The sequence below is a fragment of the Pleurodeles waltl genome, chromosome 7 (assembly GCF_031143425.1).
Source record: "Pleurodeles waltl isolate 20211129_DDA chromosome 7, aPleWal1.hap1.20221129, whole genome shotgun sequence".
In the NCBI taxonomy this organism is placed as follows: Eukaryota; Metazoa; Chordata; class Amphibia; order Caudata; family Salamandridae; genus Pleurodeles; species Pleurodeles waltl.
The window spans coordinates 660,671,386-660,743,474 of record NC_090446.1 but is presented as its reverse complement, the minus strand read 5'-3'; the positions used below and the strand labels follow the sequence as shown (position 1 = coordinate 660,743,474).

The window sequence follows — 72,089 nt, the reverse complement described above, 5'->3', positions numbered from 1 at the left end:
GCAATGTCTGCGAAATGTGCAATAAACCTCCTATAAAAATTGGCGAAACCCAGAAATTTCTGAATATCTTTTACAGAGGATGGTTCTGGCCAATCAGCAATAGCACTGATTTTCTTTACATCCATAGTTATTCCTTGAGGTGACAGGCAGTATCCTAAAAAGTCCACCTTGCTGACATTAAAAGTACACTTTTCTAACTTAGCAAAAAGATGATTTTCTTTTAACTTTGATAATACTGCACAAACATGTTGGGTATGTTCTTCTGAGTTCTTAGAGTAAATGAGGATGTCGTCTATGTATACTGTGACACAAACGTCCAGGAATTCGTGTAGGACCTCATTTATAAAGAACTGAAAGGCCGCAGGGGCATTACATAACCCAAAGGGCATTACTGTGTACTCAAATAAACCAAACTTTGTCTTGAAAGCTGTCTTCCACTCATCCCCCTCTTTTACTCGGACCAGGTGGTAAGCTCCCCGCAGATCTAGTTTAGTGTATACAGTAGAATGTCTTAACTGATCCAACAACACAGGTATTAGAGGAAGAGGATATTTATTCTTTATTGTAGCCTTATTTAGTCCTCTATAATCGATACACGCGCGCAGGGATTTATCCGGCTTCGGGATAAAAAAGAGTGGAGATGACACCGGAGATGTGGAATGACGGATGAACCCAGACTGTAGTAGGTCATCTAGGTAGGTTCTTAAGTATTTGGTTTCTTCGTCAGTCAAAGCATATACTCTGTTATTAGGTAAAGGGGCCCCTGGGATAAGATCTATACGACAGTCATAAGACCTATGTGGGGTCAGCACACTAGCCTTTACTGGATCAAAGACGTCTTTAAAGTCAGAATATTCAGGAGGGAGACTTGGTTCATCTTGTATAACACTAGCACAGTGTAATACTGTGCTCTGTTCTGTACCTGCTTCTTGATAGCAATTGGTTCTACAGAAAGAGGAATCCAAAGTAACATTTCTATTCACCCAATCAATTTTTGGGTTATGAGTTGTTAACCAGGGTACCCCGAGAATCAAACCAAAATTAGGAGTATCTATCAGATCAAAGCTAATCACCTCTGTGTGCCCGTTCTGACAGACCATAACAAGTGGACTTGTTTGTTTTGTGATTAATCCAGAGGTCAATTCTGACCCATCCACTGCACATACTGCTTCTGGACAAGGCTTTAGGCACATAGGAAGTCCTAAGTTTTCAGCTAACTTATTATCCACAAAATTTCCTGTCGCGCCTGAGTCCAGTAGGACAGGGAGAGAATGCCTCACTTGGGTAGTAACAATTAAAACGACCTGAATTATGAAATGTCTAGGTATGTGCGGTACCATGAAGGCTGCAGCATTAGAGGTTTGATTAAGATGTTTTCTCGAACAAGTAACCTCTCCCCTTGTCGAGCTTAATCGTTTCCCGATTCAGTTGAGGAGGTGGAGGAAACAGCACCCTTTCGTGGATTTTTAGGCTTTACTGGACATTCTCTGGAAAAGTGACCTGCCCTTCCACAATATAAACATAATTGAAGTTTTCTCCTTCTTTCTTTTTCCTCTGATGTGAGTGAACCTCTGAGTGTCCCTATTTGCATAGGCTCAGGGTCAGGGAGTTTATTATCTGGGTCTTTCTTCTCGTGTCTAATACAAGTTAACCATGATTCCAGTTTGTATTTATCTCCCTTTCTTTCTCCTAGTCTATGTTCTAATTTCACAACTAAATCTACAAAGTCCGAATAGTCTTCTGGCAAATCAACGATATGAGCCAGCGCGTCTTTTAACTCGTCTCTCAAACCTTTATAGAAAAGGGAGACACGCTTTTCTTCTGGCCAGTGTGTCTCGGTGAGTAAACGATTAAAACTAGTGAGATAGGTCAATAAATCCTTGTTACCTTGTTTAAGATTTAAAAGCTCATTATCACTTGCCTGCATGAAAGTGTGTTTTGCAAAAAGGCTGGTCATGGTACGTTTAAATTGATTCCAATTATGGAGGATGGGATCATCTCTCTCCACGAAAGGAATTGACCAATTGGCTGCTGTGCCACCCAAATAAGACAAGACGAATGCCACTTTCGTAGCATCAGTAGGGAACTGTTGTGGCTTACAAACGAAGTGTAATTAACATTGATTGATAAAAACATGGAATTTGTTACTATCTCCATGAAAACGTTCAGGTGCTGCTAAGGGCACAGCATTAGGAACATTAACAGTGACCTCAACTGGGGGAGGCAAAGTTGTATGTTTTGATGGCGCCCCTGTCTCTGAGGAGGTTTTAAACAAAGGCGTAAAAGCTGTGTTCCACTGAGATACCCTAAATTTATACCTGCTTAAATCCTGTTTTAAAGAGATATCTCCATCTTTAATCTCTCTATTTCCTCTTGCATATGTTGCAAGATGCCAGACACTGATTCATTATGAGCCAAGTCCTCATTTAGGGCCTGCGCCATATCCGTGACGTCAATGCCCTCTATTTCTTCCCCGATATTCATCGTCCACCAGAACTGATTTTTTTTTTATTATTTAAGGCTTGTGCTTCTGTCAAAGCCCAGCTCACCTGAGTCCTTGTTCAGTTCTGATGGAGGTTGAAGACAATCCGACCCCACCCTGAAACTGCTTGTTCCAGCACACTAGTTTTTAAAACAGTGCACTAAGAACAGAAGCTCAAGGGAAGGGGGGAAGTGGATAAAATAAAATAAAGAGACAACAGCGTTCTTGCGTTTCCACTGTTGAAGTGCTGCACAAATCTGCGGCCCTCTCTGACTTCGGTAGAAACTGGTGCCTAATGAAACATAAACAAAGAACAGATAAGTACATCCTATTCCTAACTGGGTTCCTGACTATCCCTTTATTTATTAAAAATTTTCTTCTAAAAGTACCTCTTGGATCCTGGTCTCTAGTTTCCAGGTTTGGAATGTGTTACTGCTCTGGGATGTGCTTTCTATTACTCTAAAGCTTTTTACCCATATTTCCAGAATCTTTTAGAAAACAAATACTGTACTTTTACGTCAAAATACAGCATGTAATTTGTGCAAGTCCTTGATTTACTGTTTGCCTTGCTGTTAATGGTTTCCACGGTTCGATTCTTAAAAGTTCCATAAAAAAATGTTTGCTTAACAAAGTTCCGCAAATTATTGTTGTAACAAAGAGTTTGAATCACAATGTTCGTGGAAGGTATCTTGTTTCAAATTGTCTATACACGAATCCAGAAATTGTTGTCAAAGTTCTTTCAGGTAATAAAAGTTTTGCACTTACTTGTTGCTGGCAAGAGATACTGATCAGTCTAACCTTGTCTTCTTTCTCTTTTGCAGGTTGCTTGTAGGAGAGAGGCTGAGGCAAGGAGGAACCGGAAACCGGAAGAAGGAAGAGCCAGCAGCTGCGCCCATTGAAGCCAATGAAAGTCTGTAGAGAGCAGGAGTGCCAGCGCCGAGGGATCTGTCCTCAGGTAAGCGGGAGGTAGACGAGCACAAGCACTGGGCGAGGCTCGAGGGCTGCCTTTTATAGACAGGGCTGGGTGTGGTTCTCATGTGCTGCACATGTTCTTGAAAGGTGTGCAGAGTTTCAGTTATTATGCAAATGAGTTAAATTAACACATGGCCTAGAGAGGAGTGTTTTAAAGAAGCCTTGGTAAAAGCAAGGCCCAATGTGTAAACAAAGCAGCACATTAAACAACATACACAGAAGCCTAGGGGGGGGGGGAAGGTGAGATAACAAGAAAGGCTTTCAATAGTAAGTTTAAAAGGGAGCTATTACAGAACCCACTAGTGCAGTGAGAGGGGACATGCTCTTTGCTGTGCACAAACCCTAACAGCGCTGTGGCCACACCCACACAAATCTGGAGCAAGAATCTACAGCCACCAATATATATTTGTATGCACTATCCGGTGTCAGTGGACCGCAATGATCCAAGTACACACATTGTAATGGTCTGTTTGATATTAAGAGGGGCGTCTGCGGCGGGCGCTTAGCCGTTGAAACTTTAATTTGTTGACAGATGTCGCAACAAAGGACATACTGCTTAGTCTCCTTATAGAGACCAGGCCACCAGTAACGGGCCTGTAATAGCAAAATTGTGGCGCCCACGCCAGCGTGTGCAGATGCCACCCGCTCATGCGCTGCATTAATCAATTGAGGTCTTACAGCTTTATCGGGGATCTCGCGTACGCCTTCGCCTGGAATTTTAACCTCAGCATTCAGCATACTTCCCATAAAGTATTGATACTTATTAGGAAATCCTTTAGGATAAGGCGTGCCATCAACCGTAGCTTTTATGGCAGCCAGAATCTCTGTGTCTGGTTTGGAACTCGAATGAGTCACTGCGGCCACAGTGGCAACTGCCACTGCCGACTTTGCGGCTTCATCAGCCAAAGTATTCCCAGCAACGTGTATTCCAACACGCTGGTGTCCAAGAGTATGTACAACATGGACTTTGGGTAGCGTCTCCTTTAGGTCCGCTACCTTCCCCCACAGTAGTTTGTGTTTTATGGTGTTGCCCTTTGAATCTCTGAACCCATTCAAGCGCCAGTAATGTAGGTCTTCATTAAAAGACTGGACACAATAATACGAATCACAAACAATCAGTGTAAACTCTGTCGGATCTGTATTTTCTAATGCCATAAATAGAGCTTTCAGCTCAGCCAATTGTGTCGTACAGTCCCCTAAGGTTTGTGTATAAGTATGTCGGGGGCAGAATTTCTCCCCCTCCATATGGCCGCTCACTACTGCACATGCAGCAGAATATTGGTGTTTTGTCCCCACCGCCGGTTGCGCAGAGCCATCAGTATACATGACTACTTGATATTGATCAATAGGCAACGTGTCAGCGGGAACTGGATATTCAATTTCATATTGCAGAAATTCCTGAGACTGTAACTTTGGGTCAAAAACGTAATCTACATCAGTGGCTGTTAAAGACGTAGCCCATTGTATCCATCGCAGGTGCAGTGCTTTCGCATTAGGAACACTCGCTTTTGTAACAGCCTCTAGGGCCGGAACAGGGGAAACAACTACAATGCGTTTGCCCTGGGCAAGAGGTCTTTCTTTAATAACAGCCATCTGTACAGCAGTGAGAATTTTCTCTGTTGGTGCGAATCGTTGTTCAGCAGCCGAATACAAATGGGACATGTATCCAATCGGGACTGTCTCACCTTCATTAAATGTGACATACGTAAACCCAATGGCCCCAGCTATTACCCTGATGACCAAATGTGTCTTATTGTCCCGTGTATGTAAATGTTTTGCAGCGAGGAGATCTGCTTGCAACTCCCGAAGTGTATGTGTATGCTCAATTGTCCAGAATTTGCTTGAAAAATCAGGACGTATTAATTTGTATAATGATTCTATGCGTGTAGCATAATCAGGAATGTATGTTCTACCAAAATTTAGAAAGCCCTACAATGATTGGAGTTTCTTAATCGTATTAGGTGGTTGCAATTGTGCACATTTTTCTAAAAATTGTGGCGCTAGGCTCTTACCTTCGTTTGACAGCTCATATCCCAGGAATATGACGCTGGGGAAGGCAATTTTTGATTTTTTTAAGTTAAATTTGTAGCCAATTTTGGGGCTACCCGTCTTAAATGTTTTAGTAACTCGTCATCCGTGAGATATATATCATCCACATATGACAATGCTTCAGGGTCTAACCCGTGTAAAATTTCAGTCACACGAGCCGCAAACAGTCCCGGGCTAATTTTATACCCCTGAGGCAAACAACAGATTTTTTTCTGGAAGCCTATCGCACTAAAGCTTGTACGATCCCTGCTTTCGGGTGCTATATTCTGGCAGAAGAAACCATTCGAGATGTCTAAGGTCATTTTCTACTTGTTCCGCACAATGTTGTTCATTAGTGCGGCGCTATGTGAATTTTGTATAGCATATGTACGTGTATGTCCGTTCAAGTGTCTGTAGTCTAAGACTATTCTATATGAATGATCCGGTTTAGCTACAGGGAATAAGGGATTATTCATTGGCGAGACACAGGGTTCAATTACTCCCTGGTATTCTAATTGCGAAAGTATTTCTCTCACCGGTGCCCTTGCTTCATGTTTTATTGGATATTGCGGTTGTGGCTGAGGTTCACCTTTAATTGGAATTACATGATATGGAGAATCCCTATCCCACCCTACGTGATTTCTATATAAGGCTGGTGCTTGTGCTAGAGCCCATTTGATATTATAGGACTCTGCGAGTTCCCCTGGAACAAGTGGTGAGAACGAAGGTTTAATAACCTCCTCCGCAACTGGGCAGGTGCGAACAAAGTCAGGTGGCCAATCCTGTTCAGCCAGCAAAATGTCATATATCTTGACTACACGATCCCAAAAGATTCCGTTTATTGTGTGTTCAATGTCTCCTTCCAATTGTAAAGTCACTGTATATACCCTATAGGGTTCAGAGACACGCATATCTGCTGTTTCAACTTGTATGAAGTCATCAGTTGCTTTCATCTCCAGATGCTCTAGAAGATTCAGTCGAACTATTCTGACCTCTGCCGCGCTGTCTAGCAGTGCTAGTGCCCATGACTTGTTCTTCAAGAGAATTCTCTTCCTGTGTGGCATGTCTAACCGAGACTGCCGCCACTTTTTTCTTTTTAAACTGTTGCTTTTGTGGCATCAGTTTCTCTTCCTTCTTGACAGAAACCTCTGAAGAGCGTTGTGATTCCTGTCTTGGTTTCACGTACTCTGTTCTCCGCTCTGACCGCCCACCTCTCTCATTTCTCTTTTCCGATGAGTCCTGAAAGGAACGAGATTGGCGTGTATCAGTGTATTGATATCTATCAGGCGTTTTCAAGTTATCCCTATTTCTGAGATTATACCTAGTCTGTGGGGTCTCCGGTCGCGGAGATTCTCCCACTTCTTTTTTAGATGTCTGTTGTTTTTTCTCCCAGCACTTTTTATCCCCCTTGGGTTGCTGCTTAGTATTATCTTTACTAATTTTCCCTTGAAACTGTGGTTTCTGTGGTCTAGCCCCTAGGCTATCTCGACCGATACTGGAATATGTTTCCGCTATTATTTTAGGCAGTTCCCGCTCCTGATCTAGTTGCGGGACGTCACGAAGACGCATACGCACCGCTAGTGCAACTGCCTCCCCTTTTAGATTGCTTAGTATTATTGAGGAAACCGTGAAAAAATTGTCCATCAGTTGCATCCCCAAATCTAAGGCTGGGGCAGCCCTGTATTCATCCTGAATCTGTTTAAGTACTTCCGGTAGGTTGACCAAGGTCGGTGTACTGTGTGCTGTTGTGTAGAGCGCGGCAAACACCATGCCCCATGTATTACAATGTTCCTCTGTGGGAACAATGACAAATGGTAAACACATAGTTAATATCCTATGTTTGTCCTGAGGTCCCGTATGGGGAAATACCGCCTCCACCGTATTCATTTTTTGCGCCAGCCAAAATGGAGTCTCCTCCCGTTTTGCTGGAACTTTACCCATGATAGAGTGTACAGTCACCGGGTTTATACCTGGAGCTACTGCATGTTGTTGTGCTGGAGCAGCACGCGCTGGGTTTCTATTTAGTGTCTGCATCACAAATTGTACTAAGCGTCTATATGTAGCCGTTAAGTCTGTATATAAACAACGAACTTCAGCCACCGGCATATTTGCAACCGCAGGATGTGGTGTATATGTGGCCAATAAAGGCCAGGTCGGACCATCATTACTCAGTGGACCTAACCTTACTGGTAATATTGTATGGGGTAGGGCGCCATCAAGCCAATTATTATGTTCTTGAGAAGATAGAGGTATCTCTAAATATGCGTACGCCCTCTACTGGCCAGGCGCGTTAGCAATCGTATATGTGTGAAATGTATTTGTATTCCCATCAACTGCTGGAAATGTGACCCATGAGTAAAAAAGTTCTGTTCTATAGGCTGCATGGGTGTCCACCACAAACGTGACTGGACCCCCCTGGATCGCAAGACCATGTGCAAGCAAATGTGCCGTGAGCGGCTGTCTCATATTAAGAGCTATTTGTATAACCTGGGGATTCACCATTAGAAAAACAGCGATTGTTCAGAGAAGGCACACCAAAAACGGGGTCTTTCCTTTTAAGGTTCAAGCTTGAACAACCATCCGCTATATCTAGGGTAGGGTTACCTATATTGCGGTGGTGGAAGTCCTCAGTGCCACGGACGTCTCCGTTAAAGGAACTGAGGGATCATTATAATATATGAGACCGAGAGAGACTGGTGGACCCGAAAATTAGAGCCAGACCAATCGTTGGCGGCGCCATGTCGCGTAGGCTCTCATTATCCTAATGAGACTACTGGATTTTTGGGTGGCAGGATCGTTCACAGTGTGGGGGACTAAGTCTTACCCACGGCGAAGGACCCTTGTCACCCCAAATCCGGGTTGAGCTCCGGCTAACTAGCAGTGCCTCATCTCTCCCAAAGGGAAGAGACAATTGGTCAGCCGAGCGCATGACATCTTATGGCTTCCCAGGGAAGTCGTGGTCACTCAGATCCCAACCAGTTCTCTCATACACAGTGTGGTCTCATATATAAATGGCAGAGGCAGTTTGAGTTTCAAAGATTGGTTTAATAAAACGACTGCATTTTAGATAGCAAGGCGTGAGCCGCAATAACCAGAACCATACAACACAGTAGGATTGAAATAGTAATGAGGAGAGTGAAACATAAGAATAACAATATCATAGTGCTACTCGATTGCGTTCTCTCTTCTAAGTTCTATTTTGAGCACAGCATGTTAAGCTCTAAGCCTGCCTTTCAGGTTACCCCCGGGAGGACATCAACCCTCATACCTGAGCAAAGGCCTGTGATCTGGATCAGCATCTGCAACAGGGCAGTCAGCGTCTAGTTGTGGTTCCCTGGTCGGAATCTCCCTCTTACGTGTACCAGGACTAGGAAGTGTTTTTATAATTAACACGCTGGTGTTCTAAGAAACGTCTCTACGTAAGAATGTGTACTTTCTACAAACCCTAAAGACTAAACTCGTACCACGTCTATCGGCAATATACCAGACTGTATCCTTGACTGAAGCACAGAGCGAGCAAGAATGTATTGTTTGAGAACTCCGGTGCTGAAGTAAGCTAAACAGTGTGATAGAAGAAAATAAAACAAGACCGTGAAACTGGTTATTGCCAAATAACAGTGCGAGGCTGAATAAAATGCATCTAGGGAAAAGTGCACAGAGGCCTAATGCTTTAAGCAAACGTGCAAAGGCTATATTAAAAATGGCTCCACTACAACACTAGCCCCCACCAACAGAGTCTGAGCCAACCGCAATACAGACTGACCAGTAGCCCAACATTAGCTGGCCGGCTAATGCAAAATAGAGGACATTCAGAGACCCCGACCTCTGTGGCCAAGTTCGCCTCACTTCACCTGTGGACTGAGAAATTACCTTAGAGGCACCCTCGCCTACTGCACCACAACTGGAGCATCCTTTGAGCATCTTTTTGCCTGCATCCCTCAGCATTAGAAGCATTTTTATTGATGTCTATGGTGGCCGTCCTGTAAAGTTTGGATCTTGCTTTCAAAATGCTCTGGTGGCCAGGTAATTGTCAAAAGTATCCTTCCTAGCCCCCAGGACCTCTGTCCTGCCAGACTTTAGTTGCAGAACTAACTTTTACTAACTTTTCAAAACTGTCCAAATTTTTTGTTGGCTAATGCTTGTATGCAGTTGATATAAAAGTTATTTATTACTTCTAAGATTTGAATCTCCGGAAACTTCCAGTAGGTTTTGATGCTTAAGGTCTCCAAAAGTTCATAAAAATCGAATCTATATTTATTATTTGGTGGCTTGTTTCTTTCGTGTCATGTGACTTTCTTATTCTGTTGTTTGATGCTGTTAAACACTTTGCATATTGTTCCTTTGCTAAGCCTTACTTCTTGTAGCCACAGCTACCCAGGGTTGAGCTTAAGGTTAAGTAAATGTATCTGATTGGATCCTATATGGCAACTGAGAGTGTACTGCACGATAAGGCTTCCCAGCCATATCATATAGTACACCCAGATCCTCACAATATATATTCTCACACACACACAAACTGGTTTCTTCTTTCTTGCTATATATACATACACATATATATGTATTTTTATTTTTTCACTGAAAGAAAATCAAAGGTTACAGGACATTATAGTTAGGAAACAGAATTTTTTTTAAACCATAGAAATTCACTTAAAAAAACCAAAGGTTACAGGGACATTATAGTTAGGTTACGAGTTTACTCACACAAAACCATAGACATTTATCAGTTATAGTCAGAGTTGTTTCAAGTAACTATAACTTGTGGCCTAAGGTAACTATAACTCGCACCACAATAGTTACTTGAAATAACTCTAACTATAACTGCTGAATTTCATAGGTGTGAGAGGATATGTCTGGGTGTGAGACTGACTGTGAGAGTGTCAGTCTGAGTGTGAGAGTGGGTGTGAGAGTGTCTGATTGCGCGCCAGTAGATTAAAGATCCATTCACCTCCACAAACGATTTCAGATAGTTTTTCAATAATGGAATAGCAGAGTAAACATCCTTGCTTTCTTTCACCAAGCCCAGGAATTAGGATAATTTGTCCTTTCCAGAAGTGGAGCTTCAACTGGGGCACCTACTACAATTTAGTGTTTCTTGTTGAGGTTTAATTTCTGTGAAATTAGCATCATGGCCAAAACGGCCCGCCTTCTACTATTTTGTTTTGGGGGGGCAGTGGGGCCACAATTCCTCTGCCGATTTTGGCCCGAGGACCCCATCCACCAGGGCCCACCATTTCATATTCATTTTTATTTAGAAGAGTGGGGCAGCGTAGCCCCCTCCCGCAGTCGATTTCGGCCCGGCGGACCCCAGGGCCTAGCCTCACCAGTTACATTTTTATTTTGGGGACTTCTTCGACCAACTTCAGCCCCAGGAACCCCATACCCGGGTGCCCAGCCATCAGACCTGGGTGCCCCCTCAGTCCCAGCCGGCTCTCCACCTCTTGTAGAAGCCTATATTGTTGTCACAGAGAGGGAGCTGCTAAACAGGCCTCCGGGCAGGGAACAGAGGATACTTTCACTTCCAGCAAGCCAGCAAGCGAGAGCTGTTTGACAGCTTTCACTTGCTGGAAGTAGAGTGCTTGCTCAGACTTGGTAGAAACTTTCAAAGTCCTGACAAGTCACAGCAGACAACTATGTTCAAGGGTTAGGCACCTCTGGAAATAGCAGGAGCGGGCCCTGGGTGGTGGTGGTCCAAATAGCCATTCTAAGCACATCGAGCGGGGCTGGTGGCCCCCCTCCAACAATTAAACAGCCCAGGTATAGGTGGTCCCCAGGGCCAGGGGGCGGCAATGGACCCCCTTCATTATTTTTTGCAGCCCCAAGAAGGTGGTAGTCCCCTGGGTTGTGGGAGGGCCACATGCCCCCCCTTAATTTAAATCAATAGCCCCAGCGATGTGGCTGTCCCTGGGCTACTGGGGCTGAGGGTACGGGCTCCTTCGCCTTATTTGATTCATCAGCCCTGGGGAGGTGGCAGTCCCCGGGGCAGCAGGGGGAACACGCATCCCCCTATGTTAATTATTTCTATAGCCCTGGGGAGGTGGTGGCCCTCGACCTTGGGAGGCAGCACGGCCCTCTGCAGTCTACATGAATGAAGCCCTGGGGAGGTGGTGGACCCCAGGCCATACATAAACCCAGGAAGGGGGGCTCATGCGCCCCCTCCTTATTTTTCACATGCTCCTGGGACCTGGCCCACCTGGGGGCTTTACTAAAACAAGCATTGGAGCTTGGCTTGCTTTTTGCTTTTTTTCCCCAGATCTGCCATGATTCTCTGCGAAAGGTAAAAAAAAACTGCTTTTTTACCCTGAGAGGGTCCCACTGGAACCCAAGCACCAGAGCTGGGTGTCCCTACCCTGGCCCCTTTTCTTATTTTTTACATTTTATTCTGGGACTCAGCTAAAGCAGAGTCCCAAGATGGCTGCCAACTCTTCCTTGTTGAAGTCTTGGCAACCAATCAGATCTCAGCATGAGATCAGGAGTGTTTGCGAAGCCTTTGTGTCCCTTTATATACAAATTTGTTTTTTCTTTAATATTTCAAAAATTAGTAAACAGATTTATACCAAATAACAAAAAGGACTTTTTCTGGACCAAGAGTGATCTTTTTGCCAAATTTGGTGTAATTCCGTCCAGCGGTTTGGGCTGTAGTTGTATTCAAAATCCCTACTGAAAAATGCATGGGGAAAAAGCGTTTTTGGGACTCCCCCTTTTTCTCAGCCACCTCTTGATGGAACACTCCGAAAGTTTCTATACAGAAGCTGACTTTACCGTTGAATTTTTGGAAAAACTTTTGTGAAGATTCATCAACCAGCTCCAACAATTTAGGCAAGTCAATATAGAGACAGATTTAAAACATTTGGTGGAACGCAATATAGAAAGACAACTTGCTGTGCTGCGTCAAATGGAGAGAGCAGGAATATGCCATATTTACTAAGATATGGCGCATTCCTGCTCTCTCTCTCTTTCTCTGCACTGGTGCACTGAGTGCTGCCTAGCACCAATGCAGACACCTTTGCACCATAGTGCAAGTGTGCCAGTTTTATAGGCAGGATTGTTTTGTGCAGGAGGGGACAAAAAGAATCCTCATAGGCATTTTCCTCTTTCTATGTGTTCTGCAGAATGAGGCACACATACCAAGAGGAAACAACGAGGAGAAATATTCATATGTCTCTTCGTTATGCCTCTTTTGGGATGGCACAGCATTTTGGTGTGTTCCCAGACTTACTATTCTCATGCCAGACTTACTCATAGAATGCCTTCCCAACGGAGGGAAGGCAAGGCAGCAACTGTTGCTGCCTTTTGTTAATTTAGATTTAGTAAGCCATAAAGAGAGATGCAAGGTGACTTTGTGAGACTTGGCAAATCTGGCTTAAGGGCTTGCATTACCTTACAATTCCTTAGTAAATAGGGGCCTTGGTTTCCGGGATCAGTTGAATCTCTCAGAACACATCCAGAGATTAGAAAGCCCCACCAGATCAATCCAAATAACATTGAGCTGAGGACTACTCAATAAGGAATTTCAGAAAAAGAGTTTTCACTAGTTTTAATGAAATATCTACTGGCACATAACTAATAGTTGTATAATGATTCATCACATAATTAACTTACCTTCCGTTATCATTTCTCTCCCTGACCTTCACAGTGGCAAACTCATTTCACTAGCTTCAAGCCGTCTGTCACATCCCCTTCAATTTCCCCATATGAATTCAAGGTGGCATATATAGAAATAAACAACATTATATGACAGGTCACCCTGAGGAGGTTCAACCGAATCTCCCCTATTGGAAAAAATCTGCAACCTGACCTCTTTTATGGCATGCCTCTGCACACCTAACTTCGGCAGAAATGTACCTCGTACCACTTAGGAAAAATATTCTGGCACACTTGTTTAGTTTGCATAATTTTGCATTATGCAAATTAAATGGGCTGCGGGAAATTACACCAGGTTTACATTTTCCACAATATTTTGGTGCAGCGGACTGGTTCAAAAAGAAAATATATAATAGAGACAGGTTTGAGCCACAAATATGTGGTGAGAGACTTTTTCTGGAGGAACAAGACCCCCTCTACCCCGAAGTCAATGTCTCAAGTAACTTTTGAACAGAAGGATTATGTGTAATTTATGCATAATTTGTGGTAATTTCCCTTACATTTTGCATATATTTTGTAATGGGGGAATTATGTTATTTTGGACACCCTTGGCTTCAACTATTCTCAGTCCTGCTACTTGTTTTGCTATATACAGTTTTATTTGGCTTCCTGATAAAGCACTCTATGAATACCTCAAAAAAATTATATATTTAAAGGAAAAAAATGAACTCCCTGCGGTTGCCAGACCTGTGGATGATTGCTCTATTTATAAACAAATTATCAAATAAAAAATTGGACATTTTTGCCCATCCCTAAAGACAGGGTTAATGTCGTGCTACACTTCCCAGCTGTTAGAGACATTCTACAGTGCATCTTTACCAGGGCTGTACAAATCATATACTACTCCATGTCCTATGGGGGGATGGCACAATAAATTATTCCATTGGCTGCAGGTAATGCGCGCCAGAACTCCTTTTTTGGCATTAGGACTTATTTTTTATCATTAGACTTTACCCACAGCAAGCAAGAGACTGTCAGAACGGGGAAAATATGAAATAAATTTATGATAGAAATATTGTAACAAAGGAAGAAAGCAGGTGAAATAATAAGCTCGGAAGTGAAGGGCGGTTGAAGAAAAAGGCATGAGGAGGAATCAAGACTAGGTACTCTTGTTTTTCAGTATCCAAGGCATTCATCAGCACCAGCAGAAGGCTCCTGAAAAAACTTTGGGACCTTGTACATTTAGGTCGAGCATAGATAGCATTGCGTAAGCACTGCTTTTCCCACGTGTAGTTATCTATTTGGGCTTTTAACCACACCCACCTCATGCCCTTAACGTTCACTCATATGTGGGCTTGCCCTTCAAAAATCATTTGTTATCATTAGCAAATGCTTTTCGTTTGTTCCTCCTTGGGGTTTTTTGGTTCCGCCTTGGGTATGGCCCCTGTTACATGGTTAATGGGTCCATCACTTACCGGTAATGGCATTACCCTCGTCCTACTCCATCGCCTTCCTTTCAAACACCAATGAGGCTCCTTGCCTACCCTAGACCCCTCCCTTTCCCTTTAAAAAGTCCCCCTGCCCGCAACACCTCCTGCACAGAAAGAAGCCCAAAACAGCAACTCAGGCATCCCGTACCGGGAAGGTGGGAGGGAACAGAAAGGAAGGCAAGGGAGTAGGACTAGGAGTAATGCCATTACCGATAAGTAATGGACGCATTATGTCCTGTCCCTCCCTCGCCTTCCTTTCAAACACCAATGAGAAGTAGCAAGAGAAAAACTGGAGACAGACACTGAGTTCCAACATAAAACAAATGTAATCACAACAAATCAGGACACCAGAAAGGAACACCCCTATTACCTCATAGAGGACAATACATGGTGACCCAACATTGAATCCAAACACCCCAATTCCACAATTAATGTAATGACGAACAAAAGTGGAGGGAGAGGCCCAAGTAGCCGCCCTGCAAATTTCCACCACAGACGCGCCCTGTAACTCAGCCACCGTAGCAGCCATACCATAAGTAGAAGCCCCTGGATGCCTGGAGGAGGCACAACCCTCTTCAAAGAATAGGTCAGCAAAACCATAGAGCGGACCCAGCAACTCAAAGAAGCAGTGGACGGTTTCTCCCCCTTCCGAGCTGGCCAAAAATTAACAAACAACGAATCACCCTTCCAGAAAGGAGCATTCAACTTCAGGTACTCCAACAATGCCCTACGCACATCCAAGGAATGCAACCATACCTCCTCATCCGAGGAAGGGTTAGGACAAAAAGCAGGTAGAATAACCTCCTGATGAGCATGGAAAGCCAAATTCATCTTCGGAACAAAAGTGGGAACAGGCTCAAGAACAACCGGTCTGGAAAAACTTAGCAAAAAGGAAAAGTGCATGCCAACACCCCAACTCCCCCAAACGCCAGGCCGAAGTTATGGCTACCAGAAAAACATCTTCAACATCAGATGACGAAAATCACAGGCCTCCAGAGGCTCAAAAGGAGGTCCAGACAAGACCTCCAACACCAACAAAAGATTCCAGGCAGGAAAGGAACACACCGGACGAGGAAACAAGTTAAGAAGGCCCTGAAAAAATGTAGGCATCAAATGTCCCTCATCAGGCAGATTACTCCACGGACCCATAAGAGCCTGAATAGCCACCCACTGCACCCGCGGAGTAGCAACAGACAAACCCAACTGAGTCCTATCCTGGCAAAACTGCATCACCACAAACAGAAAGGCAACCATAGGATCCACATGGTGACGCAAACACGAAGCAGAAAATACCTTCCACTGATGATCATAGGAAAGCAACGTAGAACTACATCTGGAGGCAAGTAAAGTCATAGTCAAAGGATCAGGAACCCCCCACCGTTCAACTTCCAAGCCGTCAAGTGCAACCTCCTCAATGAACCCTGGGAGAGGCAAGGAAACGTTAAAGGAGAGGGATGGAGAGGAAGAGTCCCCATCTGACTGGAGGCCATCAACCGAAGAAACGGAAACCAATTTGCCTGCAGCCAATGAGGAGCGATCAATGTAACCCTTGCCCTCAGCAGACGCACCTCACCAGAAAAGCACGGAGCAACTGAAACGGGGGGACTGCATAAAGAAGATCCCGAGGCCAAGGACACGACATCCCGTCCATCGCCCAAGCCTAAGGGCACCAAAACCGGGAGCAGAAGCACATCACCTTCACATTCTCTGAGGAGGCAAACAAATCCAGCACGGGAGGACCCCACAACTGTGCCAGAAGACAGAACAGAGACAACTGGAGGGAAAAACCTGAGAGGAAGGAATAAGCCTGCTTAACTGATCCGCCCAAACATTGACCACCTCTTGAATGTACGTGGCCTGAAGAGACAGAACCCAGCCCTGAGCCCAAACAAAAATGTCCCTCGCAATCCGAAACAGAGACCGAGACCTGGCCCCACCCTGCCTGTTGATATAAGATTTAGGCCCTGATTATGTACATGGCCGTCGAGACTGCCACGCCGGCGGGAGTGGAAATTACAGCCAAAAGCATGGCGGTCTCAACCGCCATATAAGTAACAAGGGAAGACCGCCACAGGCGGTCCTCCGCCACCGGCAGGCTGCCGCCGAGAGGCAGCCTGACAATGGCGAATTACATTATCCGATACGGCAGCGCTGCAAGCTGCGCTGCCCTCTGGATAATGTACCTTGTTTTCCCCAGCCTTTTCCTGGCGGGTTCCCCTGCCTTGGAAAGGCTGGCGGAAGGGGTGCTCCGGGGCCCACCTGGGGGCCCTTGCACTGCCCATGCACTTGGCATGGGCAGTGCAGGGGCCCCCTTGCAGTGCCCCGTCGCGCAGGTCGGGCAGTGATCTGCACAACGGGTGCTGCTGCACCCGCCGCACACCAACATTGGCGGCGGCTCCATTTGACGCTGCCATCAATGTTAAGGTCCTTTTCCCTGCTGGGCTGGTGGGCGGAAACACTGTTTCTGCCCACCGGCCCAGCAGGGAAAACATTATACGGCCAGCGGGGGGTTGTCGCGCTGGTAGTCTTCTGTTGACCGCTAGCGCTCATCTCGAGGGCCTTAGTTACCAAGTTGTCCATCCGCAGAAGCACAGCCATGCCCCACAGGAGCACCTGAAAATGCACCAGAGCAAGAAGACCCGCCTTCAATTCCCTCCAATTCGAGGACCTGACTGACTCCTGAAGAGACCAAAACCCCTGGACCTGCTCCAACCCCAGTCACGCACCCCATCCACAGAGACTGGCATCGGTCGTCACCACAACAGCCACCCCAACCGAAGATGAGCTGGCATCAGGCACCAACTCAACTCCCTGCGAATGAACCCTGACACAGGAATCCTCGCCTGAAGATTGCATGGAACTGGAGACCAACGGGAGAGAACCCAGTTTTCCAGGAAAAGAAGATGAAACTGTGCCCAAGGCACCAGAAAATCACTGAAGCCAAGTGACCCTGCAGACGCAAACACAAGAGAGCTCTGGGTGCCCTCTGTGACAAGACTGCAATCACCTATGCATGGAGGCCCATCAGCCGCCTCTCTGACTCAGTAACCAACACCTGCAGAGTCAGAAACCGGGCCACGATGAACACTAGATCCTGGGAAGGAACCAAGGGCCAGATGTACGAAAGGATTTTACCCATTCTGTGTCTATGGGAAAAAGCTTTCGTACATATGGCCCCAAATCCGACTTCCCCCTATTTACCAAAAACCCATGACCCTGTAGGACCATCAAAACCCTTACCACATGAACCCCCAACAGTTCCCTACTGGGAGCCTGACTCTAAACATCATCCAAATACGGATGGACAAACAACCGCTCAGAATGGAGAAGAGCCACCAGGGGAGCCAGCACCTTGGTGAAAATCCTGGGCGAGGACTTGAGGCCAAACGGAAGAACACAGAATTGAAAATGTTCCTAGCTGATTGCAAAGAGGAGGAACCTCTGAGAGGACAGGGTGACAGGGACATGCAGGTAAGTATCCTACAGATCCAGAGACCCCAGGAAATCCCCCGGACTGATCGGAGGAAAAATCGCCTGAATGGACAACATCCGGAAATGCACAGTCTTGATCCAGGAATTCACCCACTTGAGATTCAGGACCGGACGAAAACCACCCCAACACCTTCTGAACAAGGAACAAGATGGAATAAGCACCCCGTCCCCGTTCCCCCACAGGAACCCGGGAGATGACCCCTTTAGACAGCAAGTCTTTGACACCCTCCAGCAAAGCCGCCATCCTGGTACTGGCCGCAGGTAAGGGCGTTGGACGAACCCCTGTATCTGGAGGAACCAGGTCGCAGTCTATGGCGTAGCCATTTTCTACAATGTCCACCACCCAGCGATCAGTGACATCCTCCTGCCAAACGGGAAGAAAGTGTCTCAGTCGACCCCCAGGAGGCCAACTTCCAGTCCCACAGTGATTGTCAGGAACCCTTCTTGAGGCCACCCTGAACAGAAGGACCAGGCATTTTAGGATAAAACAGAGGCTGAAAACAACGTTTCCTGGAAGAAATAGACTTGGAATCAAATTTGAGAGAAGAACAAGAATGTTTCTGCCAACCTTTGCCTGACGAGGAACCACCTTTATAAGGCAAGGCATGCTTCCTCTCCTTAAAAGCTTTAGAAATCATGCAAGGCAATTGATCCCCAAACAGAGTCTGACCTGCAAAAGGAAGCCCCAGGAGAGTAGCTTTCTCCCCTGGATCAGCTTTCAACAGCTGCAACCAGAGAGATCTTCGAGCCCCAATCAAGGCCCCAAATGCCAGCGCTGAAGTGCGGACCACATCAGAAGACATGTCAGCCAGTAACCTGGCCTGCTGCTCCATAACGGCTAGCAGCTCTGAACATTCAGAGCCCTCCTGCACAGCCACTGCAAGTTTGTCAAAGTCCTGAATCAAAGATTGTGCAAAATACGCAGAGAAAATCCCAGCCCTGAGCGCCAAATTCTCAGCAGCAAAGGCCCTCTTCAGACCCGAATCCACCTTCCTGTCAGTGGCATCAGCAGGAACACAGTCCTCTGGATTGACCAAAGTTTTGCCAATTAAAGTAGCCAAAATGGAATCCACCTTAACGGAAGGAGGCAAAACCTCCTCCCCTTCCAGCAAGTACAACTTCTTAAGAAATCGAGGAACCTGGGTCTTGTCCACCTCCTTCCTTTCACAGAAAACCAAATCCTTAACCGGAGCCTGGAAAGGCATGGCAAACCGAGAAGGAGTAACATACTGCGGAAACAAGTGGGATTCAGCCCCAGGCAGGCGAAAAACAGGAAAAACCAAATTGTCACGAACATGAGCCAGAACATCCCACATGTCCTCCCTCAAGACATACTTCCCACCAGAAGACGTAGAAGGAGCATCATCATCCGAGGAAGAGGACCTCTCTGCCGCCACAGAGGGACAAGATGCAGAAGGACATCCAGGTTGGGGCGCCCCAGCCTGTCGGGCTTTGGACACAGCCACCTCAATCATGTCCTGAACCTCCTCCCTTGACATGAGAGGAGTAGAAAACCCCAGCGTAACCTGTCGTCCACCAGGCAGCTGAATGGGAACTGCAACATCCTCCCCTTCTGAGGATGAAGAAGAAACAATCTGACGTGTTTTACTATGTCCCTGCACCAACATGACCAAATAACAAATGCAAAAAAAAAACAACAGCAGCCAGCTAAATAGGGCAGACCCCCCCCCCCCGCCCCCCCAGCAGCAAATGAAAAAGGTGGCATCAATCAACTAAAATGAAATGAAAACCCTGGCTAAAACAACCTGCTCTACCATAAGCAGGAAGAGGACTTAACCGGAAAACTCGCCGAGCAAACGTGAGGAGAAGACTCAGAAGTGCAGCCCCAGCCACCAAAGAGCCGAGTGACTCCGCCAGCCAACCTGGAAGCATCTTGCCTAAGGCAGCCCAGCATACCCCCAGGAAGACACCAGGCCCGCCAAGGAGGAGAAAGAGAAGGTGAGTCTAGACAAAAAAGAACAGGAGGTGTTGGGGGTAGGGGGACTTTTTAAAGGGGAAGGGAGGGATCTAGGGAGCCAAGGAGTCTCATTGGTATTTGAAAGGAAGGCGAGGGAGGACGGGGGATAATTGTTCTTTTGCCCATATGTTTGGCTGCGAGCAAACTTCTTTTTCCTTTTTTGTGTCTCCCTGACACTCATGTTCATGGCAGTCCTTAGGCTGGCTTAAATGAAACTGTTTTTCATTTTCAATTTAAGTGGCAAGAAAAGTGCAGTTAGGGGTTTACAACTCCAGTAGCTCTAACTCGTTTTCTTTTTGCTTACTCTCACCATCATCCACCTTTAATTTTTAACATCTCTTTTAGTCGTTAGCCCCCGTCCCCTCCCCCGATGCCCCCTGCGCCCCTCTCGTTCCTCCCTCCCTCCCTGCATTGCTGCGCCTCTCAGTCCCTGCGCGCCGGTGTTTTGCGTCTCCACGAGCGGTCCAGGGCCGCTCAGCTAAAACATACCGTCTTCCCTGACCTGTTTACTAATGGAAATGAATCTTGCCTGGATCAAACTGTCACTTTAAATGAATTGACTATCTGTTTTATCGATTGCAGTGGTAATGGGCGATGGGAATGGGAAAGGCCTACAGGCTCCTCCTGGGACCTGAAATGGTCCCGCACACTTGCTGCTCAGGCTCCCACTGGAGACCGCTCAGGATTCCTCGCAGTCTGGCCTGAATTTCTATGCAATTCACATTTCCTGAGCCCCCCCCCCCCTCAACATGTGCCTCTAGCCGGTCCATGGCCTACCATCTATAAGGATCCACAGATTTCACCCAAGAATAAAGACACATACACGTGAAAAGCTCTGCCATGCACCTATAATTGAGCAGCACATTTGAGCCTCCGTGGTTCCGGTATAAAATCTGATGAACGTCACTATTTAAGATGTTAGGCATGCAGCATAAACGGTAATAGGGAACTAGGCAGCAAGAATAAAGTAAGCGCTGCAAAGCTGATATTTCTGGCTTTTATTTTGAGTCCTACCTAAAAAAAATGTCTGCTGCTTTACAAAAATACTATTGCATTGTGTATAAAACGCATCTGAAACAAATCATTTAAAATAGTGAATTAAAAGTACTTTTACGAAGTTAGAATAGTCCTTTTTGAACTGCAATTACTCCACTGTAGGTGAAATGATGCGCCAAACCGTCAATTGCCTCAAGTGAGTGTTTTACTCCCCTGGAAGTACCAAAACCAAACTATATGTATATTTTCACTAACTTGTAACAATCGATCAGCGAGACAGTTGTGCTATAAAACTAGACCTGAAGTCTTTCTTCCGTCCACGCACCTCACATTTTATCTCGCTGGCATGAAGGCTTCACTGTCGAAATAAACGGGGATGGAAGGCAGAGGGCTGGCTCACCATGCAAATATTTTGAGATGAGATGTTACATTATGGAATCTTTCCCCTTCAATATGCAAAGCTACACACTTTATCAAATATCCTTTTAGCAGTTCTTCTTGCAAGTGGCATCTGGCACTCAAAAGAAAGTGTTATTTTTAAATGGGCATTCTCAGCCAGGTACACTGACCTTTCAGAGATGTGCACTGCACTTGCTAGAAGACTAGCAGTCAGTGTTCAGGCTAATGGAATTGTGCTGTGTAGATGACTTTAAGGAAGATTCTTCAGTCACATTAACCATCATATTGGCTCCCATTCCTGTAACGCATAGGGTAAAAACTAGCTAGCTAAAGCACAAAATAATCCAGGAGTTCTGGGTTTTAAGACCTGTTGTGACATTAACTCGTAAGTGCTTTGAGGATCTCGTGAGACGCAAGTCCAATATCGTCATCTGTGACGGATTCATCCTCCACACCTGCATAACCCATTCTTGTGTACATGACCAGCCCAGGTATGAAGAATGAGAAAGATACTGAGTTCATATGATTAAAGCAACTGTGTGTGAGTCTTACTACTTGAAGTCATTCTATTTAGGTCTTTTTTTTTCTATAATACATATTCTGTGCACTAATACGTTTCTAGGTGTGGGACAGAGGCCCTCATTGGAGCAGCAATGGGCAACCAGGAGTTGGCAAAAAATGCCAGCATTTTAGTTTTTCCTAAAAATAAGGGATGTTCTCTAGTGTGAGGAGGGAGCTGGTTTCACATTTTGGGTTCCACCATTGAGATGCCCCCTACTTCTCGGACCACCCAAGAGTATAGTTGGATTCGCCGGAAGAGGTGTGCGGAACGGACTGTGCGATTGGAATGATATCATTACATCTTGTGGGTCCGAAAACCGGTGCAGCACCACGTAGGCATTTATGATTTAAGCCAAAATTTCACACTTCATTCAGCGCTTCACTGGCAACCAATAGAGAGCTACTTCAAATGGGAGACAGCATCATGCTTGGATGTACCCAAAAATAAGCAAGATTGCATTGTTTTGAACATGTTGAAGCCATGTCAACTGCTAACCACAAGGGCCCACTAAAAGAACATCCCCATAAACCTGTTACCATGGAGTGTGCCAAAAGGCCTATGGTTGTGTGCCATCCACTACATCTTTGTACAAGAACAAGTCCCAACCAGTATCCTGTGCCCGTTGACGCAATACATCTTTAGAGTTGGAAAACAATCTGCATTTTAGTGTTGTGAAGCTCTCAGAGCTTAGTAGCATGTGCCCTATATATTCTATTTTTTTTAATAGCTTCTGACCTCTTGACACAGATTTTTCGGGAAATTTTCGGTTCTGTACTATTCACCTAACACATTGGGAAGAGTTTCCTGTGATCCCACTTCCACTTTGCACTAAGGTCATTTGTGACTTCACCATGCACTAAATACAAAATAGTAACAAAGGGAATTGATTCCAAGGTGGTTATACAAGACTTGCCCCTATTATGACTCTTGCCTCTTTGCCCCTTTTTTGATGCTCTTGGAGTGCCTACTGAACAAGCCCCTGGTGCCAGAGCATTACAGAAATTATTGTTGCGGATGTCGATCCAGGCTATTTCGGCATAAAATCACTGGGCTATGGAGTGTAGAGGAACACAAGAAAACAGTTCTGTTTCTCTACTCAGCCATGCATCACTAATAGCAGTAGGAATTCTGGAATGTATTTTTTCCGGTGCCTGGTTGGGTTTAAAGACCTAATATGGCACCCATCATTTACCTGGAAGCCCTTTAAGAGCTGTGTTCTGCCATCTCCCCATATCCCAGACCTCTGGTTTTCATCCTGGGGAAATCTCAGTGATTGGTAATGGGACAAAACAGCTAAAGCATTGTGAGCTTTCAATAAGTCATTCAGTTGAGCCCTGCATTTTCACAATGCGAAGAAAGCACTGCCTCTAAAATTAGTTTTTTTCCCATTCTAGTGCATTTGCTTTACTTATAGCTTTGCTTTTAGGTCGAGCATGCAAGCGCTTTGACCTGTTGTAAGAATTGTGGGCTTTTAACCAGACCCATCGCACGCCCATCATTTTCACTCGTTGGTGGGCTTGCCTTTCAAAAATCATTTGTTATCATTGGTAAATGCTTTACGTTTGTCCCTCCTTCTGGCGGTTTTGTTACCGCCTTGCAGACTGCCCCTGTAATATGGATAATTGTGTTTGCCTGCAAGCAAACTTCTTTTGCTTTTTGTGTCTCTCCTTCGTGATCAAGCTCATGGTGGCAGTGGCGCTTTGAATCGACTCACTTGTCAACTGTTTTACTTTTCATTTTCAATTTAAGTGGCAAAAAAAGTCCAGGTAGAGATTTACAACTCTAATGGATCTCACTCGAGCAAATGCGAGACCCACTGCATTGCAAATGCTTGTTTTAAACAAGTGATGGGCCCAGTTAACAACGATAAAAGACCTGAAGTCTAAGGACCCAATTCACCAAAACAAGCTTAGACTTCTTGCCTTTATTTTTGTGTATTGGACCTTAGGTGCTGATGTGCAACATGCCATCGTGCCTGGATGAGCAAGCCAATGCAGCGGTAGGGAATAATTCTGCTTCTTTGCTGGATTTCTGCATACGATGTTTACCACATGTGCTGTTAATAACTTATCTTGCTGGAGGGACACACCAGCAGAAAGCGAGCCCCAAATGAAATTACTGATTGCAGCCGAAAACCTTTTAAAGCAGATCGAATGGGACAGGGTGACGGAAGCCTGCCAATAATTTGGCTGGATGTCTGTCTGTGTTTTTTTTCCTTTTCAAGTCTCCCTCTGTCGCCGGGCGTCAGGCCTCCTGGTTCCCGCTGGCAGCATATTGGACCGGTTAACTTGTAAAGCATCAGGGTAAAGGAATCCGGCCTGGAACATTCTCCAAGATAACCAAAGGGATTTGTTCGTTTCGTTGATATTTGCAGTGATGAAAGCGTCGATTTGGAGAGGTCGTGCTGAGTAGGATGATCATCTCAACCAGTCACAGCCCGGGACAGCTACAAGTGGTGGAGCCCTCTGTAGGTGTGCATCTCAAGCGCAGGCAATGTAACTAACGTGTCAATCAAAGGATTTCTATTGCCTCATTGGATTTGTTTTACATTGGGCTGGGTAGCCGCTGCTAACAGTCGGATGAACAGGCAACCTCAATATTAGTGAGCTTCTACCTCTTCACCCCGTGCTTAAAAGTAATTTGAAAACTAATTGGGATGGAAGATAGGACGGTGCGAGGGCCCCCGGAGGAAAACAAATGTAATTATTTACTTTCTATATACAGCTCCATGTACAATGGCTGTGGTGTCTGGGCGCTGAAATTGACAGGTGCTTCTGGCACCTAATTTAATTACATTCAAGCTACCGACTTTCTGGGTGCAGGAAAGTCTGTTTTACCGAGTTTTTAAGCTCATGGTCTGGAGTTTCTACATTGGTCTTGGGTGAGCGCTGAACTCACTTGAGCCATCTTGCCGGCTAGGTAAAAGAACATGCAGATGCGCAGAGTGTGCTACTGGCGGTGATTATGCTAGAAAGAAGCGTTTATTTGGGGCACTCCGCAAATTGACCTGAACCTTTACACATGAGTAATCTGTGTTATTGTGTGAGTGAATGACTAAGTAATTGAATCAATAAGTTTCAAATCTCACTTACATAGCATAGGGCTGGTCTGGAGAACGAAAAGCAGCCCTGGCAAAAATACTGAAACAGCCCCACTCCCTTCGTCTCCTCAAGCAGCCTATTTCCATCCATCCATTCTTTCTCTCCTTCCTCTGTATCCACCCACTTCGATCGCTTTCTCTCTACCTCCCCCCTCCATCCCTCCATCTCTTTTTCTTTCTATTTAAGCCTCCCTGCCTTCTGCAATTAATCTCGGAAGCTGGAAATTGTGACAGAGGCACCAGACTAGTCTTCTTGGGCTCCAGCCCACCGGAGAAACGCCTGGTTGAATCAAAAGCCTGTCTGGCTATGTTAGATAGCACCATAAATAAGCCATTTTCTCTCGAAATGCTGCTCATCCACGAAGCAGATTTTGAAGTCAGTATAATGGTGTTGTGTACATGTTGTATATGAAACTCGTTTTTCTGAGAGAAGCAGTGTCAGAGAGATCATCCATCGGCTGCCTAATACGATTGTCCAGGGACCATAAAGGCAGTGAAATGGCAGGTGGCTCACTTTTTCAACATCTCACCTGCATTTCTAGCATCTTCTCAACCCAAGCAAGGCAGGAGAATGGCAGGTAGCACGGTGATGTCACAAGATGGCATCCCCTCTGCATCCTGCAGGCCAGTGCAGACCAAAAACAGGTAGCAGATTTTTTTCCATGCCCAACAAAGCCTCTGACACGGCTACTGTAGGCTTAGGAACCTGATTTCCGCAATCTGCAGAGTGCAAGTGGGAAGGGGAAGAGATGGTATCATTAGGTATCATTCTTTTGATATATGGGAATGGAGAAAGAGTCTAAGCAAAGAGGGGGGCTTTTATGTATGGCTCAATGACTGCTCTTCCCCTGTAATGATGATTGGCATAGGGAGCATGCTCGTTGTGAAATATACCTTAAAGTAGTGGACAGTGAAGTATAAATAAGGGTTCATTCTCCACCTCAAAATCCTAAGAGGCATTGTCAAAAACTGAAGGGTCCCTCTGATTGCCTGTACAGTCAATTGGAAGCCGTGAGGGATATAACTTTGTTATTGATAACAACCCATATTTAATTCTACAAATTCAACTGCTTCTAAAGGAAAGTCGAAGATTTAGGTCGCTGAAGAGACATTGTCAGAAAGTTCCAGATATGTGAAAATAATAACCACTTTCCCCATTTTAAATGAAGCAGGTATGGGGCAACCCTACAGTACAGATTTAGCAACTAGCACTAAACCATCCACTAAAACCTCCAGGAACGACTTTTAAAACGTGGCAGAAAAACTGTCTGGGCAACACACCTTGAAACTTGAAAGGCTTTTAATTACCACGACCCACTCTTCTTTCGAAAATGGGCGAGTTCTGCTTTCCACTTCTCCTTCGGCCAGAGTGGGAATATTCAGCCCCACCAGAAAGGCCCCCAAGGCTCCCTTACCCCTTAAGTTTGCCTGTAACGTTCAAGCAAACTTTCACACAACTCGCCCTGTTCCGTACAGTGAATCTTGGAATCTGGGCACCTCAAAGCGTAGATCATATTACTTGGGGCTTGTCCTCGGGCCGGCCATGCTAGAAACCTTCCAGCAAATAGCTCTCCTACTACATTTTCTGCATGTAGGCCCAGTTTGATGCGAGACACTTAGCATAGTAGAAGTCTCTTAATGCCTGTTTAGCTTTCTCAAGCTCTTTTCTGTTCACCTCAGAAGGCTGCCTCAAAAATGTATCATGCACTTCCTGCACACCCTTCTCCAAGGCCAGCTTTTGCTCTTTGGCCTGTCTATTGTTGATGGCATCTTTCACTATCACTTGCCGTCTTATGACACACTATTTTGGGTGAGGCAGACCCATGGTTCCTTGCCACAAATTCTTAAATCTCCTCTTTGCACCCCCCTCCCCCATAATAATCTGCCCTGGGACTTGCAACAATGATTGAAAAAACTCCTCTAGTCTGACGTTGTCTTCGACTGGAGCATAAAAATTAATGAAAGTAAGCCGCCTAGAAACAAACAGAGCAATGAAGACAGCACCAGTGGCCTTGCGTGTCACAGACCCAGTCAAGCAATTCTGAATTCAGTGGATAGGTGGGGAAAACTGTTGTACCTCAGTGGGATGCCTGGGAAGATGAGAAACCTCTGTATACTGGGCATTTCTTAAACATAGAGAATTTAAAAAGCTTTGCTGCTGGTATTTGGGTTTCCTGTAGCAGCACTACCGACAGATTGCCGTCCTCCACCCAACTTTCTATAGCTCCCAGCTTCTTTTTATTATTAAGCCTGTTAACAATAAACAAAACCACCTTCAGGATGCTCTATGGAACCGCACCCTCCTTCCACTTTCTGAGGCCAAACTTGATTATTCAAAGTGAGTGGAGTGCTTAAAGTTCCAAGTGCAAAAGTGCAAAAGTGCCAGCACAAAGCTCAAAGTGTGTCCAATCGCTAAAGTGCTTTCCTTGCTACTACCAGCCACCCAAAAACTCCCTACGTCCCCGGTAAGTAGATTTAGACCCTGACTAAAGTGCAAATGTGCATAAACGAGAAGTACTGCAAGCCTCTCTTTCGTAGGGGTTCAGTGGTCGGCCAAACCCTGTTAAATGGGGCCCCTCCCACCCCTCCATCAATTTAAATCCAAACAGATCCATGTACATCGGCAAACCCAACACCACCTTGGTGGTCATCTACTAAATTAGCTGTCTGTGAGTTTTTCATTACACACTGGTGTACGTCCCCTGTATTTACCATTTTGGATGTTGTCGGAAATGGCCCTTTGTGCAGGGTTAGTCCCAAACATTTTGCATTTCTCCTCCTATTGACCCTCTATTTGTTGGCTTTAGGATTTTGGGCACTTTACTGCTTTTAATCTGTGCTAAGGTGCATGCGCGCTCCCCCTAAAACATGCTATAATTGGCTTACACCTGATTGGCTTATTTAATTCACCTGTAAGTCCCTTGTAAAGTGGTAGACCATATACCCAGAGCCTGTAAATTAAATGCTACTAGTGGGCCTGCAGCACTGACTGCGCTACCACAGAAGTAGCCTTTCAAACATGTCTCAGACCTGCCACTGCAGGGCCAGCGTACACAAGTCACTGCCACACTGACTTGGCAAGTGAAACTACTTGCCAAGGCCTAAACCCCCTTTTACTACACCTTTGCCATCCCTATGGTAGGCCCTAGATAGCCCTATGGGCAGAGTGCTATGTATGTAAAAGGTAGAACATATATGTTTATGTGATACATGTCCTAGTAGTGACAGGCAGCCTATTTCATTTTTCACTGCTGTCAGTGCTGCTCCTCTCATAAGTTTGCATTGAGAATTCCCTTATATATGCCTAAGTGGTTATTTCTGATCTGTTAGGTTTAACTTGGGCATGTTTGGCGTTAGAAATGGGGTCTTTGGTTGGCACTCAGGCTACCCCCTGTCCAAGCAAGGACCCTCACTCTAGTCAGGGTAAGTCACACACAATCCAAACTATCCTGTGCCCACCCTCTGGTAGCTTGGCACTGAGCAGTCAGGCTTAACTTAGAAGGCAATGTGTAAAGTATTTGTGCAATAAATCATGCAAGAACACAGTATAGCACCACAAAAGTACACCACACTGTGTTTAGAAAAATATATAATATTTATCTTATAAAATGCAGGTCAAAACAATTAAGATGCAATAAGTACATGTTGAGATATCACTGTAAAAGTGATATAAAGTGTCTTTATTCTTTTAAAAGCAATACATGTGTATTTCAAGCACAAAGTACCTGGTTTGCATTCAAAATCTCTGCAAAGAACAGCAGAGGAGGAGATGCGTGGAAACAAAGTGGGTGTGCGTCGATTTCTCAGGCCGCACACGGCAATGCGTCGCTTAGTTTTCACGCAGGTATGGCTGTGCATAGATTTCTGGTGCTCGGTCGTAGATCCTCTTCGGGTTGCGAGGTTTTTTGACGCCCCAGGGACAATGCATGGATTTCCTGCACTGACAGGACGAAGGCAGAGGGGCTGCGTCGATCCGGTGGGCGTTGCATCGAAATTTCGACTGCACAGCAGGCGCTGCGTCGATTCCTCTCTGGAAGTCAGGCTGTGTCGTTCCGGCTTGGTTGTGCATCAATCCAGTGGGCCGTGCGTCAAATTTCCAGTCGAAACTTTGGCGCTGCATTGATCCTCTTGTTGTGAAGTCGGGCTGCGTCATTCCGGTTCGGCATGTGGTGAATTTTTTACCACGGTGCAGGCTGTGCGTCATTTCCGACAGGCTGTGCGTCGATTTTCACCACACAAGGAGTCCTTCTAGTAGAGATGAAGGCCCTCATTACAACCCTGGCGGTCGGTGATAAAGCAGCAGTAATACTGCCAACAGGCTGGCGCTAAAAAAATATGGAATTATGACCACAGTGGAAACCGCTCAGACAGACAGCCACTTTAACACTCTCACCGCCACGGCAATAGCAACAAGCACCACAACGGTAACCGCCAACAGCCAGGCGGAAGACAATGTACCGCCCACTGTATTAAGACAGGTCTATCCGCCACTTTTTCCAGGGCGGTACCAACGACCTCAAAAGCACGGCAGAAACAGAACACAGAATTCAAAGGACTTCCCTCTGGAGACTCAGGGAACAACCACGACGCCATGGAGCCCGAGTTGCACATTTTCCCCATGCTTGTCTACCTCTTCCTACATTACGAGCAACAACGCCGGCGAAGACGACCACGGTGAGTACTACCGCCTAGCACACAAGGGAGGGGGAGGAAAAAGAGAGTGACACACCCATGCCACACGCAACACCCCCACCGCCAACACCATACACACAACCAGATGCAGTAACATTACATATTCACTACCTACCCCTCAGGAATAATGCAAGGACAAAAAGATTGGAAGAAAGTGAGTGTAATGCGATAAAATAACATGAATAAGTGCATCAAAATACAAACAGATATACATATTTACAAATGGAGGGACACTGCCCAGACCTCAATGTCCGTGGGCCACAGGGCCACAACACATAGGCCAAGGCCCCACCTCACTCCTGCCACAACACGAAGAGAACACTACAGGGGCATCATGTCTAAAACACACAGACACCACAGGGGGACAGGGAATGGGGGGGGGCACCTCAGCCGGAAGATGGTACAACGGCACTAGTCCTGGAGGGGGCTACATGCCCTGTGCGATGTTCTGGGGAGTGCAAGGCCACAGTCTCTCAAGTGGGTGGGTTGCCCACTGCTTGGTCCTGGGGAGTACAAGGCCACAGTCTCTCAAGTGGGTGGTTCCCCCACTGCTTGGTCCTGGGAAGTACAAGGCCACAATCTCTCAAGTGGGTGGTTTGCCCACATGCTCTAGAGGGAGCAACTTGCCCTGTGCTTGGTCCTGGGTAGTGCAAGGCCACAGTCTCTCAAGTGGGTGGTTTGCCACTGTTTAGTCCTGGGGAGTGCAAAGCCACAGTCTCTCAAGTGGGTTGTTTGCCCACTGCTTGGTCCTCGGGAGTGCAAGGCCACAGTCTCTCAAGTGGGTGGTTTGCCCACTGCTTGGTCCTCGGGAGTGCAAGGCCACAGTCTCTCTAGTGGATAGCTTCTCCACTGGTTCTGGAGAGGGCCTTGTGCCCAGTGTGCTTCATCCTGGAAAGGATGGGGTGTGTGGATGGCTTCTTCCACTGGTTCTGGAGGGGGTATTGTGCCCAGTGTGCTTCATACTGGGATGGACTGGGTGAGTGGATGGCTTCCTCCACTGGTACTGGAGGGGGCATTTTGCCCTGTGATGCTGATCTTGGGGAGTGCAAGGTCACAGCCTCTCACCTGGGTGTCACACCTACAGGATTTGCGGGGGCCAGGATGCACTACACCCCATGGAGGCAGGACTACACACTGCCCGCCGGCGGTGATGGCTGCTCAGTGGTGGCAGTGGTGCGTCTGGTGTCAGGGCTGGCAGTGGTGGGGGGAGGCTCCAGCCCATCCCCTGCAGCCTCGGACGGCTGCCCACTGGCGCTGCTGCTGCTGGCAGTGGTGCTGGTGCCGGTGCTGGCAGTGGTGGGGGGAAGCTCCAGCGCCTTCCCCTGTAGCCTCGGACGGCTGCCCACTGGGGCTGCTGCTGCTGGCAGTGGTTCTGGTGGCGGTGCTGGCAGTGGTGAGGGGAGGCTCCAGCCCTTCCCCTGCAGCCTCGGAAGGCTGCCCATTGGGGCTGCTGCTGCTGGCAGTGGTGCTGGCAGTGGTAGGGGGAGGCTCTAGCCCTTCCCCTGCAGCCTTGGATGGCTGCCCACTGGGGCTGATGCTGCTGGCAGTGGTGCTGGTGGCGGTGCTGGAAGTGGTGAGGGGAGGCTCCAGCCCTTCCCATGCAGCCTCGGAAGGCTGCCCATTGGGGCTGCTGCTGCTGGCAGTGGTGCTGGTGGCGGTGCTGGCAGTGATGGGGGGAGGCTCCAGCGCCTTCCCCTGTAGCCACGGATGGCTGCACATAGGGGCTGCTGCTGCTGGCAGTGGTAGGGGGAGGCTCCAGCCCTTCCCCTGCAGACTTGGACGGCTGCCCACTGGGGCTGCTGCTGCTGGCAGTGGTGCTGGTGGCCGTGCTGGCAGTGGTGAGGGGAGGCTCCAGCCCTTCCCATGCAGCCTCATACGGCTGAACTGCCATGGTTGGTGGTGGGGGCTCCTCATAAGTCCCAACACCAGGCCTCCTGTCCTACCTGCCTTCAGGTGCTGGCCCCTTGCCCTTCACTTTTGCAACTGGTGGTGCCTCCTTGCCCTTCCTTGATGCACCTGGTGCATGCACACTTCCAGTACTGCTGGCTGGTTCCCAGGAACCTCTCCCACCTGCAGTAGCTGTCGACACCACTGTGGCCATGGACTGAGTGGCTGAGGTGCTCGCCTAGGTTCTGACCACCCTGCCCCGACGTGAAGGACGGGGGGAGGGGTAGAGAAGAGGTCAACGGTGGAGAGGAAAAGCTTCTTAGGGACATTGGGGTGGGAAGAGGGTGGAGGTTTGGGAGTGGAGGAAGAAGAAGTGGTTGTAGAAGGTGTCTGTCTGCTGTGTTTGGGTGCAGGTGCATGGGGTGGATGCTGTTGTGAGGTGGATGGCTTCTGGGTGTCTGAGTGCTTGTGTTTGTGTACTTTGGGAGGAGGGGGCACAAACACAGTGGGAGAGGACACAGTGGACGTGTGCATGTATGTGGGGGTGGTGACTGCAAGTGAGGGGTGTGTAGTGATAGGCGTGCTGGTGGTGGAGGTAGTGGATGGGGTTGTAGTGCATGCAGGTGTGTGTAGATGCTACTGGGAGGGAGGTGGGTGACGAGGAGGAGGGGGACACAGTGGAGGCAGTGGATGTTGGTATGTCTGCATCTGCATGGTGTTTGTGTGAGTACCTGTGGGATGATGTGTGGTGCTTGTGTTTGCCTGAACCACTCCTGTGTGTTGTCCTGGGTGCATGCTGGTCTGCCTGTGTGCCTGGGATAGGTTGGGGTTGAGGGGAATGGCACTGGGTAGAGGATGCTGGAGGGGGAAATGCTAGAAACAGGGACAATGGCTGCCTTTAGAGAGGAGGCCAGAGCCTGGATTGATATCTGTTGGGCCGCCATGCCAGAGTGAATGCCTTCCAGGAATGTATTTGTTTGTTGCAAATGGGCTGCCAGCCCCTGGATGGCATTCACAATGGCTGACTGCCCAACAGAGATGGATTGCAGGAGGTCAATAGCCTCCTCATTCAGGGCAGCAGGGGGACCTGGGGCAGGGCCCGAGGTGCCTGGGGTGAAGCGGGCACAGGAAACTCGCTGAGGGGCTGCTGGGAGAGCGTTGCTGGTACGGTGGTGGCAGTTGTACCTGTAGTTGGGGTGGCCACAGAGGTGTCCGCCACCACCAAGGAACTTCCATCGAGGAGGTATCATTGTTAAAACTGTCCCCTCCTGTCTCCGCCATGGTGCTCCCCTCGCCCTCCGTCCCACTGGTGCCCTCACCGTCGGAGGATTCGGCCTCCTGGGCCCTGTGGGATGCATCTCCCTCTGTCGCCGATGCCTCAGCTCCGCCTCCAGATGATGCTAATGCACAGAAGGATAGGGTGACAAAACAAAAAGGGGGTGGGAGAGACAAAGGATACACTGGGTCAATGGCTGCTCCAACACCACTGTTGGCATACATGACACACACACACACAGGGAACAGCCCTATGCATTAGGCAATGCACTACCCGTCACAATGCTAGTCACCTGCCCATGGACAGCAATACCCAATGCCACTAACAACATACCAGAGACCCACAGACACCTGCCGCGTAGTGGATGCCTACTAGCTTGGTTGGAGGTAATTCACATCATACCCTCCCCAACATAGGACCTACCCTGCAATGTACGGCCTGGCCTAGGGGCACCCACAGGCCCACATCCCCCATCCCGAGACCACCCCACGGCGCGCAAGTAGTATATTTGGAAACTATACTCACCCCCTTGTGGCTGCTGTGATACCCTCAAGCGCCCATCCAGCTCCGGATAGGTCACCTCCTGTATGCGGGCTATCGGGGGTCAGGGTTCGACGGGCACCCCTTCCTCGTTGGGAGGCCATCCCCAGCTGGGCCTCCGCTGTTTTCCTTGCCCAGCATCTCAGGTCCTCCCACAGTTTCTGACAGTGGGTGCTCTGCCTGCCATAGACCCCCAGGGTCCCCACGTCCTTGGCAATGGCAGACCATATACCCTTTTCCTGATGGCCGCTAACCTGCAGAAAAATACACATAGAAAAAAGGTATCAGTCAAACCGTCTGGCCTGATACACGGATATCCCACCATAGGCCTCCCATCCCCTTATGTACAAACATTGCCCACCATACGTGCAGCATGCTGCCCTGGATCCTTCCACCAACCCCCTACTTACACGAGGCACTCACACACAGCACTCCATGCATTCATGCCCCATGCATCATGCTCACAGTGTACTCACCTGTTGGTGTGTAGGCCCATACAGCATCCAGTACTGGGGAAGGACCCCATCCACCAGTCTCTCCAACTCTACAGCTGTGAAGGCAGGGGCCCTTTAACCAGTGACACGAGCTATGGTCAGTTCCAAACACAGGTCACGGCAGCGCTTGCAGTGTAGGTCCTCTCCTGTTGAAGGTCAGGTAGCAAGTGGGTGAACAGATAGAAAATGGCAGTCACGTCTGCGGCGGTGCGTACCGTTACCGTCGGAGTACATCATCATTGGCCACTGCAACCCATAGGGCCCAATGGGATCCAATGAGGAGTTGCACGGCGGTTTATGACCGCCTCCCGCAACGGCGCACAACGTCAGCGGAATTACCTCATTTCTACATGTCACTCCATACAGGACAGGCGGACGCCATTTCAGGGGGGAGGGCAGGCCATGGCACCTAACTGCATTACAGTACACATATGCACCTTTTGGGCCTATACAACAATCTTGTGTTACAGTCACAACATGCAATGCAGTGTAGTGTTTTGAAATATGGGATACTGACAAGCTACTCACCATTTGTCCCCTAAATTGCAACCACTGGGGATGAATCGGAGATGGAGACATCCCCCTGTGTGCAGGCCCCTGGTGGACTTAGCAACAATGGAGGACAGGCACATTATCCTCACTTATAGACTGGACAGGGCCACAATCACAGAGCTGTGTGCCCATTTGGAACCTGACCTGATATCTGCTATCCGTAAGCCCACTGGGATCCCCCCTCTTGTGCGAGTCCTGTCTGTGCTCCATTTCCTGGCAAGTGGCTCCTTCCAAGGGACAGTGGGCCTGGCAGCAGGAATGTCTCAGACAATGTTCTCAATAGTGCTGACCAGAGTGTTGTCTGCCCTGATTAAACACATGCACAGCTACATCATTTTCCCCCAGTTGGAGGATTTGGCCACTGTGAAAGCTGATTTATATGCAATGGGACATAACCCCAACATTATTGGGGCTATAGATGGTACACATATTGCATTGCCTCCCCCCCCCGGAGAAATAAATAGGTGTTCAGAAATCGAAAGATGTTTCACTCCATGAATGTGCAGATAGTGTGCCTGGTGGACCAGTACATCTTCCATGTCAATGGAAAGTCTCCTGGGTCTGTACATGATGCCTTTATCCTGAGGAATAGCAGTATCCCATATGTGATGGCTCAGCTCCAGAGGCACCGGGTGTTGCTAATAGGTGAGCCCTGGTTCCCACCCAGTGGATGTTGGTGTATGGGTATGGTGTGGGCCCTAAGGGTTAGTGTGTGTCTAACAGTTGTCCTACGATATTTGCAGGTGACTCTGGTTACCCCAACCTCTCATGGCTGCTGACCCCTGTGAGAAATCTCAGGACAAGGGCAGAGGAACGTTACAATGAGGCACATGGGCGAACAAGAAGAATAATAGAAAGGACATTCAGCTCCTGAAGGCCAGGTTTCATTGCCTACATCTAACAAGTGAATCCCTGTACTACTTACCCAAGAAGGTGTGTCAGATCATTGTGGTATGCTGTATGTTGCACAACCTTGCCTTACATCTCCAGGTGCCTTTTCTGCAGGAGGATGAGGATGGAGGTGGCCGTGTGGCAGCAGTGGACCCTGTGGACAGTGAAGATGAGGAGGGAGAGGATGAGATGAGGACAAAAGAAGTGCTATTATAAGACAGTGCTTCCAATGATACACAGGTAAGACACTGTAATTTACACTTTACATTGACAGTTTTGAATTTGACATTGTCACTGGCAGGCTAATTTTCAAAATTCTATGCCCACTTACTGTACCCTTTGGCATCTCTATTTTCAGATATTTGTGTCCAACTATTGCTCCTGTGTGTTGACTGCAGCCAACTACAGGTCATTCCTATGTGTACAATACTGTACAGTTATATTGCAGTGTTTAAGGTTTGTTAAACGAGTACATGGTTAAATGATTTGACAGACTCCATACATGTATTTTTTCAAATGGTGTTTATTTAAGTGCTAATGATTAGAGGGGGATGCGCAATGGGCTGGGGTGATGATGGAGGAAAGACCAGGTTGTAGTCCAGTCTATTTGTATCACAGGTGCAGTGTCCAAGGGGGCATAGGAAGGGGAGCAATGGCAGTACAAGGTGGACAGGGTGACATAGTCGGACACAAGGGTGACATTCAGGAGAGTCTTATTTCCTGGCGGGGGTCTTGGCAATGTTTTCTGGCTTCTGCCTGGATCACAGGGACCATTGCGGGGTGGTTCTCCTTCTGCAGGGGGTGGGGTGCTGGTGGCCTGTTGGTCCTGTGGCGGGGCCTCCTGTCCACTAGCGGCAGCGGAGGTGGAAGGCTGTTCATCGGTTTGGCTAGTGTCCAGGGCCCAGTGGTGTGCCACTGACTCCCTCATGGTGTTGGCCATGTCAGCCAGCACCCCTGCAATGGTGACCAGGGTGGTGTTTATGCCCTTCAAGTCCTCACTGATCCCCAGGTACTGTCCCTCCTGCAGCTGCTGGGTCTCCTGCTACTTGTCCAGTATCTGGCCCATCGTCTCTTGGGAATGGTGGTGTGCTCCCAGGATGTTGGTGAGTGCCTCCCGGAGAATCAGTTCCCTGGGCCTGTCCTTCCCCTGTCACACAGCATTCCTCCCAGCTTCCCTGTTGTCCTGTGCCTCTGTCCCCTGAACTGTGTGCCCACTGCCTCTGACCCCAAGTCCCTGATCGTCCTGTGTTTGTGGGGTGGCCTGGGGTCCCTGTAGTGGTGGATACACTGCTGATTGACGTGTCCTGGGGACAGAGATATGGGTCAGCTGGGAGGGTACTGTGGTATTGTTTGCTGAGGGGGGAGGCTCTGTGGTGGTATGGGACTGTGCCTGGGTAACCAACTGTCCGGAGATCCCTGATGGGCCAGGTTGGTCATCCAAATTCAGGCATCCAGAGCTGCTGTAATCACTGTTGGTCTCTTCTCTGGGTGGACTGGAAGTTGCTGGCACCTCCTCTCCGGTGACGTTGGGTGGGGGACCTGTGGGGATGTAAATGCAGTGTTATTGTTTCTGTGTGTGTCATCTTATGCATGGGTGTGTTGCCCTTTATAGTTGTTATTGCCCTGGCAGCTTTGCCTTGTGTGAGTAGTGATTTTGTGGGCTAGGTGATTGTCTCTAGTGTGCATGCTTTAGTGATGGGTGTCCATGCAGGCCTGTGAGGGGTGGCCATGCATTGGTGTTGCATGCAGGGCTTGGTATTGGGATGAGTGTGTTGTGATGGTGGGGTATGTGGGAGGTGGTGAAGTGATGGGAGTGAGGGTAGGAGTGGGGATTTGTGATTGCATGCAGGTAGGGGGGGTGATAGTAATATAGAGTTGACTTACCAGAGTCCAGTCCTCCTACTACTCCTGCCACTCCCTCAGGATGCATGATCGCCAAGACTTGCAGCTCCCATGTTGTTAGTTGTGGGGGAGGAGCTAGGCGTCCACCGCCAGTCCTCTGTACAGCTATTTGGTGTTTTCCTGCTGTGGAACACACCTTCCCCTGCAGGTCGTTCCTCCTCTTCCTGATGTCATCCCTTGTTCTGGGGTGCTGTCCCTCGGTGTTGACTCTGTCCACAATTCTCCCCCATAGCTCCATCTTCCTTGCAATGGACGTTTGCTGTACCTGTGATCCGAATAGCTGTGGCTCTACCCAGATGATTTCCTCCACCATGACCCTTAGCTCCTCTTCAGAGAACCTGGGGTGTTGTTGCGGTGCCATGGGCGTAGTGTGAGTGGTGTAGGTGAGGGTGTGTGGGGTGCTTTGTTGAGGAGTGTGATGTGGGGTGCGTGGATGGTGTATAAGTTGCTGGTGGTGTGTGTCTGTGGTCTTGTCTGTGGTCTTGCTATCTCTCATGTTGCACTTGTTTGTAGTCATAAAGGGTTGTGGGTAATGTGCATGTGTGTTTTATAGTGGTGTGGGTGTGGTGTGTGTATGTGTGTCAGGTGTGTGTTATTCAAATTGTCCAATGTGGTGTTGCTTTGTTAGTATGTGTGTATTTTGAGCGCGGAGTTATGTACCGCCAATGGTTTAGCGCCATTGAATGTTCTCCGCGGTGATTCGTGGGTCATAATGCTGTGGGCGTAGTTCTGCTGGCGTAACGGTGTGGGTTTTGGTACCTCCAGTTTATCACTGACCTTTGGTCTGGCGGATTTGTGTGTGTGGCTGTATAGTGATGGATTGCTATGTGTAGGTCATAATAGGGTGGCGGTTATCCGCTGCGGTGGCAGTATGTTGACGGCAGTCAGCATGGCGGTAAGTGGGATATACCGCCAAGGTCATAATGAGGGCCGAAGTCTTTTTGGTCCTGAAACTTCAGGGAACAAGAGGAAAGCTCCATCCAACCCTTGGAGAGCACTTCTCCACAGCCAGAGAGCAGCAAGGCAGCAGTCCTTCACAGAAAGCAGACAAGTGAGTCCTGTGGCAGCCAGGCAGTTGTTCTTGGCAGGATGCAAGTTCTTGTTCAGGTTCTCTTCTTCAGGAAGTGTCTGAGTTGGTAGGGGCAGAGGCCCTCTTTAAATACCCAAATGTGCCTTTGAAGTGGGGAGACTTCAAAGAGCGGCTTAGAAGTGCACAAGGTCCCCTTTCAGTTCAATCCTGTCTGCCAGGTTCCCCGTAGGGGGTGTGGCAGTCCTTTGTGTGAGGGCAGGCTACTGTCCTTTGACATGTAATTGTCAGGCCCTCCACCCTCCCATCCCAGGAAGACCCATTCAAAATGCTGATGTATACAAGTGATGCTGAGAATCCTGTGTTTGGGGTGTGTCTGAGTGAATGCACAAGGGAGCTGTCAGCTAAACCCAGCTAGACGTGGATTGTAAGGCACAGAAGGATTTAGGTACAGAAAATCGCTCACTTTCTAAAAGTGGCATTTCTAAAATAGTAATATTAAATCCAACTTCACCAGTCAGCAGAATTTTGTTCTCACCATTCTGGCCATACTAAATATGACCTTCCTACTCCTTTCAGATCAGCAGCCACCACTCAAACAATATACCAGGGCAACCCCAATGTTAGCCTATGAAGGGAGCAGGCCTCACTGCAGTGTAAAAATGAATTTAGGAGTTTTACACTACCAGGGTAGGTAAACTACACAGGTACATGTCCTACCTTTTGCTTACACAGCACCCTGCCCTCTGGGTTACCTAGGGCATACCTTAGGGGTGACCTATATGTAGAAAAAAGAGGAGTTTTAGGCTTGGCAAGTACTTTTAAATGCCAAGTTGAATTGGCAGTGAAACTGCAGACATAGGCCTTGCAATGGCAGGCCTGAGACAAGGGTAAGGAGCTACTTAAGTGGGTGGCACAATCAGTGCTGCAGGCCCACTAGTAGCATTTAATCTACAGGACCTGGGCACATATAGTGCACTTTAATAGGGACGTATTAGCAAATTAAATGATCCAATTGGGTATGATCCGATGTTACCATGTTTAAAGGGAGAGAGCATATGCACTTTAGCACTGGTTAGCAGTGGTAAAGTGTGCAGTCTTAAAACCAGCAAAAACAGTATCTAAAAAGTGAAGGGAGGCAGGCAAAAGTTAGGGGTGACCACCCTAAGGCTGTCAGGTATAACATTTGGTATGTTTGGAATATTAGTGCAAAATCTTGCTTACTGAAATAGGTGGATTCTACAGTATTATTTTAGAAATGCCACTTTTAGGAAGTGGGCATTTCTATGTGCCTATAACTCTGGTGCTTTGCAGCCTGTCTCCAATCCACATCTAGGGCAGAGTGATCGATCGACTTTGTGCATACTCTCCACACAGCCATCCATCAGGTAGGGTTAGGGGTGACAGGGTTACATCTGCATTCATCTATGATGGTCTTCCTGGGCTGGTAGAGAGGGAGGCGGGGCACATTTTACACTTGTATAGGCTGTGTCCTGCTCTCACACAAGGGTTTGTTTAAACCCTACTGATGTCTGTAACCAGAGTAGGGGAGAAGGGAAATTATTGGAACTGGTCAGATATGGCTGGAACCTTCTTCCACTTTGTAGAAGCTGTGCACCTGGAGTATAAGTACAGACGTTCTCGCCCCATGAGTTTTAGAGCACTTTTGGAACTAGGACTCAACCTCTGTCAGAAAGCCTGCTGGACTACACAAAGGACTCATCTAGACTGCTTTAATGGTGCTGCGTTTCTACCAGCTGCTGCAGGGTGGCATAAAGGACTCCCTAGATTGTTTGTCTGCTTGTTGCCCTGCTGTCTGCTGCTCCCTGAGTCTGGACTACCTAGGCATTGCTAGACTTCCAGGAGGAACCGCCATTAAGTGCCTTATCGTGCTGGCCTCCCTGCCCACTGCTGCCTGTCTTGTGTTCCCTTCAGTGTTCTTCCCGGGGCCAGCGTAGGCTCACTTCTGTTCACTGGCTGCCCCTGGTCCTGCAACTATAGCACTTGGAGAGCGATGTACCTGGTGATTTTACTTGAGCAAGTGTATGGTGAGTGCTGTGTGGGTTCCTGTCCCAGTGAGCCCAGTATATGGTGAGCCTCTTATCATCACTTGAGAGGTTTTTTCGCCCTGGTTACAGACCTAAGTGTGGTGTGGCTGACTTCAACAAGCTCCCTCCCGATTAGGCAAGGAAGCACCAGCTCAGGGCACCACTTTCCAGTGAGACACTACTGAGGGACGAGCTCGACCTCGGAGCTGGCATGCTCGTGACCGCAGCAGCCACTCCTCACAGCAGAAACTGGAAACAGCGTTGTTTCAGCCCTGCCTGCACTTCGAAGCTGCATCCCAGGGCCGAGGGGCCCTGCAGGCGAGGCCGCCCCATTGTAAGACAATGGAGATGTCTAGGCATGCGTACCCAGTAGTGCTGTGACCAGGGAGAAGCCAAGGGAGGTCCCCTGGCTGGCCACATTTGGCCACAATCCTGGCAATCCCCCTATTTCAACCGTTGACCTGCGCACTGGCAGGCAGCTGCACGGGGACACCTCACCTATGGGGAGTTGCTGAGTGGGCTTCCCCCCACCATCTTTACCTTGGGAGACCTGTTGTGGGCTGGGTCCTCAACGGAGGTGCCCTCTCTGCAGCATTCTGGAATGATCAGTTTTTTCCTGATTCTGTGTAGTAGGTGCGCAGGCCTACATGACTACATATACCTAACAACCCTCATTCCATCCACAGCTAATTTGGAATAGCACTTCCTTTCTAGTATCGAAGTACAGAGGACAGAGGCTCTGGGAAACCTTCCCTCTGCCACCCACTGAAGGGTAGACAACTCCATGGAGACATGAAACCACCTGCAGAAAAGAGCTGCAAATTTAGGGAACTTTAGCAATTTCAATGGGCATCACAAGGTACCATAATGGGCCTAATAGAAGTGCAAGGGCACTGTAGCCTGTGGTTTCAGGGGGAAATGCTTTATGATTCACATGTTCTTACTCCCGTTACTGCTGCATTACGTGCCCTGATACTATGGTGCATATTGTTCTTTTTTTTCTTTTTTTTGAATCCTCTTTATTCAGGATAATATTTCAGGTCCTGCATGGTAGGCAGAGTAGGCAAGGTCTGCGCTCCAGCTGTTTGAAATTTTAAATCAGAGTTCTGAACTCCTTCTGCCTCTGGGTGGATTCTACTGTCATGTTGGATAAAATGAAGAATTCAAAATTATCTACAGACTTAAAGACCGTCTCCCATATTGCTTCAGCCAGTATCCTCTCTTTTGCTCTATAAACGGTGAAGTTCTCCAACATGGTGTGAGGATACTTGGCATGACCCCTAGCGTGAGCTGCTACTCAATAAACCTGTATGATTGTTAAATCCTGCTTATAATCCTGAATTACCGAAGACTGCATCAGCTTTTCCACAAATTGTGTGCACCCTGCGGCGCACACACTATGCTCTGTAATATCCATAGTTCAAAGTTTAGATCTTCTTGCATAGTTTTCCATCTGCTTCTGTTTCTGTTTGAGCCAAAATATCTCCTTCTCCCGCTGCTCGTTAGCTTTTTCCAAGTTATTTATCTTATCCTCACAGTCGGACACTCTTTGTTTCACCTCATTTAGCATAGTAGAGAGGCTCCCCAATTGTGCACCGTCTGAGTCAAACCCTTCTTTCAATTCATCCACCATCTTTGGTTGTGGGCCTTATTAGCTTTCAGCTCTTTTACAACCTCGTGAAGCATACTGGCAAAGTCCCGGGGAGTCTCATCAGCCCTTGCCTGTTTAGCAATAGAGCCACATTGACCTAGTGCAGAGTATGCCTGCTCCTCTGCACCAGCGCTACTCATGCTCAGAGTGGTCCTGTCACTACCGCTACTGAAGGTTGCTTTAGTTGAAAATCACTCTTATGATGTTCCATGATCAAGCCCGGATTTTGGGGGGTTTCTCCTTGGCTCCTCTGCCTGATGATACTTCCACTCTTGCCATTACAGCAATTGGTCTGAAATAAATAGTACAAACCACAATCTTCAGTGCTCTCCATGGATAGCCCCCCTCTACTGCTCCCCTCCTGGTAAATATTGCAACATTTGTTTTGTCTTCTCTGGCCGCCCAGCAGCCTGTGTCGGCTGTTCTCATGGCAATGTCAGTACTGGTGGACCCTAAACCTGCGCACCTCCCAGGACCCCTTGCAACCCACAAGCTCCCCAGGATATGTCCTCCAGCTCTTTCACCAGCATACCTCTGGCCTCTGCGTCACAGCTGAGAGAAGTGGGGTGTTTGGTGAACTGGCAACGGGTACTATCAAGGAACTGGCGGGTGAGCCTTGTCTTACTTCCATTTCAATTTGAGTGGCCTGTGAAGCTGCCAAGACCCTAGTAACCCCTGGCACTCTCTTCAGGACGCTCCTTAATTTGGCTGGCAAAATGTTCTTCCTCTTGCCGGAGTGCATAGCGGATTTAAATGACTTGCCTAACTTAGCCGGCATTTGCTTAGTGCATCTTGTTGCTCCTTAGCCAGAGATCCAGAGCCAGCCCCGGTGCACAAACAAGCTTGAACAAAAAGCGGGTGAAGGTGGGGGAAAGGGGATCCACGAATGCTCAAGGAGCCCAGCAGCACAGAGTTCCCCATTAGCAAAGTCTAACCCCTTCCCATCAATTACAATCACAAGTTGTCCCCCAGGAGCGACAAGCGTAAAAAGAGAAAATTTGCTGAGGCATACCATGGTAGACATCTGGGAACTTCAGCAAAGAAGCCAGCGAAGCAGCAGCAATTCAGAGCAGTTCAAAGCAGCATAGTTCAAAAGAAGCTATCCTCCAACTTAATTTGCAACAATAAATAAATACACTTTTAGCAGTATTCCACCATGTGCTGCAGGACCAAACTTGAAGCTGGCACTGAAAGGAGGAAAAAGAGGAGGAGAGCCTTTCACCTTTCAGCCTGGTTGGCAGGCCATGTATGCCCTGTGCCACCTTCAGGTACCTTCAGAATCCTCCATGAAGGTTCGAAAAATGGCTGTAGATTGAGAAGAGAGCCCCATGGAGCCTCAAACAGGGACCAGGAGATGTGCTTCAGTGATCTCTGCTTCTGTGATCGTGTCATCTCCCTCAAACCTGGAAAAGGGAAGGGCGCCTGATTACACTATTAAACTCAGGTTATAAGATCATTGTGAAATTGCTGGTTAATAGATTCTCTTGCATAGTGGCGAACATAGTACACCAGGACTAGAATGGTTTTATTGCTGTACGACTATTAGGGACCAATACACATTATTTAGTCAAGGCACAGAATTATCTCTCCGTTTATAAAATCCCTGCCATAGTTTTTATATTAGAGACAGAGAAGACCTTAAACCCTGTGGACTGGGAGACACTTTTTGTATATTTTAATTTTTAAGGTCCTGAAAGGTGCGATTGGCAAAGAATGAAATTCTATACAAAATGGTTGCTTTATAGAAACCCACAATTTTTTGCCCAAATTAACCCTGCATGGTCTAGTAGCTGTTTTCGATGTGATTCAGGTGCTGATGCAATTGAACCCATGTAGTCAGACAGGTCTCCACTATTAAAGAATTTTGGAGAGAGATATTCTGGTCCCTGGAAGCAGCCTGGCACATACAACTAGCTCCTAGTATGTGGCTGATGTTAATAGATTATGATCATGCCGTGCGGTTATCTCCAGACTACAAAAACGAATGTGGCTATATCTTTTTTTAGTTCAAAGGTGGAGAACTCGGTCAACCCCCTGCATGGGTTGAAGGGTGGTGAAGATGAAGCAAGTGAGAGATAAAGAGTGGCTGTACACTCTTCTCTGTGGGGGGTTGGCTAAGAAATTTCATAAGATTCGAGATCAATTCATTGCTGGAATCCCTGGGTAAGGTGTAAAAGTGTAGCTCGTTCTTTTGATATTAAATTTACGATGAATTGTGTAATTTAAGGCTGACCTGTTTGACAATGGATACTGACAGATATGAAATCAGTTCTAAACATGTATTTATGTGCTGATGTTTAGCATATGTGTTTTTTTGTTATAATGGATCTCTATAAAAATAGATTAAAAAAAAGAAAGTTCCAGATAAGTGGATTGGTGACTACACAGAAAATCTGCAATGTCCTTTACATTCTAATCTCAAAATTAAACAACGAGGAAGATCTAAGTAACGTGTACACCCTTGAAACAAATATTCTGGAAATAAAGAGGAATAAACTGTTGATGCATTTGAAGATTTACCTGTTTTTAAGTCTGGCCTCTGAAAAAGTTTTAGCTGTCTCATCAAAGTATTGCTTTATATAACATGTAATATGCAGACATAAAAGGGATTCTGGTCATCGGGCTTCATTAAGTGAGATTTCAAAGTGGCATTCCAACTTTGCTTGCACCCACCACATCATACAGCATGAGGGTACTCGACCAGACCAGCATAGCCAATGGCTCCCCTCTTTGTGAATGACAGTGTTTTCAACGGTGCATAACATGCACATCCACCAACAAAATAATACCCTTCTGTACCAAGAGTAGTGTGATATGTACTTAATTTTGTAATACACTTTTTATTCTTTTCTGTACTTTTTCCTGGGCCTAGAGGATCCATAGATACTGTGCTTAGGCCTTCACTGAAAATTTCAGTACACCGCGTCCTAGAAGGGACACCCTGCAACACACTGCATTACTGTCAGAAAGATGCAGTCATATTGAAATTGGGTTTTCTATAATTTATTAATGAGAAAGTAATTTCAAAAGCAAAGATGGCCACCTTTTGTATGTACGAGTAGGTGGCCACCTTGTTTTGGCTTATGCTACAAAGTATTTAAAGCAACATTGAAAGATAGCTGCCTGTCTATGTGCACTTGAGCACATGCTTGTGGATGTTTAGTGTTAGGCCTGACAGCCTTAGGGTAGTCTTCCCCTCAGATTTGTGCATGCCTTCCTCCATTTTCTGACCTTGCTTTTGCTGGTTTTATAACTTTGCCACTGGTATACTAGTAAAGTACACTACTTGTGCACCGGGCCTGTAAATTAAATGCTACTAGTGGACCTGCAGCACTCATTGTGCCACCTACTCCAGTGGTCCCGTAAGCATGGCTTAGGCCTGCCACTGCAGAGCGTGTGTGTGCAGTTGTACTGACACCTTGACATTTAAAAAAACCTTTGGCATGCCTTCAACTCCCCTTTATTGTCCTTATGTCACCCCTAATGTAGGTCCTAGGTAGCCTGTATGGCAGGGTGCTGTGTAAGTAAAGGTTAGGGCATGTACTTTTAAGTTTTGCATGTCCTGATAGTGAAAAACTCCCAAACTTGTTTTCCACTACTGTGTGGCCTATTCTTTCATAGGTTAACGTTGGGAATTTCTTATTCCACTTTTAAAAGCTATTAATTATTGATTCAGAAGTTGTAGTTAGGCCATTTCTCAAATCATAGAAATGGTAATGATGCATACTCTTTACTGGTAAAGTTGGGTTTAACATTACTATTTTACAAATGCCCCATTTAGAAAGTGGACATTTCTCTGCTCTTATAGCTCAGTGTGCCTGCAGCCTGTCTCCAATACCTGTCTAAGGTGGGTGACAGCTACACTTTCTGCATTCCCTCTAGACAGCCACAAGCACATGTATGTTAGGAGTGTCTGAGCACTCATCTGCATTCTGATGGCTCTTCCTGGGCAAAATAGGAGAGAAGGACATAGGCAGTTCTTGTCTCCACACAAAGGGCTGATTATCCCCTACTGATAGTCTGGAACCAGGGCTGGAAAGAAAGGACGTCTGTGCATTTCAAAACCTCTCCATTGAAATCTACCCTACTTCAAAGGCACAACTGGGTATAGGTACTGGACCCATGACATCAAAACTTCAGTACACTTCTGGACCTGTGAAGACTCTGCCAGGAAGAATGACTGCTGTGCTATTTGAAGGACTGCTCCTCTGCTGGATCTCTGCCTTGCTGGACTCTTGCCTTGCTGAGTTGTCCTTCTTCTTGCTGTTCCCCTGCCTGGGAGAGAAGGACTGGACCTGAATCACTTGAACCCAGAGTGACTCCAACGGCTTGCTGACTTGCCTCCTGTTTTCTGAAGTCTCAGGGACACAAAAGACTTCCAACAAGCCTGTGGACTGCAAACTGTGAGCCCTGCCCTTCCAAGTGGTGCCAACCCAGTTCTGGGGCCTAGAAATATGTTTTTCTGTCTGCACCTGCAAAGAAAAGCAACTTGTTCCCCTGATTGGAACTGATGTATTGCCTTCGCTACCAGCGCTTCAGTACCCCATCACCGCTGCTGCGAGGATCGAGGGCACTACATTGCTGTAGAAGAAAGTGTGCCACTTCTGTGAGAATTGGAGCACCCCATTTTTGACATTGCCGACTGCACAACGCATCGTCCCCTCTGCGTGGCCAAGAATCGATGCAACACCTTCATCCTCCGGATCAACACCGACACATCGCTTCACTGTGTCCTTTAGCGCGGACCTAGAACTGACACATCAACATTGTTGCACAAATCTGAACTGACGCATCTCAAGGACCAAGGTACTTTTGCTCAGTGGGCCCTGGGTGTGTCTTGTAGCCAGCCTATGTTCCATCATGGTTGGCCTTAACCTTTGACTGTGGCCCGGTCTAACATGACCAGATTGCCCTGGATGGAGCTTTCTGCTTCTGAACGCTACAATTTCATTTACTCCTTAAAAATTCATATCTCAACTTCTTCGTATTGGCTTTTTGTTGTGTTAGTCTTGTTTTATTCATAAAAATATACATTATTTCTCTAGCCTAGTGTGAAGTGTTTTTGTGGCGTTTTCACTGAGTTGCTGTTGCAAAATACTCAACACATTGCCTCTTAAGTTAAGCCTTACTACTCTGTGTCAAGCTACCAGAGGTTGAGCACAGGACAATTTAGGGTGTGTTGTGACTTACCCTAACTAGGACTGACTTGTGGTTCCTACTTGGACAGGGTGCATACCCCTGCCAACGAGAGGCACAGTTTCTCACATTTGTGATCAGTGGAGAGGATATGATTTGTGTTATGAAGTGACATTCAGTATCTTGGTGTACACTACATATACATATCCAAGACCATTTCGAATTTTAAATTCAGCCTGAATGGCATTTTTAATGTTTTCCTAATAATCTGTACCTGCAGAGCTATATTGTGGCCCAGCTCAAAAACTCCTGCAAGGGATCAGACATTGCCAAGAGCGTCACCAGGAGGATGGAACTGCAAAACACCATGAGGTCCTGTGCAGCTGCCTTTGCTGCTTTAAAAATGACCGCAGGAGAGGATGAGTCGATGGATGACCTTGAAGGGAGCCCTTCAGAGGAACCACCTGCAATAACCCCAGAATTGGAGCTTCTTGCAAGGGTGGGGGGGGGCAGTGTTTCTTCCTATGGCGCCCCCCCAGAGAAACTGGCAGATAGGAGGAAGGAGTGAGAATTCAGGCTGCAGATGGCAAAATTATAGATGAAAGAGAAACTTGCCTTGGAAAAGTTGGCTCATGAGAGGAACCTGAAAGAGCTGTAACTGAGAGCAAGACAATCAGAATCCAACAATGGTAGCACCATACATGCAGTACCTGACTGTCAGAATTTGGAGGAAACCCCGTCTCGTTAGGCCTTGGCGCGGTCTCAATCCACTTTCCGCCCGTCCTCTTTGCGGCAAGATTCATCTGCCTTGAGGCAGCACCCGATGGTGGCTTCATTGCCCTCATCCAACACACACTGTATCATTGGGACTTCATGTCCCAGCAACCTTCAGTGGCAGCCATCTTTAGGGTGTGGCCTCTCTATAAAAGCCAGCCACACCCAAGTTCCAGTGCTCACTATTTTGAATTCAGCCTTCGATCGGTTTCTCCCTGGAGCCTCCCAACCCTTGAGATTTGGAGACAAGCGAGTGGTCGAACACGCTCCTGGTAAGCTCGTTCCGACGGGGCTTTCCCCCGCCGGTGTTTATTTTGGTTACAACTTTGCTATGGTGTTTCTTATTTGGATTTAGTGGGAATCGAGCGTTCGCTCGTTTCTGAGTTCCGATGGGGTTTTCCCTGCCGATGCTTATTTGAATAAAACTGTTACTTTGTTTCTTTGTGCAGACCAGCTGGAGTCGAGCGGCTGTTTGTGTATGTAACAAACAGTAGCGCGTTCTGAAGAATTCTTTTTGATACTTTTGCTGAGAAAGTTATAAACAGAGCTTTGATGTTTTGATGATAGAAATACAGTATACGACATTATATGTTTTTTGGTGAACATTTGAATTATGAAAGCGAGTTCTCATTGAGTCATATCTTGAGCTCCTGGCATATGCTTCTTTTTGGTGAACATTTGAATTATGAAAGTTAATTCTCATTGAGTCATAGTTTGAGCTCCTGGCATATGCTCTCTGATAGCGTTTTGGTTTTGGTCTGGAGTGCCATTCTTGTGGATTCTGCGCCACCTTTGAGAATGTTCATTAGGAGGAAAGAATGCAATATACAGGAGCATGACATGTTTGATTAATGATTAATTCTCTTGGTGTTTTTTCCTGTCTCTAACCTTTTTCCCTTTCAGATCTCCCTCCAAGCTGTTCCTACCCTTCTCACCCTCCCCCCTGCCTGGGCTCTCCATCTATCAGTGTTATTAAAATCACTGAGTTGGTGCTGCCTGGAGGTGGACCTCTAATCAGCAACGCACAGATCCAGAGGAATTGGGCCTTGACAGAATTGTGAGCCCATGAGTTTTGTATTCCTCTCGGTCTGTGTGGTTGTTGTTCAAGATGGCCACCTTAGACACGGTAATGCAAGCCATTACACAGTTACAAAAAGAACTATTAGAGTCAAAGAACACGACAGCGGCTCTAGTTACTAAAGTGACTCAATTACAAGCTAAAGTTGATGGCTCAGCAGCAATACAACAAGGAGCCACATCTCAACCACGATCATCTCCCATTCCTAGTAACATATCTGTGACTGTACCCACACAGATTCCTCTTGCAGCCCCTGAACGGTTCTCTGGAGACCCTTCAAAAGTACAAGTATTTCTTGCCCAGGTGGAGTTGCATTTCACATGTCGTCCATCTGCTTTTCCAGACCCACAATCCAGAATAGCCTTTCTCATCTCATATCTATCTGGCGATGCTGTTACTTGGGCCGTTTCACTGGTACGTCAAGACAGTCGGTTATTATATAATTGGCGTATATTTGTTGAAGAATTTGAAAAGGTGTTCGACCAACGCGCTGTTACCATGTCAGCTGATAAAGAACTGTTGGAGTTAAGACAAGGTAATAAAGACCTAATTTCCTACCTATCCCATTTCAACCGTTTGGAAGTGGAAACCTCATGGCCGGAAGAGAAAAGATCAGCCCTTTTTTACTAAGGACTTAAAGAGGAATTGAAAGATATTCTACCACAAATAGAACCGCAGCCAAGAAATTGTACAGATTTGTTTAACCTCACCTTAAGGTTAGACCACAGACTCACTGAAAGAAAAGGAGACAAGAAACGTCCTGAACGCAATTCTTGGCGTATAGACAAATTTAGAAATCCCTTACCTTCTGTGTCTTCGGAAACTGCAGGTGAACCTATGGAAATAGGAACCCTTCAACAACCATTAACAAAAGAGGAAAAGGATCTCCGTCGTCGCAAAGGACAATGCCTTTACTGTGGAAAGAAAGGACATTTTGTAAAGGATTGCTTAGCCAAACCAAAGAATAAAACGGAGTTTACAAACCCCCAGAAAAGGCAAATAGCCATGTTGGATAATCCCAAGAAAGTAGGAAGGGGACTTCTTGGGTTACTTAAGAATCCCTTCAGTACACTTCAATTCAAGGCAACATATCAAACATTTTCGTCTCTCCATACAAATTATGATGTCAGGAAAGTGTCAAAAAGTCCAAGCCTTAATAGATTCTGGTGCAACCGGAAATTTTGTAGATGCACAAACAGCAAAAAAACTACAAATCATAGGCATAAAGAAAAAGATACCAGAAATTGTTCAAGCGGTAGATGGGAATGAGTTATCCGGAGGTCCGATTACCAGATGTACCTCACCCATTCTTGTGATGGTCATGAACATTCAGAGAAGATTTCATTCGATATTATCCAGGCTCCCCAATATGGCTTTATATTAGGCATGCCTTGGTTGATGCTGCACAATCCACACATAGACTGCAGAGAAAAGACTTTAAAATTTTCTTCAGCATTCTGTTTAAAGAATTGTGTAGTTTACAAACAGAAGACATTGTCTCAATGCATAGCTACTGCAGCAGAAAAAGCCATTACTTTGCCTGACATGTACTCTGAATATGCTGATGTCTTCAGTGATCAAGCTGCAAGCACTCTACCCCCTCATAGGCCGTACGACTGTCAAATAGACCTTATACCTGGAGCTGCCATACCTAATTGTAGAATTTATGCTCTTTCTGAAAAAGAAAACTTATACCTGAAAGAATATCTGGATCAATGTTTAGAAAATGATTTGATTCGCCCCTCACGTTCACCAGCAGCTGCTCTGCTATTCTTTGTACCGAAGGCGAATGGCGAGTTAAGACCATGCATAGACTATTGAGCCATGAATAAAATCACTGTAAAAAATAATTATCCATTACCATTAATCCCAGTATTATTGGATCAAGTTAAGAATGCAGTGATTTATACAAAACTTGATTTACGCGGAGCCTGTCATGTAGTCCGCATACGGGAAGGAGAGGAGTGGAAAACAGCATTCAAGACCCGTTATGGGCTCTTCGAATATCAGGTAATGCCCTTCGGATTGTGTAACGCACCTGCAGCCTTCCAATACTTCCTTAATGATGTGTTAAGAGAATACCTTGATATTTTTGTAATTGTCTATATAGACAATATCCTGATTTACTCTGACTCGGAGGACCTGCATAAAGAACATGTTATACGTGTACTACGTATCTTAAGAAGTCATTGTTTATTTTGTAAACTGAGTAAATGTGAGTTCCATGTTCAAACAGTGGAATTTCTAGGAGTCACCTTAACTCCAAAAGGGATGCAAATGACTGAACGAAAAATCCAAGCAGTAGTTGACTGGCCTATTCCCAAATCAGTACGAGATGTACAATGTTTTCTGAGCTTCGCTAACTTCTATTGGCGCTTCATAGACCATTTTTCTCAAAAGGTAGCTCCTATCACCAGATTATTATGAAAAAATGTTCCCTTCCATTGGTCTACAGAAGCCAATGAAGCTTTCATCACACTCAAAAGAGCCTTTACTACTGCTCCTATCTTAGCCCACCGAAGAGTTACAGATCCGTTTATTGTAGAAGCAGATGCTTCTGATGTAGTAGTAGGAGCCATACTTTCAAAGCGTCATCCTCACAATGGACAATTACATCAGCCTATATGTCAAGGAAGTTGAATTCCGCCGAACAAAACTACACCATCGCCGAAAAAAATTATTAGCCATCCAACACGCTTTTAAGGAATGGAGACACGATTTATCAGGAACTCAACACAAGATCACAGTATATACCGATCATCGAAACTTGCAGTTCATGAGTTCAGCTAGAGTGTTAACTCCTCAACAACTGCGATGGATGTTGTTTTTTGCGGATTATGACTTTGTTGTCACTTTCAGGCCTGGTACGGAGAACAGAAAGGCAGATGCATTAACAAGACAAGATTCTTCTCTCGCACACGAGGAAACGAAACCACAACCCATTATAGATCCTGCAAAGGTTTTATGTTTAATAGACGCTGAAAACTTCCTAGATATCATTCGTTCTCATTTCCACATTACGGAATGGCAAAAATGGTTAAAACCAAGCATACTATCCAACAAGGCTTACCTTTGTATGAATCTCAAGTTTTCTTACCAACTGTAGATTTAAGACGAACAGCTTTCCATTGGTTGCATACACACCCAGTAGCAGGACACCCAGGTCCTCAAAAGACTATAGATCTTATGAAAATATATTTTTGGTGGCCCTCCTTTTCTAAAGATGTTAAATCTTTCGCACAAGCATGCAAGGTCTGTGCTTGTTGTAAAAACACACACGGCAAACCAAAAGGACTACTAATTCCCTTACCAACACCAAACTACCCTTGGGAACATATAAGTATGGATTTCATTACTGGACTCCCAGAAGTTGACCATTTGAATACCATTCTAGTAGTCATAGATAGCCTCACGAAATACACACACTTCATAGCCTGTAAAGGATTACCAACGTCCAGTGGATTAGCCACTCTTATCCTTCAAAATATCGTCCGTCTTCATGGAATTCCCAAAAACATTCTATCAGACAGAGGAAAACAATTTTCTGCCCGTTTTTGGCAAACATGGTGCCAAGCACTACAGATAAATTCTGCCTTATCCACCAGTTACCATCCAGAAACTGATGGTCAAACGGAGAGACTCAATCAGTCATTAAAACAGTATCTCCGATGTTACGCTCCCGATACTCCAACCACATGGCCTAATCTCCTTTGGCTCGCTGAACTGGCATTCAATAATTCATACCACTCATCCATTAAAGAAACCCCTTTCTATGGATTATATGGCCGACACCCAGAAATGCTGCCAGTTACCCTACCTATCACAACTCAAAAGTTACCAGCGGTCCAAGATGCTATATCCGACATGCAAAAAATTCACACACGATTACAAGCTAATTTAAAAAAGGCGAAAACAGATTATAAATTACAATATGATAAAAAACATCAAACCTGTCCGATCTATAAAGAAAAAGACAAGGTCTGGCTTTCTACCAAGAATTTGAAGTTTAAAGATCACAACACGTTTAATCCTAAATTCATTGGACCATACGAAATCCTTCAACAAATTAATCCAGTGACATACAAATTGAAGTTACCCTCCTCTTTGAAAATACACACAGTATTTCACACTTCATTGCTAAAACCCGCTACCTCTTCTAGTACATCTCGGCCGCCCCCGTTATTGGTACAAGGACAATGGGAATATGAGGTGCGGGCTATCTTAGATTCACGACTTTGGGGCTCTTCATTGTGGTACTTGGTGGCATGGAAGGGACATGGACCCGAAGAGAATTCCTGGGAGCCTGCTGCACACGTACACGCACCCCGTTTGATATGGCAGTTCCATCTTCTTAACCTCTCTAAACCTAGCATTCGACCGCGCTCGGGGAGGGGGTGTACTGTCAGAATTTGGAGGAAACCCCGTCTCGTTAGGCCTTGGCGCTGTCTCAATCCACTTTCCGCTAGTCCTCTTTGCGGCAAGATTAATCTACCTGGAGGCAGCGCCCGATGGTGGCTTCATTGCCCTCATCCAACACACACTGTATCATTGGGACTTCATGTCCCAGCAACCTTCAGTGGCAGCCATCTTTAGGGTGTGGCCTCTCTATAAAAGCCAGCCACACCCAAGTTCCAGTGCTCATTATTTTGAATTCAGCCTTCGAGCGGTTTCTCCCTGGAGCCTCCCAACCCTTGAGATTTGGAGACAAACGAGTGGTCGAACTTGCTCCTGGTAAGCTCGTTCCGACGGGGCTTTCCCCCGCCGGTGTTTATTTTGGCCTCAACTTTGCTACAGTGTTTCTTATTTAGATACAGTGGGAATCGAGCGTTCGCTCGTTTCTGAGTTCCGATGGGGTTTTCCCTGCCGATGCTTATTTGAATAAAACTGTTACTTTGTTTCTTTGTGCAGACTAGCTGGAGTCGAGCGTCTGTTTGTGTATTTAACAAACAGTAGCGCGTTCTGAAGAATTCTTTTTGATACTTTGTAATGTTTTGACAATTTTGCTGAGAAAGTTATAAACAGAGCATCGATGTTTTGACGATAGAAGTACAGTATACGACATTTAGGCCCTCATTCCAACCCTGGCGGTCATAGACCGCCAGGGTGGCTGTCCACGGAAGCACCGCCAACAGGCTGGCGGTGCTTCATGCGGTCGCCCAGCCGGGTCCGGCGGTTTTTCCGCCGGATTAGCCCCGGCTGGGAGAATCCTCCATGGCGGCGCTGCAAGAAGCGCCGCCATGGGGATTCCGACCCCCTTCCCGCCAGCCTGGTTCTGGCCTAACAGGGCCCCAGTATGATTTTCACTGTCTGCATTGCAGACAGTGAAAATCGCGACGGGTGCAACCTCACCCGTCGCACCCCTGCAACACCGCCGGCTCCATTCGGAGCCGGCTTCTGTGTTGCAGGGCCTTTCCCGCTGGGCCGGCAGGTGCTCTCTTGGCGGGTGCCCGCCGGCCCAGCGGGAATGTCTGAACGGCCCCCGCGGTCTTTTGACGGCGTAAGTTTGGCGGACGCCGACTGCCGCCCGCCAAACTTAGAATGACCCCCTATATGTTTTTTGGTGAACATTTGAATTATGAAAGCGAGTTCTCATTGAGTCATATTTTGAGCTCCTGGCATATGCTCATTTTTGGTGAACATTTGAATTATGAAAGCGACTTCTCATTGAGTCATATCTTGAGCTCCTGGCATTTGCTCGTTTTTGGTGAACATTTAAATTATGAAAGTTAATTCTCATTGAGTCATAGTTTGAGCTCCTGGCATATGCTCTCTGATAGCGTTTTGGTTTTGGTCTGGAATGCCATTCTTGTGGATTCTGCGCCACCTTTGAGAATGTTCATTAGGAGGAAAGAATGCAATATACAGTAGCATGACATGTTTGATTAATGATTAATGCTCTTGGTGCTTTTTCCTGTCTGTAACCTTTTTCCCTTTCAGATTTCCCTATCTCCAACTATCAGTGTTATTTAAATCACTGAGTTGGTGCTGCCTGGAGGTGGGACTCTAATCAGCAACGCACAGATCCCGAGGAATTGGGCCTTGACACTGACGGAGACAAGAGGGCTCCTATACCTAAGCATTTGGTGCCCAATTTTGTGGTGCGAGGTGACATTGATGAGTGGTGTTCTGCTTATGAAGTTGCACAGAGGGTTCATAAGAATCCAGAGGAGCACTGGGAGGAAGGTCTGTGGAAAAACTTGCCAGCACACTACTCACATTAGAGATTGGGGACTAAACCAAGTACACTCCCATAAAACCTATCTTACTTGCCAAATTTGGATTGACCCCTGAAATATCTCACCAAGGGCCGTGGCCAAGATGGGGGCCACTAAGACATGCATTTTGTCTCTATCTGCCTCTTCCACCTTAGGACTCTGGTTGATTTCTCCTCCAGTGGAATAGAAGGCCCCACCCATCCCTCCCATTAGTCAAGGCCTGCACATATAGTGATACCTGGAGTAACAGGCCAGTATGGCCTGCAGCGACTGGATCAGCTCTGCAGTGGCACAGCCTGACCAGCACCAAGATGGTGTATGGTGCGGGTCCGTGAAGGGGACCTGGGCCGCAACATCGCACGCTACCCAGGAGATACCGGCGGCAGCCCATGTCTGGCGATCGACTGAGAGAGGACTCAGCCGGCCCTGCCTAACATCACTGGTGGTCAGTGGCCCACCTTCCTCAGCCAGAAACGGCATCGACCAAGCAGCAGGCAGGCAGGGCCTGATGGATCGGACGGGCCTAGCAGCACCCGTGGAGTGGCCATCGGCCTCTAGAGGTAGGACACTACAATGGCAACCTGCTGCCTCCCACAGCTAAGAACCACTGAAATCCACACACACTGTCTGCCAGCGTCAGCAACAGGGCCTGGAGGGTGCAATACTGGCCTCGCACCAGTGGAGTTTCATCCCAGCAGCCCACAACGCGCAACTGGTGTGCCCATTCTGGAGCCCAGCAGCCTCCCTCCTGCCTCATACTGTACATTTCATGAGCAAGTCCCTTTTCCCTCTGCTATGCTGGCTTGAAGGCGCCAGCTGATTGCGATGACTACCCCCTCCAGGTGACACATCAGGACCATCAGAGAGGCCTCTGAGTGTCCCTCAGATGGTTAGAGGTGGGTGATTGCTGCAATACACTAAACGCATTCCTGCACCATCGCTATTGCCTCTCCTGGGCCCGGCTGGTCCTCTCACACCCACCATGTACACACCTGGTGCAGTGGCTCAGCAGCAAGCATCTCTGGGGGGAGCCAGAATACATCGCCACCACAGGGTGGTGGCCTCCTGAAGCAGCATGGAGGATCTGTTTGGTGCCAGGAGGGCTCTGAGAGCTGACAGAGGAGCCCAGCCCACCACTTAGATACTGCATGGGTGTGAAGTGGATGAGAGGAGAAAAGGAACCAGGGGCCACAGGGAACTACAGGAGAGCCGCCCAGCACAGTAGGCGAGGGAGTCTAGAAGGGTGGCCAGTGAGCTACTATGGGGCTCCAGGGAGGGAGCAGTTGAGGATACTGTGGACATCCAGAACCTGACCGCCTTGATGGCTTTGTTTCGAATCAGAGCCCCTGTGGCACTCCCTTCAAAACAGCAACCTACCATATCCCTAAGGATCTTGATCTGCTTACATGTGGCAGTGTCTCCCACCATTGTAACTGAACATGGCAAGAGCATGTTGTGAAGGATGAAGGATGAAACCCTCAAGGAGGTGGTCTTAAAATCAGTGGGGGACTGGCAGGTGACGACCCCCTCCTGCAAGCCAAGACACCCAGACGGAGAGTGAGGAGAATGAAGGCCCTGTCACTCGCTCTTTTCTGGAGGCTCTCTTCGCATCCCTCTGAGACGACCTCCAGGTCTAGAAGGATCTCCCCCAAGACCTTAAGTCAGTACGCAGAGACCTGTCGGAGATTGGGGACACAGCTTCCACTCTGGAGGACCATGAACAGTCGTGATAAGGAAATTGAACAACTCCAAGAAGAATTAAATCACCTTAGGGACCAGCAGATTGATCTACAGGCACACATGGAAGATCTAGAAGACAGGTAGAGACACAACAATATATGGCCCTCATTCTGACCCTGGCGGTCGGCGGAGAGACGGCGGTCGGACCGCGAACAGACCGGCGGTATTAAAAATGGCATTCTGACCGCGGCGGTCCCCGCCGCGACCGACCGCTACTTCTCCACTCCGACCGCCACGGCGGTCATGACCGCGGGGCTGGAGTTTGCGCACTCCGGCCCGGCGGTCGTCCCAAGACCGCCAAGGGTATTATGACCCTGCCTACCGCCGCGGTTTCTTGCGGGCGGGAACCGCCGTGCGAACCATGGCGGTAAGCACTATCGGGGCCAGGGAATTCCTTCCCTGGCACTGATAGGGGTCTCCCCCACCCCCCACTACCCACCCGAGTCCTCCCCCCACACCCTCCACCCCCCTGCCACCTCCCAGAGGTGGTACGAACCCCCTCCCCACCCCCACCCCGACATGCACATACATGTACCCCGACATGCACACACCCCCAACATGCACATATACACACCCCCTACACACACATACACAACGGGGACACATACCCGCACACATACATGCCGACATGCGCACCTGCCGAACAGCACACATTACCCATAGACACAGCAGCACCCCCCGCCCGCATACACGCACTCACACACCCCCTCTACACACTCACACGCACACCCCCATGCACGCCCACATCACACAACACCCCCCCACCCCCTCCCCTCACGGACGATCAACTTACCTTGTGCGTTGGTCCTCCGGGAGGCGACGGGAGCCATAGGGACGTGACCGCCAACAGAAGACCGCCAACAGAAGACCGCCACACAGAAATGTGGGTCGTAATTCTGTGGGCGGTGTTCTGCTGGCGTGGCGGTGGAGGTTGACCAGTCTCCACTTTCCCGCCGACCGCCAGTGTGGCTGCTGGCGGTTTTCCGGCGGAACGCTCCCAGCGGTCAGAATGCGCACAGCGGCACACCGCCGCGGTCGGCGGTCTTCACCGCGGCGGTAACTCAGCGGTCTTGCGAAAAGACCGCCAAGGTCAGAATGAGGGCCTATGTATTCATGGACCCTATCTTGCTTTCACTAATGACCGAGCTGACAAAAATCTCTGGAATGCACTTCTCAGTTCAAAGAAGACATTTATTATTATTTCACCACGAGGTTACTTAAAAGGAGATTAGAATGTTGAAAACACACGTTTAAAAATAGTCACAGCAATGAAAGGAAAACATACCAAAATGATTCTCCACTGCAATGTACACAGCAAATATATGTAGTTATATTAAATTATGCAAAGCAAATAATGAAGTAAAAATTCATCACCGTAGGGCCTTCAAAGCTCTTCATCTTTCTCATGCCAGCAAGATGATGACCCCGTTCAACTGCGAGAAAGAGATTACCACCCTCACGGGACAGATATCAGGCATCCGAAATCAAGAATCCTGATTGAGGCCACTCTCGCTCTCGCACTGGGTCTTTTTCTATCTTAAAAAAAACAGAAGGAGCTTTCTGGAAAAAAACCTCACTTACCAATTCAAACATGCTGGCTAGTTTAGGTCTGCTTTGAAAATAACTAGATGGGATTTGGCCACAAATGGACACGGATCCTAACGCTCCAACCACTCCCAAGAACCGGAGGGCTGTGAAGAGCTCCAGATGGCAGAATAGCACGACCGCATCCGAGGACCTGCAACCTGACCCAGAAATTGGTGCAAGAGCGTGGGGCAGTCCTAGAGACATTTTCAGGTGATTCCAATAAACATGAGTCACCCAAAAGTGGATATGGGCCCTACAACTGGTTTGGCGGGGGAGGTTCTGTTGGGGGTGGGGCAGACCCAGCATGGATAGGAGAATGAGTCTGATCATGGAAGCCTAAACTCAAGGAACCACTGGGATGCCAATGGCCACAAATGGAACTCTTGACCTACCAAGGACATTACTTTTATTATTGTTCAGTTGGGTGTTTTGAGGGGGGTACTCACATTTTTTAGGGGTGCATCAAACTAGCAGTGACCCACCACCAACCTAGAGCAGAAATTCCTCATGGGGAAACAGAGAAGTCAAGCTACATTCCCACACTGCACAATAAACTATGAATCCTCACACTTAATGGGAAAGGGTTAAACAACCCGGTTAAAAGGAGGGCCATCCTCTCATAGTCAGGAGCAGATATCTGCCTCCTTCAGGAGACACAGTTAATATTGAGTGACTGGCACTGACTTAAGTCCTATACCTTCCCACAGCAATTATTTTTCTCTGCAGCAACAAAGACAGCAGGGGTAGCCATTCTGATCTCTAGTTCCTTCCGCTGGAAAGTGGGCATTAAACACACTGAAATTAGGGGCCGACTGCCAACATACAACATTTGGGTCGTGGACTATTCTTTTGTTCCAAGCTCCATGTATGACTCCAACGAGGCCAGGAAAGCTCCCTTTGCAGGTCAGTAGCAGAGGTCATGGCCTCTTGTGTCAAGCTGGTGTTGCTAGGGGGAGATCTCACTCTTGCATTTCGCAATGACCTAGACTGCTCTGCAGTTCAACTCGAGAGGCAAGGGAGGTGTCCCAAGATGGTTTCCGATGGCTCCAAGAGATGGGTCTGTCGGATTTATAGAGAAAGTGCCACCCCTAATCCTGAGAAAATACCTTCTACTCCAATGCCCACAAGACATACACCCATCTAGACCACTTCCTGGGGATGAAAGAATTGCAGGACCTGGTCACCTCGATGGATTGAATCACAATTGCTTTCTGATCATGCAGCAGTGACCCTAGATCCTACACTCCCCCCGACAAGATGCTCATACCATCCTTGGTGCCTACATGAAACCCTACTTCTCAGGCTGAAATTGGTCAAGCAGATCACCTCAGCCAATAATATTTATGTGGCGGTCAACGATACACCGGACACTTCCATTATGGTTTTATGGGAGACCCCAATGGCAGTGGTCAGAGGGGAGCTCATCGCGATATAGGCAGTGAACAACAAATCGCAATGTGACAAACGGGAACAACTACAGCAGAAAGTGAGGGAACTGGAGACGACAGCAAGAGTTGGCTAGGAAACATCTTGCAGGCCGGGATCTTGATAAAGCTGACTATTCCCTTATACTCCTTAAACATTCCTTTTAGGTTGAAGGAAATAGATGCAGGCGGGTCCTAGCCAACAGGCTGCAGGCTCAGCGACAAGCTACCAGTGTGTAATCCTTGGTGGTGAGAGATGGTACGGATATTGCGGAGTACGGCCCCATAGTCTCCCAATTCTTTTATAAATATCTATACTCAGCCCAAATTCTACTCCCTGATAGCCCAGATTCATATCCAAAGGGCTTGCGCACATCACATCTTACTGAAGACCAAGCGAACGGGCTTGATCACACAATCTAATCGAGGAGGTCATGTTGGCTATAGCACAACAATAGCCCCTCAAATCTCCGGGACCAGATGGGCTGACGGCAATATTCCATAAGACCTTTTGTATCATACTAGCCCAATTTTGACCTGGCTAAGTAACTCGATTAATGGCCTCTCCTCAATCTCGCCATCGAATATAGAAGCATCTATAATTCTATGTCAGGACCGGAGGCTCCGATTATGCTATCTCTTTCTTTACTGTCTTAAAATAGCAGCCAATCAAATACAAATAAACAGAAAAACCATACATCCCATGATGCCTCCCATATTGTCACATGGCCCAATCACCAAGCATGACCTCTGTCCATAAGACTCTTGACCCTCAACGTCACTTACTCTTTCGTTGCTGCTTTGCAGCAGATAAGTAACCCATATTTTCTTTTCTTGATCTTGTGTGATATTATATTGTATTTAACTGTTAGTAGTGTTATTTTTAAGCGTCGCGATTTAGCGCGTTTTATTGAGTTTGAAGCGTGTCTCGCGCTGAATGTTTACCGGACCTTTTTGTCCGATTTTATGCCCGTTTTTGTGGAGTGGGAGCCGGAGCGGAGCTGCGTGTGCACCACGCAGTCTATTTTCCTTTTCTAATAATCGCGCACGCGCGCGCACATCTTGTAACGAGCCGATCCTCAACTTTCTCTTTTGAGTGATCGGCTCGTTCGAGCTGCGGCGCACTTGTGCTTGATCCCTTTCACCGTTTGTGCTCCTGGATGCCCCACTATATCCAAAATAGTGAGGGCTGTAAAATAAATACAAGGCTTCTGCCTAGAGTGCTTTCAGGCAGCTCCCACCACACTTTAGTTGGGCTTTAGTGTTTGCCTGATTAGAGGTTTTTGCACTCCCCCCTGACTTTAAAAAAATAAAAAGATATTAAAAAATACTTACAAATACTCTGTGTATCTAGATTATCCAATACATTTTTTCTACTTATACTATCCAGTGACAAATTATATCATGGCCCAGTGGGATGACCAAGAGGCAGAATATTACACAGAAGAGCTGGGTAATCAGCTGGAGGTTAACTTAGTGGAAGCCCTTGATACTAGGGTCCAGCAATCAGTGAATGATGCCCTAGTGAGAGCCTTGGGACCTTTTTCAGGTCAACTTTTTGATTACGCATGCTCCCAGGGTTGGTGCAAGGACAACAACCTCAACCGGAAGGAAAAAAGGCAAAAGCTAAGGCAAAGAATTTTGAGGAGACTCATGCTGATGTTAGTGGAATTCACGCCGATGCCTTCGAGAAACTTCGCAAGAAGCGTAGTGGGGAGCATAATTATAGTTCTAAAAAGGATGTCTCCTTTTCCCCTTCTTCCTCTGATAAAGATTCATCCTCCGAGGATTCGGATGACTCAGATACAGCGATTCCTAGTAAGAAATCAAAAAAGGCGGTTCCTCCTTGTCAGATTTTGGACTTTGACCCCAGAGAAATTATGCACCCAAGAGCTTCCAATTGGGTTCCTCCTCCTGAAGTGGCCCAATATGTTCAGTCTAACCTTAGGAAAAGCTTCGATAAAGAGGTACGATCTCGATTGAGAGCGGAGTGCCCCAGACCAGATATTGATGGTAAAGTTTCTGATACCCCAGATATAGACCCCACTATGGTTAAGTTTATGAGAAAGTTTGCGAAGGACCCTAAAAAAGGTTTGGATAGATCATGGCGTAATTGCCAGGACAAACTTTTGGACCTGTCCGGCCCTCTGACTAAAATTCTCGAGATGGCTTACCTGGCTAAAGAGTCAGGTTCTCCTGTAGACACAGATGTCCTTATTGGTTGGGTTCAACGAGCCATTTGTCAACTAGGAAAAACTAATTGCGCTATTTCTTCCGAGCTTTGAAAATCTGTTCTGATGCGCATCGATCCTAAACTGTCAGATTTAGCAACTTCGGAAGCAGGTCCTTCTGCCGAGGGACTTCTTTTTGGGTCCTCCTTTATTAAGGATCTGGCCAAGTTCTGTTCCACCTTTTCATCATTAGACAAAGCCCAGATGTCTCTCAAAAAAGTTTTGAGACAAGGCCTTTTTCTCAGGGCCGGTCGTTACGGAGGACACATGTCCGGCCGAGGAACATTCAATAGTCCCCAGAACTATTACCCCAGAGGCAGGGGAGGTTGGTATGGTGAACAAGATTCCACCTTCTATCCCACTCGTCCCAGAGGAGGACGTCCTCGCTTTCGCAGATGTTCTCGCAGAGGACAACAAGGAGCTATTCAAGACACAAGTTTTGCAGGTGAGCATTATTCACTTTTCTCAGGTCACACTTGGGGGCAGAGTGGCTTTGTTTCTAGGAAATTGGAGAAGGATCACCGGAGATCCTTGGATCCTTCAAACAGTCATGGGTTTTCACCTAGAATTTATAAGTACTCCCATACAGCACAAACCGCCGCTCCAGATGTGTTTTTCCCTAGAAAATCAAGTTTTTATAGACAAAGAGGTGCAGGCTTTATTAGACAAAGGTGCCGTACAGTTTTCCTCCCCTCACCCATATGCTTTTCTCAGTCCTATTTTTGTGGTAGACAAAAAAGGAGGAGGACACCGCCTTGTCTTGAACTTAAAGGATTTCAATCATTGGATTCTGTACAGGATTTCAAGATGGAGGGCATCCACATGGTGAGAGATATTCTATTAGAAGGAGATTGGATGGTCCGCCTGGACCTAAAAGATGCTTATCTGTTGATTCCAATTTTTCCTTCTCACAGGTGATTTCTTCAATTTCAGTGGAAAGGCCAGTGTCTGGAGTTTCTTGCTCTCCCTTTCGGTCTGTCATCAGCCCCTGGTGCTTCACGAAGTTACTGAGGCCTGTGATGGAATGGCTAAGAGCCAAGGGAGTCCGACTGATAATATATCTGGACGATATTCTACTGATGGCTCAGTCCCCCCAAGTCCTCCTGTCTCATTTGAACTGGACCATCAGTCTTCTGCAAGATTTAGGTTTCCTTATCAATGTGCAGAAGTCATTATTGAAACCGACTCAGGAGATAGACTTCCTGGGTTTTCAGATAGACTCAGTCCTATGTCAGCTTATTCTTCCCTCTCAAAGAATTTGCAATATCAAGAGGGAATTGAGGTTGGTTTTGATCAGCCCAACCGTTTCTCTGAGGAACACAGCCAGGGTAGTGGGATTGTTAGCCTCGTCTATTCAGGCGATCTTCCCAGCCCCGTTACATTACCGAGCTTCACAGAGACTCAAAATCAGACATCTTCAACAGGGTCTGAGTTATTCGGAACAGATTCCATTGACCATCGAAGTAAGATCAGAAATTTAATGGTGGCTTCATCATATGGAAGCCTGGAACGGCAGAGCGATTTTCGGGTCTCACCCAGAGGTGGTGATTGAATCCGATGCCAGTCGCTGGGGGTGGGGAGCCCGTTGCAACTCCCTAGTGACAGGAGGCAGATGGTCGGAATGGGAACAAACCTTGCATATCAATTGCCTGGAACTTCTTGCGGGTTCCTTTGCCATAAAGAGTCTTTCCCCTCAGAAGACAGATTGTTGCATTCTATTAGGAATGGACAATGTCTCAGCAGTGAGGTATGTCAACAAACTGGGGGGCCGAAATCCCGAATTTTGGCAGAGATTGCCAAGGCTTTTTGGCATTATTGTCTGACACAGCGCCTAGTGGTTATAGCGGAATATCTACCAGGAGACCAGAACATTATAGCGGACTGGAATTCCAGATACCTGACAGATTCCAGCGACTGGAAACTGGATCCAATGATTTTCTCTCAGATAATCCAGGTATGGAGCAGTTGCGATGTAGACCTGTTTGCCTCTCGCCTCAACTTTCAGATTCCAAAATTTTACAGTTGGCGCCCAGATCCTGGTGCATTGAAGATAGATGCATTTCTCCAGGACTGGTCTAAGTTTCGGGGTTATGCCTTTCCACCATTTCTGATGATTGCCAGGGTGTTGTCTCAGGTTCGGAGACAGAAGACAGAGATTGTTCTGGTGACCCCCTTCTGGAGAGCACAACCTTGGGTCCCTATAGCTCTGCATTTAGTTTGTGCCTCTCCTCTTCTCATCCCTCCTCGTCGGAATCTTCTTCTGAATCCGGAGGGCCTTCAACATCCAATGATCCTGTCAGGGAAGTTGACTCTGTTAGCTTGGTTGATTTCAAGATGGAGTACCCCAGGTATTTCGCAACAAGCTGCGGATTACATTAAACAGTCCTGGGCCGGTAGTACCCATAAAAGATATGAATCAGCCTGGCGCAGATGGGATAGTTGGTGTGATGGAAGAGGTGCCAATCCGGTGGAAGCACATATTGAGTTGATCATTAACTTCCTAGCGGAATGAGCAAGTTCAGGTTTAGCATATCGGACAATCAATAATTTTAGGTCAGCCATTTCAGCGGGGCATATACATTTTGAAGGTAAACCTGTAGGAGAACATCCTTAATTTGTAAGTTTCTGAGGGGTATATGTCTCTCTAAACCTCCTCAAGCAAAATATTGAGTGTTATGGGATGTAAATGTTATTTTAAAAATCTTAGATTCTTGGCCTGCCAATAGGTATTTGTCTCGCAAACAGCTTTCGGCTAAATTGACCATGCTTTTATGTCTCATCTCTTGTAAGAGAGTGTCAGATGTCAGAGCGCTAGACTTAGCTGGTAGAGTATATTCCCCAGATGGAGTTACCTTTACGGTGACACGAAAGACTAAAACAAATTACAGGTCAGTATCATATCCAGTGTATCCTGTCAATTCTAAGTTATGTGTAGTTCAATGTTTAAAGGAGTATGAAGCTGTTACAGAAGAGTTTAGACATGATGTTAAAGGTCAATTGTTAATTTCTTTACAAAAGCCTTTTAAACCAGTTACTTCAGCTACTATAGCTAGATGGATGTGATGGTTAATGAATGAAGCGGGTATAGATACCAATCTTTTTGGAGCTCATTCTGCTAGAGGAGCTATGGTCCCTAAATCATATGCTCTGGGTTCCCACTTGGAAGACATTATGAAGGCTGCGGATTGGTCTTCAGAAAATACATTTAGTGAGTTTTATCACAAACCTGTGTTGGATGTAGCATCTGTAGTAATGGAGCAGCTTTAAACTAGCATAATCGGAGCCTCCGGTCCTGACATAGAATAAAAACAATTCTAGCTTACGCGTCAAGAATTTTCAATTCTATTAAGGACACGGAGGTGAGGGTTATCCCACCCTTAAGAACAATTGTTATTGAGTAAAAAATTAACTGTTGAACTTGATGAATTATTGTTATTTCTACCCTCCCAATTTTAATGTCATTTATATTGATATCAATTTTATTGAAATGTATTCAATTTCTTTTGGATATTACCTACCTGTTTTATTATTTATAGGTTCTGATCAGAAGAACTACTGAATTCTTACGACTTCATGAAAAGTTTCGTGCATAAGCTACTTCCTGGGACTGTTTTTCCCTTCGAGTTGGATTCTTCAAGTCTTGTTATCCGGTGGGAGTGGTTGTTCCTGACTCCTGAATTTCTAGTCTGATGTAAGAAGTTTAGTTTTCAATTTGAACTGTATCTGATTTGACCAAAGAAAGAGGAAGTGACGTTGAGGGTCAAGAGTCTTATGGACAGAGGTCATGCTTGGTGATTGGGCCATGTGACAATATGTGAGGCATCATGGGATGTACGGTTTTTCTGTTTATTTGTATTTGATTGGCTGCTATTTTAAGACAGTAAAGAAACAGATAGCATAATCCTTGCCTCCGTGTCCTTAATAGAATTGAAAATTCTTGACGAGTAAGCTAGAAAATTGTTTATTGTCATCCCCAAGTCTCGGAAAGACAAACACCTGTGTGGGTCCCACTGACCCATCTCCTTACTTGCCGTCAATGCTAAATTCTTCACAAGCATTTTACCGGCCCACCTGAACACATTTATGCCAGGCCTGATAGTCCCAGACAAGGCAGGATTTGTTCCACACCAGCAGTGCAATGACAATGCCTAGAGGATTCTCCAAATCGTTGACAAAATCAAACACTCCAAGCGGGACATACCGCTCCTAGCCATAGATGTTTGATCGCATCCACTGACCCTACCTGGCGGCGACACAAACCTACCTTGGCTTTGGATCATAGTTCCGTGCCTTGATTCTAAGTAATTATGGCCAACTGCGGGTGACTGTCACGGTGAACAGCAACACTTCTGTCCCCTTCCGAATTTACAGATGGACAAGACAAGGGTGCCTTTTGTCCCCCTTTTTATTTGCACTCTACATGGAGCCATTTGCGCAAAGAGTGCTGGATAACCCGAATAAAATAGGGATCCGTTTCAGCATGGAGGAACACACCATAAGCCTTTATGTGGATTATTTTATTGTGGTTCTAGACAACCGCCTTAACACTCTCCCAGCATTTTTAGAGGAAGTAGAACTATTCAGTGGTGCAGCTGGCTTCCAAGTAAACATTCACAATCTCAGGCCCTTAACCTCACAGTGCCTCCTGAAACTGAGGCACAACTGTCTCGCAGATTACCCATGCAATGGATGATGACATCTATTCTGCATCTAGGTGTACAGTTAGCTATGACAGTAGCAGACACTGCGACCCTCAACTACTGGTGGCCAAGGATCTTGCTCAATGGCGGCTGTATCGCCTCTCATGCCTTGGCCAAGTGGTAGTGATAAAGATGACTGCTCTCCCACAAATCCTTTTCCTATTTCAGACCCTCCTAATTGAACCCCCTGCTGGGCTGATCCACTCCTTGCAAACAGCACTGAATCACTTTGTTCGGGCAGGTGAGTGACCCTGCATGAGCCGGGACCAGAGTTACCAGCCCCCAGTTTTGGAAGGACTGGTGATCCTGAATCTCCTATATTATTTTCAGGTGGCCCAATTCTGCTACATGGTGGAGTGGTCGAGGGAGGAGCCAGAAAAACACTGGCTATTTATGGACCACACGATCGCTGGCATACATTTGTGGAAACTCACATTTCTAAAGAGGTCAAAATGTACATAGGGTCTTTATTCCTCCCCAGTCACTAGAATGGTGCTGAGGTTATGATACAGATTGGTAACACAAATGAGTCTGTCCACCTTACCCTCCCATCTCACTCCAATAGTAGACAGTACAGACTTCACGCTCTGCCTCGTCTAAACCTCATTCCATGTTTGGCAGAAAGTCGGCTGTTGGTCTATAGGCCATTTCTTTGACGAGGATGGTCACTTCTCCTTGATAACCTACAGAGGAAATATGCACTCCCAGAGATGGAACAACTGCATTACACGCATGCCAAATACTGGCTTTCACCCCCTACATACTAGCCCGAGTGCAGCAACTGATAACAGCATTTGAGAAGTAACTCAAATTTACAAAAACTACAGACAAATGCACAGTCATTGAACTTTATGGTATTCTGTTGCACAACTCCCTGTCCTCTAAAACCGGAGGGCAGAAATGCTGGGAGTTCAAATTAGGCAGGCAGCTAACCCCCAAGGAATGAGGTGAGGTGTACTACAGGGCTTGCCATATCACACGTAACACTGCAAGTATTAAAACATTTACCAAGATTATCACCTACTGGTATCTTACTGCCCCACACTTACAAAAGGGTAACCCCACATGCAGCACAAATTGTTTTCAGCACTGTGGGTTGCCAAGGACTCTCTTTCACATACTCTGGTGCGGCCTTAGGATAACGCAGTTCTGGGAGGTGGTTCCTACTGATATAAATGTACACTTTGACACACAATTGCCCCGATTCTCCGCCTATAAAATCCTAGGACTCCCCCAACCCCTTCACTCTTCCGCTCATGTCTTGCAAAGGCCGCTATACTGGCCTAGCCTTAAGAGAAGCTCACCAGACCATTCTTGCACACTGGGGTACTGCCACACTTCTGACGTACCTTGGTTGGCTCCACCATCCATGCCACATCCTGAGGATGGAAAAGCTCACCTTAGTATTGACCTCTCCAGGGGACTGCTTCAGAGAACTTCGCCGGCCCTACATCTTTCTTCTGTTCAAAGAATACCAGGGATTGACATGTCCCAAATAATTGTAATGGCTCGGATTAACTGGGCCCCTCCTACTTTGACTGCGGAAGTTGGCGAGATGGATTCCACACTTGCTGACTAACCACCCCCTTATAAGCTAGAAAATAGTGAGTACCCCGGGGGGATGGAGGCTTTTAGAATTTTGTTGCAATGTGTTTTCATGACTTTATTTAGAACTCGGAAACACTTGGGGGCATATTTATACTCTGTTTGCGCCGGAATTGCGTCGTTGTTTTTGACGCAATTCTGACGCAAAACTAACTCCATATTTATACTTTGGCGTTAGACCCGTCTAGCGCCAAAGATCTTGGAGTTTGCGTCATTTTTTAGCGTGGACACCTACCTTGCGTTAATGATATGCAAGGTAGGCGTTCCCGTCTAAAAAATGACTCCGAGGCATGTGCGCCGTATTTACACTCCCGGGCAAAAATGACGCCCGGGAGTGGGCGGGTCAAAAAAAATTACGTCCAGCCGTTTTAGCGTCATTTTTTAATGCCTGGTCAGGGCAGGCGTTAAGGGACCTGTGGGCTCGGAAGGAGCCCAGAGGTGCCCTCCCATGCCCCCAGGGACACCCCCTGCCACCCTTGCCCACCCCAGGAGGACACCCAAGGATGGAGGGACCCATCCCAGGGAACTTAAGGTAAGTATTTTTTTTTTAAAAAAAATTTGTGGCATAGGGGGGCCTGATTTGTGCCCCTCTACATGCCACTATGCCCAATGACCATGCCCAGGGGACATAAGTCCCCTGGGTATGGCCATTGGGCAAGGGGGCATGACTCCTGTCTTTGCTAAGACAGGAGTCATTTCAATGGGGGTTGGGAGTCAAAAAAAATGGCGCAAATCGGGTTGAGGCGAAAATTTTGCCTCAGCCTGACTTGCCCCATTTTTTGGCACCCAAGCTCCATTTTCCCCTACGCCGGCGCTGCCTGGTGTAAGTCTTTTTTTTTTTACGCACACCAGGCAGCTCCGCCGGCTAACGTCATTCCATAAATAAGGCGCCCGCATGGCGCTTTGGAATGGCGTTAGCCGGCGTTAAATTTTTAGACGCACAACTGCGTTGGTGCAGTTGTGCGCCAAAAAGTATAAATACGGCCCTTGGTTTGATGTTTTCATAGCCTTGTGACAATAAAAACGGAAGGCATTTTGTTCCACCCACCTTGATGACATTGCTGGCTATAGTTCCAGCTGGGAGGAACACCTCCACGACGTCTGTGAAGTGCATCAAGCACTGCAACAGGCAGGACTGACCATTAAGGCCAGTAAGTGCCAGATTGGCAGGGTTCTGTGATGTAGTAGGGACATCTGGTACATGGAGGGAATGGTGCAGCCTCTCCAGGCCAAGATCATGGCCTGGAAACTATCTTAAACCCAAACAGAAGTGAGAGTCTTCTTAGACCTCACAGGCTGCTACAGAGGATTAGATCAGGGTAATGGTACCATTGCCGCCCCCTTAACTGAGCTTACTTTGAAGAAGACGCCCAGAAAAAGCCTTTGACGCCCTCAAAGAAACAGTGTGCACAGCACCTGTACTCAAGGCAACAGACGTCTCCTAACAACTCATCGTGCAAACTGACACTTTAGAGCATGGCATAGGGGGCAGTCTTAGAACAGCTAAATGATGAGGGCCAAGACCAACCAGTAACCTTCAGTATCAGGAGGTTACTTCGACAGGAAGAGATGTGCAGTGTCATCGACAAAAAAGCTTTTGCTGTGGTCTGGGCACTGAAGAGGTTGAGACCAAACCGGTTTGCTTTGTGCACCTTTCCACAACTAACCAGTGATAAAGTGCTTGTGCTCTTCCCTTAAATCGTGGGAGCATTAGCCTAAACATAACTGCATATTCAACCTACTTATAAGTCCCTAGTAAAAACCACTACTTATGTCTGGGGCCAGTAGATTAAATGCTACTAGTGGACCTGCAGCACTAATTGTGACACCCACTCTAGTAGCCCGCTAACCATGGTGCAGTCCTGCTGTTGCAGAGCCTGTCACTTCGTCTTGGCATTTAAAACCCTTTGCAAAGCCTTTTATTACACATAAGTCACTCCTAAGGTAGGCCCTAGGTATGCCATAGGGCAGGGTGCTGTGTAACTAAAAGGTAGGGCATGTACTTTTATGTTTTGCCATGTCCTGGTAGTGAAAAACTCTCAAATTAACTTTTCACTACTGTGAGGCCAACGCCTTAACACTGGGAATTCGTTATTACACTTTTAAGCTGTAATTCCTGATTGAGAAGGAGTATATGTCATGTTTCATATCACTGTAATAGTAATGATAAATCCTGTTTACTGGTAAAGATTAATTTAACATTACTGTTTTAGAAATGCCACTTTAGAAAGGGGACATTTCTCTGCTCTTACAGATCTGTGTGTCTCCAGCCTGTCTCGAATACACATCTGGTATGGGTGACAGCTACACTTTGTGCATTACCTCTAGACAGCCACATACACAGGAAGGTTAGGTGTGTCTGAGCACTCATCTGCATTCTGATGTTTTTCATGGGCAGGAACGTAGAGGAGGGTTGACACTTACACCATAAAATGCAGTGTAGGCAGTGCCTACTCCCACAAAAAGGGCTGATTACCCCTTACTGATTGTCTGGGGCCAGGGCTGGGAGAAAAGGACCTCCTTACACTTCAAAGACCCTTCTTTCAAATCTCCCCCACTTCAAAGGCACAACTGAGTATAAGTACTGGATCAAATCAAATCAAATCATTAACATTTATAAAGCGCGCTACTCACCCGTGCGGGTCTCAAGGCGCTAGGGGGAAGGGGTTACTGCTGCTCAAAGAGCCAGGTCTCGAGGAGTCTCCGGAATACGGAGTGGTCCTGGGTGGTCCTGAGGATGGTGAGGAGGGTGTTCCAAGTCTTGGCCGCCAGGTAGGAGAAGGACCTCCCACCCGCTGTGGAGCGGCGGATGCGAGGGACGGCGGCGAGAGCGAGGCTGGTGGAGAGGAGAAGACGGGTGGGGGCGTAGAAGCTGAGGCGGCGGTTGAGGTGTTCTGGTCCCTTGTTGTGGAGGGCTTTGTGTGCATGGGTGAGGAGTCGGAAGGTGATCCTTTTGCTGACGGGAAGCCAATGCATGTGTCTCAGGTGGGCGGAGATGTGGCTGTTGTGGGGTATGTCGAGGATGAGGCGGGCGGAGGCGTTTTGAATTCATTGCAGACGTTTCTGGAGTTTTGCGGTGGTCCCAGCATAAAGGGTGTTTCCGTAGTCCAGGCGGCTAGTGACGAGGGCGTGGGTCACGGTCTTTCTGGTGTCGGCGGGGATCCAGCGGAAGATCTTCCGGAGCATGCGGAGGGTGAGGAAGCAGGAGGAGGACACGGCGTTGACTTGTTTGGTCATGGTGAGAAGTGGGTCCAAGATGAAGCCGAGGTTGCGAGCGTGGTCTGAGGGGGTCGGTGCGGTGCCAAGGGCCGTGGGCCACCAGGAGTCGTCCCAGGCGGTCGGGGTGTTACCGAGGATGAGGACTTCCGTTTTGTCTGAGTTCAGTTTCAGACGGCTGAGTCTCATCCAATCTGCGACGGCCTTCATACCATCTTGCAGGTTGGTCTTTGCGCTGGTGGGGTCCTTGGTGAGGGAGAGTATAAGTTGAGTGTCGTCGGCGTAGGAGGTGATGATGATGCTGTGCTTGCGTACGATGTCGGCGAGGGGGCTCATGTAGACA

The 72,089-nt window shown here is 47.1% G+C and overlaps 1 long non-coding RNA gene across 1 annotated transcript; it reads left to right on the top strand.

Annotated features, from left to right (window-relative positions):
• Positions 1–19,908: 19,908 nt before the first annotated feature.
• On the top strand, positions 19,909–66,126 carry LOC138247298 (uncharacterized). The gene is made up of 2 exons (XR_011194420.1): positions 19,909–20,004; positions 65,762–66,126. It is a non-coding gene; the product is annotated as an uncharacterized lncRNA (long non-coding RNA).
• The last annotated feature ends 5,963 nt before the right edge of the window (positions 66,127–72,089 follow it).